This window comes from Oncorhynchus clarkii, unplaced genomic scaffold, assembly GCF_045791955.1.
Source record: "Oncorhynchus clarkii lewisi isolate Uvic-CL-2024 unplaced genomic scaffold, UVic_Ocla_1.0 unplaced_contig_1604_pilon_pilon, whole genome shotgun sequence".
NCBI lineage: Eukaryota > Metazoa > Chordata > Actinopteri > Salmoniformes > Salmonidae > Oncorhynchus > Oncorhynchus clarkii.
The window spans coordinates 39,915-112,003 of NW_027258067.1; the positions used below are offsets into that span (position 1 = coordinate 39,915).

The 72,089-nt window shown below is 42.4% G+C and overlaps 2 protein-coding genes across 2 annotated transcripts in view; one reads left to right on the plus strand and one right to left on the minus strand.

The window, feature by feature from the left end:
• Positions 1-3,687: 3,687 nt before the first annotated feature.
• On the plus strand, positions 3,688-38,961 carry LOC139394716 (rho GTPase-activating protein 8-like). Its single transcript, XM_071142814.1, has 13 exons — positions 3,688-3,796; positions 8,438-8,510; positions 19,122-19,265; positions 21,542-21,629; positions 24,073-24,204; positions 24,389-24,475; positions 24,988-25,086; positions 28,083-28,193; positions 28,329-28,402; positions 29,178-29,255; positions 30,652-30,780; positions 33,135-33,238; positions 37,988-38,961. The coding sequence occupies exons 2-13, from the start codon at positions 8,471-8,473 to the stop codon at positions 38,183-38,185; spliced, it is 1,284 nt and encodes a 427-aa protein (XP_070998915.1). The 5' UTR covers positions 3,688-3,796; positions 8,438-8,470; the 3' UTR covers positions 38,186-38,961.
• A 15,502-nt stretch (positions 38,962-54,463) lies between these two features.
• The window catches only part of LOC139394717 (PHD finger protein 21B-like), a 29,977-nt gene continuing 12,351 nt past the window's right edge, over positions 54,464-72,089 (minus strand). Inside the window, exons 8-12 of the mRNA XM_071142815.1 lie at positions 70,150-70,172; positions 69,104-69,262; positions 58,037-58,103; positions 57,605-57,708; positions 54,464-54,953 (exon numbers count right to left, since the gene is read on the minus strand). Of these exons, the coding sequence (XP_070998916.1) occupies positions 54,663-54,953; positions 57,605-57,708; positions 58,037-58,103; positions 69,104-69,262; positions 70,150-70,172 (644 nt within the window). The 3' untranslated portion in view covers positions 54,464-54,662. The remainder of the gene's footprint in view (positions 54,954-57,604; positions 57,709-58,036; positions 58,104-69,103; positions 69,263-70,149; positions 70,173-72,089) is intronic.

Below are 72,089 nucleotides of genomic sequence, written 5' to 3' on the forward strand. Positions count from 1 at the left end.
AAGGAGAACAGAGGTATTGATCCTATACAATGGAGAACAGAGGTATTGATCCTATACAAAGGAGAACAGAGGTAGAGTTATGGTATTGATCCTATACAACGGAGAACAGAGGTAGAGTTATGGTATTGATCCTATACAATGGAGAACAGAGGTAGAGTTATGGTATTGATCCTATACAATGGAGAACAGAGGTAGAGGTATGGTATTGATCCTATACAACGGAGAACAGAGGTAGAGTTATGGTATTGATCCTATACAATGGAGAACAGAGGTAGAGTTACGGTATTGATCCTATACAACGGAGAACAGAGGTAGAGTTATGGTATTGATCCTATACAACGGAGAACAGAGGTAGAGTTATGGTATTGATCCTATACAACGGAGAACAGAGGTAGAGTTATGGTATTGATCCTATACAACGGAGAACAGAGGTAGAGTTATGGTATTGATCCTAGTGCGACACAAACGCATAGTTACGCAAACAAACGTCCAGTCAATAACACAATAGAAAACAAATAGAACATAAAAATAAAACATGTCATCATGAAATACACTGGAGTGTAGGGTTAGGGTTAGTTACCAACCTCCTTTAGCACAAATATAATCAATACACTGGAGTGTAGGGTTAGGGTTAGTTACCAACCTCCTTTAGCACAAATATAATCAATACACTGGAGTGTAGGGTTAGGGTTAGTTACCAACCTCCTTTAGCACAAATATAATCAATACACTGGAGTGTAGGGTTAGGGTTAGTTACCAACCTCCTTTAGCACAAATATAATCAATACACTGGAGTGTAGGGTTAGGGTTAGTTACCAACCTCCTTTAGCACAAATATAATCAATACACTGGAGTGTAGGGTTAGGGTTAGTTACCAACCTCCTTTAGCACAAATATAATCAATACACTGGAGTGTAGGGTTAGGGTTAGTTACCAACCTCCTTTAGCACAAATATAATCAATACACTGGAGTGTAGGGTTAGGGTTAGTTACCAACCTCCTTTAGCACAAATATAATCAATACACTGGAGTGTAGGGTTAGGGTTAGTTACCAACCTCCTTTAGCACAAATATAATCAATACACTGGAGTGTAGGGTTAGGGTTAGTTACCAACCTCCTTTAGCACAAATATAATCAATACACTGGAGTGTAGGGTTAGGGTTAGTTACCAACCTCCTTTAGCACAAATATAATCAATACACTGGAGTGTAGGGTTAGGGTTAGTTACCAACCTCCTTTAGCACAAATATAATCAATACACTGGAGTGTAGGGTTAGGGTTAGTTACCAACCTCCTTTAGCACAAATATAATCAATACACTGGAGTGTAGGGTTAGGGTTAGTTACCAACCTCCTTTAGCACAAATATAATCAATACACTGGAGTGTAGGGTTAGGGTTAGTTACCAACCTCCTTTAGCACAAATATAATCAATACACTGGAGTGTAGGGTTAGGGTTAGTTACCAACCTCCTTTAGCACAAATATAATCAATACACTGGAGTGTAGGGTTAGGGTTAGTTACCAACCTCCTTTAGCACAAATATAATCAATACACTGGAGTGTAGGGTTAGGGTTAGTTACCAACCTCCTTTAGCACAAATATAATCAATACACTGGAGTGTAGGGTTAGGGTTAGTTACCAACCTCCTTTAGCACAAATATAATCAATACACTGGAGTGTAGGGTTAGGGTTAGTTACCAACCTCCTTTAGCACAAATATAATCAATACACTGGAGTGTAGGGTTAGGGTTAGTTACCAACCTCCTTTAGCACAAATATAATCAATACACTGGAGTGTAGGGTTAGGGTTAGTTACCAACCTCCTTTAGCACAAATATAATCAATGCACTGGAGTGTAGGGTTAGGGTTAGTTACCAACCTCCTTTAGCACAAATATAATCAATGCACTGGAGTGTAGGGTTAGGGTTAGTTACCAACCTCCTTTAGCACAAATATAATCAATACACTGGAGTGTAGGGTTAGGGTTAGTTACCAACCTCCTTTAGCACAAATATAATCAATACACTGGAGTGTAGGGTTAGGGTTAGTTACCAACCTCCTTTAGCACAAATATAATCAATACACTGGAGTGTAGGGTTAGGGTTAGTTACCAACCTCCTTTAGCACAAATATAATCAATACACTGGAGTGTAGGGTTAGGGTTAGTTACCAACCTCCTTTAGCACAAATATAATCAATACACTGGAGTGTAGGGTTAGGGTTAGTTACCAACCTCCTTTAGCACAAATATAATCAATACACTGGAGTGTAGGGTTAGGGTTAGTTACCAACCTCCTTTAGCACAAATATAATCAATACACTGGAGTGTAGGGTTAGGGTTAGTTACCAACCTCCTTTAGCACAAATATAATCAATACACTGGAGTGTAGGGTTAGGGTTAGTTACCAACCTCCTTTAGCACAAATATAATCAATACACTGGAGTGTAGGGTTAGGGTTAGTTACCAACCTCCTTTAGCACAAATATAATCAATACACTGGAGTGTAGGGTTAGGGTTAGTTACCAACCTCCTTTAGCACAAATATAATCAATGCACTGGAGTGTAGGGTTAGGGTTAGTTACCAACCTCCTTTAGCACAAATATAATCAATACACTGGAGTGTAGGGTTAGGGTTAGTTACCAACCTCCTTTAGCACAAATATAATCAATACACTGGAGTGTAGGGTTAGGGTTAGTTACCAACCTCCTTTAGCACAAATATAATCAATGCACTGGAGTGTAGGGTTAGGGTTAGTTACCAACCTCCTTTAGCACAAATATAATCAATACACTGGAGTGTAGGGTTAGGGTTAGTTACCAACCTCCTTTAGCACAAATATAATCAATACACTGGAGTGTAGGGTTAGGGTTAGTTACCAACCTCCTTTAGCACAAATATAATCAATACACTGGAGTGTAGGGTTAGGGTTAGTTACCAACCTCCTTTAGCACAAATATAATCAATACACTGGAGTGTAGGGTTAGGGTTAGTTACCAACCTCCTTTAGCACAAATATAATCAATACACTGGAGTGTAGGGTTAGGGTTAGTTACCAACCTCCTTTAGCACAAATATAATCAATACACTGGAGTGTAGGGTTAGGGTTAGTTACCAACCTCCTTTAGCACAAATATAATCAATGCACTGGAGTGTAGGGTTAGGGTTAGTTACCAACCTCCTTTAGCACAAATATAATCAATGCACTGGAGTGCAGCCTATTGAGGGCCTACTCATCATTAGTCATAGAACACTTCCTGCTTTCATCACCAAACTCCTTTAGCACAAATATAACCATTCAGGAAACCTGAAGTCATGCTGAGGAAGTTGTCCCTTGAGACAGCATATAACTGCAACACATGGAGATTTCAGATAGCCATCTAAATGACCCCTTCTTGTCCCTTGAGACAACACATGGAGATTTCAGATAGCCATCTAAAGGACCCCTTCTTGTCCCTTGAGACAACACATGGAGATTTCAGATAGCCATCTAAATGACCCCTTCTTGTTCCCTAAGTATAGATTGAAATATGTTCTGCCTTTTACACATTCACTTCCTTGTAATCAGGGGAGAAGAAGGATATGACAGAGCACTTACTTTCGTTTTCTTACTATTTTAATTCCTACATTTTTTTTCTCATGTCGGACTACTGATTTGATTGAATGCCGCAGGAGGACTCTGTTTGAGCATGCGCAGTACCCTGTCAGCATGGAGTTGAGGAAGTTTTGTGCCAGAGGCACCTGAGCGTAAATGGTCTCTTATTCAAACCACTACGGGAACGTTTCTACACATGGTAAGGTTCATATTTCATGGTTCGTAGTAGGATAATGTCATTGTTCATGTTGTGTTTCGGTCAAAATAAGTTATAAAACAGTCTAACTCAAACGAACGTTATTTTATCAGCTATCAAGGAATTGTGTCCAGGTGAGTTGAGAATCAATCGCGCGGAATGTTGCCGTCCTTCACGCCTGTCCGTCGTCTCGTCCGTTTTACCGGATTTACTAAAGGACGCTTCAGTTCCAGTTCTGGACCCGTGTAGTTTTCTAAATGATAAACAACCTGTAGTAGACTGGGGGTGTTAAACTAAACTGAAAGAACAGTAGCAGATGTAATATGATCTGCGTGTGCTGCTTAGGTCACGTGTAGTTATTCTGTGTTATGAGAAAACATTGGAAGACTTTTGCACCGAAGTAAAGTTGGCTTTATATTCACACATTCATCAGACATTCGCCGAAAAGCCATTTCATTTAAAAATGTAAAAATCAATAACTAATTCACCTTTAGTCACAGAATCATCAAGCTAGATAGGATTTATTTGATAAATGTCTAGCATACTTTTATAACTTTTTTTTGTTCTGAGTAGATATTCCAGTTTTGACTTGATAGAAATACAATCTATAAAATGCCATTTTAAAGCGCTTATAAATCAATAACTAATTGGCTGTTTGTCACAGAGATGGTTCCATTTAGCTGCGGATGACAACGAAGGACTTCAAACAAAACCAACATAGAAAATGATTGGAAAAGGGGCCTCTTTGCTGTTAAATTAGAGACTTATAAATACATTACCGTTGTGCCTTGTAACTACTTTAAAATGCAGAACTGTTGCACTAAAAATACAAACATTGATTTGGCATACAATTTAAGATGGTAAACGTTGTACAATTTTATGGAAACATTGTCTAATTTCCTATAGAACAAATTGCACTTGAAATTAACATTAGTTTTAAAGCTATTGCAAATAAATGCAGGTTTTAACTCCAACCCTGTTCCCGGAGAGAGACCCTCCTGTAGGTTTTAACTCCAACCCTGTTCCTGGAGAGAGACCCTCCTGTAGGTTTTAACTCCAACCCTGTTCCCGGAGAGAGACCCTCCTGTAGGTTTTAACTCCAACCCTGTTCCTGGAGAGAGACCCTCCTGTAGGTTTTAACTCCAACCCTGTTCCTGGAGAGATACCCTCCTATAGGGCAGGGCTCCTCAAGCCTGTTCCTGGAGAGACACCCCCCTGCAGGTTTTAACTCCAACCCTGTTCCTGGAGAGAGACCCTCCTGGAGAGATACCCTCCTATAGGGCAGGGCTCCTCATCCCTGTTCCTGGAGAGATACCCTCCTATAGGGCAGGGCTCCTCATCCCTGTTCCTGGAGAGATACCCTCCTATAGGGCAGGGCTCCTCATCCCTGTTCCTGGAGAGATACCCTGCTATAGGGCAGGGCTCCTCATCCCTGTTCCTGGAGAGAGACCCTCCTGAAGAGATACCCTCCTATAGGGCAGGGCTCCTCAACCGTGTTCCTGGAGAGAGACCCTCCTGTAGGTTTTAACTCCAACCCTGTTCCTGGAGAGATACCCTCCTATAGGGCAGGGCTCCTCAAACCTGTTGCTGGAGAGATACCCTGCTATAGGGCAGGGCTCCTCAACCCTGTTCCTGGAGAGATACCCTCCTGCAGGTTTTAACTCCAACCCTGTTCCTGGAGAGATACCCTCCTATAGGGCAGGGCTCCTCAACCCTGTTCCTGGAGAGATACCCTCCTGCAGGTTTTAACTCCAACCCTGTTCCTGGAGAGAGACCCTCCTATAGGGCAGGGCTCCTCATCCCTGTTCCTGGAGAGATACCCTGCTATAGGGCAGGGCTCCTCATCCCTGTTCCTGGAGAGATACCCTCCTATAGGGCAGGGCTCCTCAACCCTCTTCCTGGAGAGAGACCCTCCTATAGGGCAGGGCTCCTCATCCCTGTTCCTGGAGAGATACCCTGCTATAGGGCAGGGCTCCTCATCCCTGTTCCTGGAGAGATACCCTGCTATAGGGCAGGGCTCCTCAAGCCTGTTCCTGGAGAGATACCCTGCTATAGGGCAGCGCTCCTCAACCCTGTTCCTGGAGAGATACCCTCCTATAGGGCAGGGCTCCTCATCCCTGTTCCTGGAGAGATACCCTGCTATAGGGCAGGGCTCCTCATCCCTGTTCCTGGAGAGATACCCTGCTATAGGGCAGGGCTCGTCATCCCTGTTCCTGGAGAGATACCCTGCTATAGGGCAGGGCTCCTCATCCCTGTTCCTGGAGAGATACCCTGCTATAGGGCAGGGCTCCTCATCCCTGTTCCTGGAGAGATACCCTGCTATAGGGCAGGGCTCCTCAAGCCTGTTCCTGGAGAGATACCCTGCTATAGGGCAGGGCTCCTCAACCCTCTTCCTGGAGAGAGACCCTCCTATAGGGCAGGGCTCCTCAACCCTCTTCCTGGAGAGAGACCCTCCTATAGGGCAGGGATCCTCAAGCCTGTTCCTGGAGAGAGACCCTCCTGTAGGTTTTAACTCCAACCCTGTTCCTGGAGAGATATCCTGCTATATGTATGGTGGCTGCCAAGGTCTATGGAGGGGTGAATATGTGCAGGTTAATAAATGGAATGATTTAGAAAATGAAATGGCCTTCTCCCAGTCTTCCTTGATAAAATAACATTGTTTTCATTGGTTATCAGTATGCGTTAATTGTTCTGCTTTGGTATTAATGATTATTGGTATTGTTCTGCTTTGGTATTAATGATTATTGGTATTGTTCTGCTTTGGTATTAATGATTATTGGTATTTTTATGCTTTGGTATTAATGATTATTGTTCTGCTTTGGTATTAATGATTATTGGTATTGTTCTTCTTTGGTATTAATGATTATTGGTATTGTTCTGCTTTGGTATTAATGATTATTGGTATTGTTCTGCTTTGGTATTAATGATTATTGGTATTGTTCTGCTTTGGTATTAATGATTATTGGTATTTTTATGCTTTGGTATTAATGATTATTGTTCTGCTTTGGTATTAATGATTATTGGTATTGTTCTTCTTTGGTATTAATGATTATTGGTATTGTTCTGCTTTGGTATTAATGATTATTGGTATTGTTCTTCTTTGGTATTAATGATTATTGGTATTGTTCTTCTTTGGTATTAATGATTATTGGTATTGTTCTGCTTTGGTATGAATGATTATTGGTAAGCTTTGGTATGAATGATTATTGGTATGCTTTGGTATTAATGATTATTGGTATTGTTCTGCTTTGGTATTAATGATTATTGGTATGCTTTGGTATTAATGATTATTGGTATGCTTTGGTATTAATGATTATTGGTATTGTTCTGCTTTGGTATTAATGATTATTGGTATTGTTATGGAAAACTGAATTCCCCTCCTGGCCATATTCTTAATTTCATACGAGCAAATTGTTTCCATCAACCAGGTGTTCTATTGGTCTGTACTTTAGAAAAGGTACAATATAGCATCACTAATGTGTTAACTGGTAATGAGACAGGGTCTACAGTGTTTCAGAGCTAGTGGTAATGAGACAGCATCTACAGTGTTTCAGAGCTAGTGGTAATGAGACAGGGTCTACAGTGTTTCAGAGCTAGTGGTAATGAGACAGCGTCTACAGTGTTTCAGAGCTAGTGGTAATGAGACAGGGTCTACAGTGTTTCAGAGCTAGTGGTAATGAGACAGCGTCTACAGTGTTTCAGAGCTAGTGGTAATGAGACAGGGTCTACAGTGTTTCAGAGCTAGTGGTAATGAGACAGGGTCTACAGTGTTTCAGAGCTAGTGGTAATGAGACAGGGTCTACAGTGTTTCAGAGCTAGTGGTAATGAGACAGGGTTTCAGAGCTGGTGGTATCGAGACAGGGTTTCAGAGCTAGTGGTAACGGGACAGGGTTTCAGAGCTAGTGGTAACGAGACAGGGTTTCAGAGCTAGTGGTAACGAGACAGGGTTTCAGAGCTAGTGGTAACGAGACAGGGTTTCAGAGCTAGTGGTAACGAGACAGGGTTTCAGAGCTAGTGGTAACGGGACAGGGTTTCAGAGCTAGTGGTAACGGGACAGGGTTTCAGAGCTAGTGGTAACGGGACAGTGGTTCAGAGCTAGTGGTAACGAGACAGGGTTTCAGAGCTAGTGGTAACGAGACAGGGTTTCAGAGCTAGTGGTAACGAGACAGGGTTTCAGAGCTAGTGGTAACGAGACAGGGTTTCAGAGCTAGTGGTAACGGGACAGTGGTTCAGAGCTAGTGGTAACGAGACAGGGTTTCAGAGCTAGTGGTAACGGGACAGGGTTTCAGAGCTAGTGGTAACGAGACAGGGTTTCAGAGCTAGTGGTAACGAGACAGGGTTTCAGAGCTAGTGGTAACGGGACAGTGGTTCAGAGCTAGTGGTAACGAGACAGGGTTTCAGAGCTAGTGGTAACGGGACAGGGTTTCAGAGCTAGTGGTAACGGGACAGTGGTTCAGAGCTAGTGGTAACGAGACAGGGTTTCAGAGCTAGTGGTAACGAGACAGGGTTTCAGAGCTAGTGGTAACGGGACAGTGGTTCAGAGCTAGTGGTAACGAGACAGGGTTTCAGAGCTAGTGGTAACGGGACAGGGTGAACAGTGGTTCAGAGCCAGTGTTTACATAATAATGTAATCTGTGTTTTCAGTGTTAACAGTGGAAGTTGAAAGTGAAAACAGCGATGATCTCATCTACTGATCTGGAGCAGCTGGCTGAAATAGGTGAGACACACACACACACACACACACACACACACACAAAACTATATAATAGGTGAGACACACACACACACACACACACACACACACACACACACACACACACACTACTATTTAATAAGTGAGATTGTAACACTATTCATCCTATCCATGAAACACATTAAATGTACATGGTCTTTCTCCCTTCTCTTCCTCTAAAGCGTACTGGGTCAGTGGTGTTCTCTCTAAAGCATACTGGGTCAGTGGTGTTCTCTCTAAAGCATACTGGGTCAGTGGTGTTCTCTCTAAAGAGTACTGGGTCAGTGGTGTTCTCTCTAAAGAGTACTGGGTCAGTGGTGTTCTCTCTAAAGTGTACTGGGTCAGTGGTGTTCTCTCTAAAGTGTACTGGGTCAGTGGTGTTCTCTCTAAAGAGTACTGGGTCAGTGGTGTTCTCTCTAAAGTGTACTGGGTCAGTGGTGTTCTCTCTAAAGCGTACTGGGTCAGTGGTGTTCTCTCTAAAGTGTACTGGGTCAGTGGTGTTCTCTCTAAAGCGTACTGGGTCAGTGGTGTTCTCTCTAAAGCGTACTGGGTCAGTGGTGTTCTCTCTAAAGAGTACTGGGTCAGTGGTGTTCTCTCTAAAGTGTACTGGGTCTGTGGTGTTCTCTCTAAAGCATACTGGGTCAGGGGTGTTCTCTCTAAAGCGTACTGGGTCAGTGGTGTTCTCTCTAAAGAGTACTGGGTCAGTGGTGTTCTCTCTAAAGTGTACTGGGTCTGTGGTGTTCTCTCTAAAGCATACTGGGTCAGTGGTGTTCTCTCTAAAGCGTACTGGGTCAGTGGTGTTCTCTCTAAAGAGTACTGGGTCAGTGATGTTCTCTCTAAAGCATACTGGGTCAGTGGTGTTCTCTCTAAAGAGTACTGGGTCAGTGGTGTTCTCTCTAAAGCATACTGGGTCAGTGGTGTTCTCTCTAAAGCGTACTGGGTCAGTGGTGTTCTCTCTAAAGCTTACTGGGTCAGTGGTGTTCTCTCTAAAGCATACTGGGTCAGTGGTGTTCTCTCTAAAGCGTACTGGGTCAGTGGTGTTCTCTCTAAAGCTTACTGGGTCAGTGGTGTTCTCTCTAAAGCTTACTGGGTCAGTGGTGTTCTCTCTAAAGCATACTGGGTCAGTGGTGTTCTCTCTAAAGCGTACTGGGTCAGTGGTGTTCTCTCTAAAGCTTACTGGGTCAGTGGTGTTCTCTCTAAAGCATACTGGGTCAGTGGTGTTCTCTCTAAAGCATACTGGGTCAGTGGTGTTCTCTCTAAAGCGTACTGGGTCAGTGGTGTTCTCTCTAAAGAGTACTGGGTCAGTGGTGTTCTCTCTAAAGCATACTGGGTCAGTGGTGTTCTCTCTAAAGCATACTGGGTCAGTGGTGTTCTCTCTAAAGCGTACTGGGTCAGTGGTGTTCTCTCTAAAGCGTACTGGGTCAGTGGTGTTCTCTCTAAAGCATACTGGGTCAGTGGTGTTCTCTCTAAAGCGTACTGGGTCAGTGGTGTTAGATGTTCTCTCTAAAGGGTACTGGGTCAGTGGTTTTAGATGTTCTCTCTAAAGAGTACTGGGTCAGTGGTTTTAGATGTTCTCTCTAAAGAGTACTGGGTCAGTGGTTTTAGATGTTCTCTCTAAAGCGTACTGGGTCAGTGGTTTTAGATGTTCTCTCTAAAGCGTACTGGGTCAGTGATGTTCTCTCTAAAGCATACTGGGTCAGTGGTGTTCTCTCTAAATAGTACTGGGTCAGTGGTTTTAGATGTTCTCTCTAAAGAGTACTGGGTCAGTGGTGTTCTCTCTAAAGCGTACTGGGTCAGTGATGTTAGATGTTCTCTCTAAAGCGTACTGGGTCAGTGATGTTCTCTCTAAAGTGTACTGGGTCAGTGGTGTTAGATGTTCTCTCTAAAGCGTACTGGGTCAGTGATGTTCTCTCTAAAGCGTACTGGGTCAGTGGTTTTAGATGTTCTCTCTAAAGAGTACTGGGTCAGTGGTTTTAGATGTTCTCTCTAAAGCGTACTGGGTCAGTGATGTTCTCTCTAAAGTGTACTGGGTCAGTGATGTTAGATGTTCTCTCTAAAGCGTACTGGGTCAGTGGTGTTCTCTCTAAAGCGTACTGGGTCAGTGGTTTTAGATGTTCTCTCTAAAGAGTACTGGGTCAGTGGTTTTAGATGTTCTCTCTAAAGCGTACTGGGTCAGTGATGTTCTCTCTAAAGCATACTGGGTCAGTGGTGTTCTCTCTATAGAGTACTGGGTCAGTGGTTTTAGATGTTCTCTCTAAAGAGTACTGGGTCAGTGGTGTTCTCTCTAAAGCGTACTGGGTCAGTGATGTTAGATGTTCTCTCTAAAGCGTACTGGGTCAGTGATGTTCTCTCTAAAGAGTACTGGAAGTTATCAATGCCCTAGATCTGACAGAAGAGTGACCAATCTCTCACCATGACACTGCCCACAAACACTCAGGCTGTCATTGATCATGTAGCTAAGATCTGCCCCCCCCCCTCCCCCCTCCTACTGACTGGTCTCAGAACAGAGGATATGATTCAGTCAGGGGACCCAAACACAAACAGGCTTAGTTTCCTCCCAACCACATGTTAGGTTACACATTGCCCGTTCTAAAAATAGCTTTGTATGCAATCTTAGAAGAAGGAGGAGAGGGATGTGGAGGAGGAGGACGGGTCATCTTGCTGATAAGAGGCCCAGCTCATAATTGTATCTGGAGGGGCTTGGGGAGGGAGAGGAGGAGGGGAGCTGGAAATTAACATATCTGGGCAGGGCTCACCTTCCCTCTGCTCTGAGTCAGTCTTAGTGCCACCTCCTCTCTCCCTTCTACCTCCTCTCTCCCTTCTACCTTCTCTCTCCCTTCTACCTTCTCTCTCCCTTCAACCTCCTCTCTGCCTTCATCCTCCTCTCTGCCTTCTACCTCCTCTCTGCCTTCTACCTCCTCTCTCCCTTCATCCTCCTCTCTCCCTTCTACCTCATCTCTCCCTTCTACCTCATCTCTGCCTTCATCCTCCTCTCTGCCTTCATCCTCCTCTCTGCCTTCATCCTCCTCTCTGCCTTCATCCTCCTCTCTGCCTTCATCCTCCTCTCTGCCTTCTACCTCCTCTCTCCCTTCTACCTCATCTCTCCCTTCATCCTCCTCTCTGCCTTCATCCTCCTCTCTGCCTTCATCCTCCTCTCTGCCTTCATCCTCCTCTCTGCCTTCTACCTCCTCTCTGCCTTCATCCTCCTCTCTGCCTTCATCCTCCTCTCTGCCAAGCCAAGGACTCTGGGAGGTCATCCGCTCAACATTCCGTCACACCACTTCAAGGAAAACCGCGCAGCTGGAAAGTACCTAGAATATCAACAGGTCTTTGTTTTTGTGACCACAGCTGACTGTGTTCTCCTTCCAATGGCTTTTCCTGGAAGGAGGATCGTAAAAATATCCTTCCTCATTCCACAGTTAGTCCATTAGTCTGACTGAGCAGTAGTGTCCCCATTCCACAGTTAGTCCATTAGTCTGACTGAGCGGTAGTGTCCTCATTCCACAGTTAGTCCATTAGTTTGACTGAGCAGTAGTGTCCCCATTCCACAGTTAGTCCATTAGTTTGACTGAGCAGTAGTGTCCCCATTCCACAGTTAGTCCATTAGTCTGACTGACCAGTAGTGTCCCCATTCCACAGTTAGTCCATTAGTCTGACTGAGCGGTAGTGTCCCCATTCCACAGTTAGTCCATTAGTCTGACTGAGCGGTAGTGTCCCCATTCCACAGTTAGTCCATTAGTCTGACTGAGCGGTAGTGTCCCCATTCCACAGTTAGTCCATTAGTCTGACTGAGCGGTAGTGTCCCCATTCCAGTTAGTCCATTAGTCTGATTGAGCGGTAGTGTCCCCATTCCACAGTTAGTCCATTAGTGTGACTGAGCGGTAGTGTCCCCATTCCACAGTTAGTCCATTAGTCTGACTGAGCAGTAGTGTCCCCATTCCACAGTTAGTCCATTAGTCTGACTGAGCGGTAGTGTCCCCATTCCACAGTTAGTCCATTAGTTTGACTGAGCGGTAGTGTCCCCATTCCACAGTTAGTCCATTAGTCTGACTGAGCGGTAGTGTCCCCATTCCACAGTTAGTCCATTAGTCTGACTGAGCGGTAGTGTCCCCATTCCAGTTAGTCCATTAGTCTGACTGAGCAGTAGTGTCCCCTTTCCACAGTTAGTCCATTAGTGTGACTGAGCAGTAGTGTCCTCATTCCACAGTTAGTCCATTAGTGTGACTGAGCAGTAGTGTCCTCATTCCACAGTTAGTCCATTAGTCTGACTGAGCAGTAGTGTCCTCATTCCACAGTTAGTCCATTAGTCTGACTGAGCGGTAGTGTCCCCATTCCACAGTTAGTCCATTCGTCTGACTGAGCGGTAGTGTCCCCATTCCACAGTTAGTCCATTAGTGTGACTAAGTGGTAGTGTCCCCATTCCACAGTTAGTCCATTAGTCTGACTGACCAGTAGTGTCCCCATTCCACAGTTAGTCCATTAGTCTGACTGAGCAGTAGTGTCCCCATTCCACAGTTAGTCCATTAGTCTGACTGAGCAGTAGTGTCCCCATTCCACAGTTAGTCCATTAGTCTGACTGAGCGGTAGTGTCCCAATTCCACAGTTAGTCCATTAGTCTGACTGAGCGGTAGGGTCCTCATTCCACAGTTAGTCCATTAGTCTGACTGAGCGGTAGTGTCCCAATTCCACAGTTAGTCCATTAGTCTGACTGAGCGGTAGTGTCCCCATTCCACAGTTAGTCCATTAGTCTGACTGAGCGGTAGTGTCCCCATTCCACAGTTAGTCCATTAGTCTGACTGAGCGGTAGTGTCCCCATTCCACAGTTAGTCCATTAGTCTGACTGAGCGGTAGTGTCCCCATTCCACAGTTAGTCCATTAGTCTGACTGAGCAGTAGTGTCCCCATTCCACAGTTAGTCCATTAGTCTGACTGAGCGGTAGTGTCCCCATTCCACAGTTAGTCCATTAGTGTGACTGAGCGGTAGTGTCCCCATTCCACAGTTAGTCCATTAGTGTGACTGAGCGGTAGTGTCCCCATTCCACAGTTAGTCCATTAGTGTGACTGAGCGGTAGTGTCCCCATTCCACAGTTAGTCCATTAGTCTGACTGAGCGGTAGTGTCCCCATTCCACAGTTAGTCCATTAGTCTGACTGAGCAGTAGTGTCCCCATTCCACAGTTAGTCCATTAGTTTGACTGAGCGGTAGTGTCCCCATTCCACAGTTAGTCCATTAGTCTGACTGAGCGGTAGTGTCCCCATTCCACAGTTAGTCCATTAGTGTGACTGATCGGTAGTGTCCCCATTCCACAGTTAGTCCATTAGTGTGACTGAGCGGTAGTGTCCCCATTCCACAGTTAGTCCATTAGTGTGACTGAGCAGTAGTGTCCCCATTCCACAGTTAGTCCATTAGTCTGACTGAGCGGTAGTGTCCCCATTCCACAGTTAGTCCATTAGTGTGACTGAGCAGTAGTGTCCCCATTCCACAGTTAGTCCATTAGTGTGACTGAGCGGTAGTGTCCCCATTCCACAGTTAGTCCATTAGTGTGACTGAGCGGTAGTGTCCCCATTCCACAGTTAGTCCATTAGTGTGACTGAGCGGTAGTGTCCCCATTCCACAGTTAGTCCATTAGTGTGACTGAGCAGTAGTGTCCCCATTCCACAGTTAGTCCATTAGTCTGACTGAGCGGTAGTGTCCCCATTCCACAGTTAGTCCATTAGTGTGACTGAGCAGTAGTGTCCCCATTCCACAGTTAGTCCATTAGTCTGACTGAGCGGTAGTGTCCCCATTCCACAGTTAGTCCATTAGTTTGACTGAGCGGTAGTGTCCCCATTCCACAGTTAGTCCATTAGTCTGACTGAGCAGTAGTGTCCCCATTCCACAGTTAGTCCATTAGTCTGACTGAGCGGTAGTGTCCCCATTCCACAGTTAGTCCATTAGTTTGACTGAGAAGTAGTGTCCCCCTTCCACAGTTAGTCCATTCGTCTGACTGAGCGGTAGTGTCCCCATTCCACAGTTAGTCCATTCGTCTGACTGAGCGGTAGTGTCCCCATTCCACAGTTAGTCCATTCGTCTGACTGAGCGGTAGTGTCGCCATTCCACAGTTAGTCCATTAGTCTGACTGAGCGGTAGTGTCCCCATTCCACAGTTAGTCCATTAGTTTGACTGAGCAGTAGTGTCCCCCTTCCACAGTTAGTCCATTAGTCTGACTGAGCGGTAGTGTCCCCATTCCACAGTTAGTCCATTAGTTTGACTGAGCAGTAGTGTCCCCCTTCCACAGTTAGTCCATGAGTCTGACTGAGCAGTAGTGTCCCAATTCCACAGTTAGTCCATTAGTTTGACTGAGCGGTAGTGTCCCCATTCCACAGTTAGTCCATTAGTTTGACTGAGCAGTAGTGTCCCCCTTCCACAGTTAGTCCATTAGTTTGACTGAGCGGTTGTGTTGGAACTATCCCAGTAGACATTATGAGAGAGGTAGTAGTGTTGGAACTATCCCAGTAGACATTATGAGAGAGGTAGTAGTGTTGGAACTATCCCAGTAGACATTATGAGAGAGGTAGTAGTGTTGGAACTATCCCAGTAGACATTATGAGAGAGGTAGTAGTGTTGGAGCTATCCCAGTAGACATTATGAGAGAGGTAGTAGTGTTGGAACTATCCCAGGAGACATTATGAGAGAGGCAGTAGAAACTAGAAGGGTAAATGTTCTCATTGTCCCCCAGAATAAACAACAGATTCCTCTGGGTAGCGTTTCTTTCTCCACTATATCTGGGTTCCTCCCAACCGGCTCCCTATATAGTGCACTACACTTGACAGGGGCTGTTAGGGCTCTAAGTAGTTTACTCTATAGGGAATAGGGAGTCATTTGGGCCACAGTATTTCTGGTTTCCTTCCCTCTGGACCGCTGGGCAGAGCAGGGTAAATACTGATCTAGATTAGGACACAGTTTCCAGTCCCTGTTTTTTGGTTAATGAAATTATCTGTGTCGTTTTCTGTGGATTATCAGTTTTTGGGGCGGAAACAGCAACGGACAGGAAGACCCGACACAAACCAGGAAATGGATGTGAATTTATAGAGGAGATGTTCAGTTATTCTCAATTATCAACATGTTTAGAAGGGAATGGGCCCATAACCTAGTCAGTAGTAGTAGTAGTCTGTTACAGGACTAGTTATGTGTGATTGTAGTGATGTCACCAACCTCCTCAGTGTGCTACAGAGCAACACTGTTTAATCAACGATTAGTGCTATCTGGGATCCTTGGGATGTCCATACCCTAAATCCTAACCTCTAAATCCTAACCTCTAAATCCTAACCTCTAAATCCTAAACCCTAACCGCTAAACCCTAACCGCTAAACCCTAAACCCTAACCGCTAAACCCTAAACCCTAACCGCTAAATCCTAAACCCTAACCGCTAAATCCTAAACCCTAACCCCTAACGCCTAAACCCTAACCCCTAATGCCTAAATCCTAACCCCTAAATCCTGTATCCTAAATCCTAACCCCTAAATCCTAACCCCTAAACTCCTAAATTCAATGCATTTAGTTGACTCCCTGCTAAGTTCAATACATTTAGTTGATTCCCTACTGAGTTCAATACATTTAGTTGACTCCCCACTGTGTTCAATACATTTAGTTGACTCCCTACTGAGTTCAATACATTTAGTTGACTCCCTACTGAGTTCAATACATTTAGTTGACTCCCTACTGAGTTCAATACATTTAGTTGATTCCCTACTGAGTTCAATACATTTAGTTGACTCCCTACTGAGTTCAATACATTTAGTTGACTCCCTACTGAGTTCAATACATTTAGTTGACTCCCTACTGAGTTCAATACATTTAGTTGATTCCCTACTGGGTTCAATACATTTAGTTGATTCCCTACTGGGTTCAATACATTTACTTGACTCCCTACTGTGTTCAATACATTTACTTGACTCCCTACTGAGTTCAATACATTTAGTTGACTCCCTACTGAGTTCAATACATTTAGTTGACTCCCTACTGAGTTCAATACATTTAGTTGACTCCCTACTGAGTTCAATACATTTAGTTGATTCCCTACTGAGTTCAATACATTTAGTTGACTCCCTACTGAGTTCAATACATTTAGTTGACTCCCTACTGAGTTCAATACATTTAGTTGATTCCCTACTGGGTTCAATACATTTAGTTGACTCACTACTGAGTTCAATACATTTAGTTGACTCCCTACTGAGTTCAATACATTTAGTTGACTCCCTACTGAGTTCAATACATTTAGTTGACTCCCTACTGAGTTCAATACATTTAGTTGACTCCCTACTGAGTTCAATACATTTAGTTGACTCCCTACTGAGTTCAATACATTTAGTTGATTCCCTACTGAGTTCAATACATTTAGTTGACTCCCTACTGAGTTCAATACATTTAGTTGACTCCCTACTGAGTTCAATACATTTAGTTGACTCCCTACTGAGTTCAATACATTTAGTTGACTCCCTACTGAGTTCAATACATTTAGTTGACTCCCTACTGAGTTCAATACATTTAGTTGACTCCCTACTGAGTTCAATACATTTAGTTGACTCCCTACTGAGTTCAATACATTTAGTTGATTCCCTGCTAAGTTCAATACACCCTGTTCCCTATACACCCTGTTCCCTATACACCCTGTTCCCTATACACCCTGTTCCCTATACACCCTGTTCCAACCCTAACCATTTTAAATATCAACTTCAATGGGTTAGGGACGTCCCGAGGATCCCAGATAGCACAGTAAATCAAATGTATTTATATAGCCCTTCTTACATCAGCTGATATCTCAAAGTGCTGTACAGAAACCCAGCCTAAAACCCCAAACAGCAAGCAATGCAGGTGTAGAAGCACGGTGGCTAGGAAAAACTCCCTAGAAAGGCCAAAACCTAGGAAGAAACCTAGAGAGGAACCAGGCTATGAGGGGTGGCCAGTCCTCTTCTGGCTGTGCCTGGTGGAGATTATAACAGAACATGGCCAAGAGTGGGCCTGACACTGGGGGTGAGTGGGCCTGACACTGGGGGTGAGTGGGCCTGACACTGGGGGCGAATGGGCCTGACACTGGGGGCGAGTGGGCCTGACACTGGGGGCGAGTGGGCCTGACACTGGGGGCGAGTGGGCCTGACACTGGGGGCGAGTGGGCCTGACACTGGGGGCGAGTGGGCCTGACACTGGGGGCGAGTGGGCCTGACACTGGGGGCGAGTGGGCCTGACACTGGGGGCGAGTGGGCCTGACACTGGGGGCGAGTGGGCCTGACACTGGGGGCGAGTGGGCCTGACACTGGGGGCGAGTGGGCCTGACACTGGGGGCGAGTGGGCCTGACACTGGGGGCGAGTGGGCCTGACACTGGGGGCGAGTGGGCCTGACACTGGGGGCGAGTGGGCCTGACACTGGGGGCGAGCGGGCCTGACACTGGGGGCGAGCGGGCCTGACACTGGGGGCGAGCGGGCCTGACACTGGGGGCGAGCGGGCCTGACACTGGGGGCGAGCGGGCCTGACACTGGGGGCGAGCGGGCCTGACACTGGGGGCGAGCGGGCCTGACACTGGGGCGGGCGGGCGAGCGGGCCTGACACTGGGGCGGGCGGGCGAGCGGGCCTGACACTGGGGCGGGCGAGCGGGCCTGACACTGGGGCGGGCGAGCGGGCCTGACACTGGGGCGGGCGACATTGACAGTTTTGGTGTAACATGGCGACCCTCTATTTGTCTCCTCAGAGCTGCAGAAGGAGGAAGATGAGGAACAGGGTCGTCGTGGGTACCGTCCGGATCGCCCTCCAGCCCCACGTAGAGTCAGCTTCAGCCAGGACACCTCTCACCCCTACTACGATGTGGCTCGACACGGGATCCTACAGGTCACAGGTAACCAGGACACCTCTCACCTCCTACTACGATGTGGCTCGACACGGGATCCTACAGGTAACCAGGACACCTCTCACCTCCTACTACGATGTGGCTCGACACGGGATCCTACAGGTAACCAGGACACCTCTCACCTCCTACTACGATGTGGCTCGACACGGGATCCTACAGGTAACCAGGACACCTCTCACCTCCTACTACGATGTGGCTCAACACAGGATCCTACAGGTAACCAGGACACCTCTCACCTCCTACTACGATGTGGCTCGACACGGGATCCTACAGGTAACCAGGACACCTCTCACCTCCTACTACGATGTGGCTCGACACGGGATCCTACAGGTAACCAGGACACCTCTCACCTCCTACTACGATGTGGCTCGACACGGGATCCTACAGGTAACCAGGACACCTCTCACCCCCTACTACGATGTGGCTCGACACGGGATCCTACAGGTAACCAGGACACTGGGGCGGGCGAGTGGGCCTGACACTGGGGCGGGCGAGTGGGCCTGACACTGGGGCGGGCGAGTGGGCCTGACACTGGGGCGGGCGAGTGGGCCTGACACTGGGGCGGGCGAGCGGGCCTGACACTGGGGCGGGCGAGCGGGCCTGACACTGGGGCGGGCGAGTGGGCCTGACACTGGGGCGGGCGAGTGGGCCTGACACTGGAACTGCAACATTGACAGTTTTGGTGTAACATGGCGACCCTCTATTTGTCTCCTCAGAGCTGCAGAAGGAGGAAGATGAGGAACAGGGTCGTCATGGGTACCGTCCGGATCGCCCTCCAGCCCCACGTAGAGTCAGCTTCAGCCAGGACACCTCTCACCCCTACTACGATGTGGCTCGACACGGGATCCTACAGGTCACAGGTAACCAGGACACCTCTCACCTCCTACTACGATGTGGCTCGACACGGGATCCTACAGGTAACCAGGACACCTCTCACCTCCTACTACGATGTGGCTCGACACGGGATCCTACAGGTAACCAGGACACCTCTCACCTCCTACTACGATGTGGCTCGACACGGGATCCTACAGGTCACAGGTAACCAGGACACCTCTCACCTCCTACTACGATGTGGCTCGACACGGGATCCTACAGGTAACCAGGACACCTCTCACCTCCTACTACGATGTGGCTCGACACGGGATCCTACAGGTAACCAGGACACCTCTCACCTCCTACTACGATGTGGCTTGACACAGGATCCTACAGGTAACCAGGACACCTCTCACCTTCTACTACGATGTGGCTCGACACGGGATCCTACAGGTAACCAGGACACCTCTCACCTCCTACTACGATGTGGCTCGACACGGGATCCTACAGGTAACCAGGACACCTCTCACCTCCTACTACGATGTGGCTCGACACGGGATCCTACAGGTAACCAGGACACCTCTCACCCCTACTACGATGTGGCTCGACACGGGAGCCTACAGGTCACAGGTAACCAGGACACCTCTCACCCCTACTACAATGTGGCTCGACACGGGATCCTACAGGTCACAGGTAACCAGGACACCTCTCACCCCTACTACGATGTGGCTCGACACGGGATCCTACAGGTCCACTGAAAAACATCCCCACAGCATGATGCTGCCACCACCATGCTTCACCATAGGGATGGTGCCAGGTTTCCTCCAAATGTGACCCTTGGCCTTCAATATTGGTTTCATCAGACCAGAGAATCTTGTTTCTCATGGTCTACGAGTCCTTTAGGTGCCTTTTGGAAAACTCATAGGGGGCTGTCATGTGCCTTTTACTGAGGAGTGGCTTCTGTCTGGCCACTCTACCATAAAGGTCTGATTGGTGGAGTGCTGCAGAAATGGTTGTCCTTCTGGAAGGTTCTCCCATCTCCACAAAGGAACTCTGGAGCTCTGTCAGAGTGACCACCGTCACCTCCCGGCCCAACCCCTTCTCCCCCGATTGCTCAGCTTGGCCAGGTAGCCGGCTCTAGGAAGTGGTGGTGGTTCCAAACTTCTTCCATTTAACAATGATGGGGGCCACTGTGTTCTTGGAGACATTCAATGCTGCTGACATTTTTTGGTACCCTTCCCCAGATCTGTGCCTCGACACAATCCTGTCTCGGAGCTCTACGGACAATTCCTTCGATCTCATGGCTTGATTTTTGCTCTGACATGCATTGTCAACTGTGGGACCTTTATATAGACAGGTGTGTGGCTTTCCAAATCATGTCCAATCAATTGAATTTACCACAGTTGGACTCCAATCAAGTTGTAGAAACATCTCAAGGATGATCAATGGAAACGGGAGGCACCTGAGCTCAACTTCGAGACTCATAGCAAAGAGTCTGAATTCTTATGTAAATAAGGTATGTGTGTTCTTTATTTTTATAGATTTTCAAAAAAATATATTTTTGCTTTGGCATTTTGTGGTAGTGTGTGTTGATTGATGAGGGACAACATGAATTTAATATATTTTAGAAGAAGGCTGTAACGTAACAACATGTTGGAAAAGGTGAAAGGGTCTGAATACTTCCTGAATGCCCTGTATCCTGTTGGGCCAACTTGTCCTAAAGGTGCGAGAGAAATATTCCAGACATCGTCTGGGACAGTTGTGGGATGCGATAGATCCCAAATGAACACAACCACAAGCATCAAAACACCTTTTAAAAGCAATGAAGCTGATACACCAGATCAGAACGTTTTGGCTTGAAAATCTTCCCAAAATGGCAGCAATGCCCCCGGCAGGAGGCTATGAGCACGATGTTCCTAAATGGCAGCCATGCCCCCGGCAGGAGGCTTTCAGCACGATGTTCCTAAATGGCAGCCATGCCCCTGGCAGGAGGCTTTCAGCACGATGTTCCTAAATGGCAGCCATGCCCCTGGCAGGAGGCTATGAGCACCAATGTTCCAAAATGCAATTAATTAGCGGGGAAAACACCATTCTCAAAAGTGATCCTGTGTGTAATGCTGTCTTATAAGTGGTGCATTTGTTTTATGGTGAAAAATGATCTTCCCCTCAAACTGTAAACTGACACACTGTCTGTGTATTCCAGTTAGGCTCTACACCGGTTCTAATAAGGATTAATGTGCTCTCTGTCCTCCTGTTCTCTCTCTCCTCCTGTTCTCTGTTCTCTCCTCCTGTTCTCTCTGTTCTCTCCTCCTGTTCTCTCCAGGTGATGATAACTATGGCAGGAAGCTAGTGATCTTCAGTAGCTGCCTGATGCCCCCCTCCCATCAGCTCAACCACCACCACCTACTGCAGTGAGTCAGGACAACCATCATACGATATGTGTTGTTTATGTACACTTGACCCTATGTAGCTCTATGTAGTCCATATCTACCTCTGTGGAACGTCCTCTATGGTCTGTTCTGCTCTATGTAGTCCATATCTACCTCTATGGTCTGTTCTGCTCTATGTAGTCCATATCTACCTCTATGGTCTGTTCTGCTCTATGTAGTCCATATCTACCTCTATGGTCTGTTCTGCTCTATGTAGTCCATATCTACCTCTGTGGTCTGTTCTGCTCTATGTAGTCCATATCTACCTCTGTGGTCTGTTCTGCTCTATGTAGTCCATATCTACCTCTATGGTCTGTTCTGCTCTATGTAGTCCATATCTACCTCTGTGGAACGTCCTCAACTCAATCAGCATGACAGAGTGATCGCCAGCCTTGTCCTCGTCAACACTCACACCTGTGTTAACGAGAGAATCACTGACATGATGTCAGCTGGTACTTTTGTGGCAGGGCTGAAATGCAGTGGAAATGTTTTTTAGGGGATTCCATTCATCTGCATGGCAAAGAGGGACTTGGCAATTAATTGCAATTCATCTGATCACTCTTCATAACATTCTGGAGTATATGCAAATTGCCATCATACAAACTGAGGCAGCAGACTGTGAAAATGTATATTTGTGTCATTCTAAAAACCTTTGGCCACGACTGTAGACTAGATTAACTGTTTCTGAATCATATCAATGGGATTCGTTTATTTTTAAAGGCAGTCGCTCTTTAAGCGCTCACCTTTTTATGATACAATATTTTTACGTAGTTATTTAAAAAAAATAAAAATCTTCAGGCTCTGTCAACTTGGCTGTTGATCATTTGCTAGACAGACATTTCCAAGTCTTGCCCTAGATTTTCAAGACGATTTAAGTCAAGACTGTAACTAGGCCCCTCAGGAACATTCAATGTCTTCTTGGTAAGCACCTCCAGTGTATATTTGGCCTTGTGTTTTAGGTTATTATCCTGCTGTAGGGTGCATTTGTCTCCCAGAGTCTGTTGGAAAGCAGACTGAACCAGGCTTTCCTCTTTTTCCCTGTGCTTAGCTCTGTTGTTTCTTTTTGATCCTGAAAAACTCCCCAGTCCTTTAACGATTACAAGCATACCCATAACATGATGCAGCCACCCCTATGCTTGAAAATATGGAGAGTGGTACTCAGTCATGTGTTGTGTTGGATTTGCCACAAACATAACACTTTGTATTCAAGACATAAAGTGAACTGCATTGACACATGTTTTGCAGTTTTACTTTAGTGTCTTGTTGCAAACAGGAAGCATGTTTTGGGATATTTGTTATTCTGTGCAGGCTTCCTACTTTTCACTCTGTCATTTAGGTTAGTATTGTGGAGTAACTACAATGTTGTTGATCCATCCTCAGTTTTCTCCTATCACAGACAATAAACTCTGTAACTGTTTTAAAGTCAACATTGGCCTCGTGGTGAAATCGCTGAGTGGTTTCCTTCCTCTCCGGCAACTGAGTTCGGGAGGAAGCCTGTATCTTTGTAGTGACTGGGTGTTTTGATACACCATCCAAAGTGTGTTTAATAACTTCACCGTGCTCAAAGGGATATTCAATGTCTGCTTTAAAAAACAAAAACATCTACCACTCGGTGCATTGGAAAACCTCCCTGGTCTTTGTGGTTGAACCGTCGACTGAGGGACCTTACAGATAATTGTATGCGTGGGGGTACAGAGATGAGGTAGTCATTCATAAATCATGTTGAACACTATCATTGAACACAGAGTGAGTCCATACAGTTTATTATGTGACTTGTTAAACACATTTTTACTCCTGAACTTCTTTTAGGCTTCTTACCATACCAAAGATGTTGAATACTTATCGACTCGATACATTTCAGTTTAGCATTTTTATATTCATTTGTAAAAAGTAAATCTAAAAACATATTGAATCAATTTGTCGCCGCTCCAGAACCTCCCGTAAGAGTTGAGATCTGGTGACTGAGACGGCCATGGAATGGGTTTTCCTGCTCATCAGACCAGTTGAGATCTGGTGACTGAGACGGCCATGGAATGGGTTTTCCTGCTCATCAGACCATTCCGTGACCCCTCCTCCTGCCTTGTGGATGGGGGCATTGTCATCTTATGGGGCCATATCCATGGTACCCAAAATAATGGCCTGCCCTGCATTTTTATACAAGACCCTAAAGCATGATGGGATGTTAATTGCTTAATGAACTCAGGAATCACACCTGTGTGGAAGCACATGCTTTCACTCTACTTTGTTATCCCCTCATTTAGTCAAGAGTTTTTCCATTATGTTTGGACTGTTACCTGAGTGCTCTGTTCTCTCCTCTCCCTGGCTGTAGGTATCTGATGTATACCCTGGCTCTGTTCTCTCCTCTCCCTGGCTGTAGGTATCTGATGTATACCCTGGCTCTGTTCTCTCCTCTCCCTGGCTGTAGGTATCTGATGTATACGCTGGACCAGTATGTAGAGAGTGACTATACGGTAGTGTACTTCCACCATGGTCTCCGCAGCTGCAACAAGCCCTCGCTACACTGGCTACGAAACGCCTACAGAGAATTTGACAGGAAGTAAGTCCCCCTGACCTCTAACCTACGACTTTTCAAGCCCTCTCAATCAAAATATAACTTGATGAGCCAGTTTTTCCAGAATAATGTTTAGTGTGTGTGTGTGTGTGTGTGTGTGTGTGTGTGTGTGTGTGTGTGTGTGTGTGTGTGTGTGTGTGTGTGTGTTTGTCAATGTATTACCTGATAGGTACAAGAAGAACCTGAAAGCCCTCTATGTCGTCCATCCTACTAACTTTATCAGAATCATCTGGAATATATTCCAACCACTCATCAGGTATGGTGCCCAGTCATCTTTCTACAGTAATAATCTAGAATACAGTATATTCCAACCACTCATCAGGTATGGTGCCCAGTCATCATTCTACAGTAATAATCTAGAATACAGTATATTCCAACCATTCATCAGGTATGGTGCCCAGTCATCTTTCTACAGTAATAATCTAGAATACAGTATATTCCAACCACTCATCAGGTATGGTGCCCAGTCATCTTTCTACAGTAATAATCTAGAATACAGTATATTCCAACCACTCATCAGGTATGGTGCCCAGTCATCTTTCTACAGTAATAATCTAGAATACAGTATATTCCAACCATTCATCAGGTATGGTGCCCAGTCATCTTTCTACAGTAATAATCTAGAATACAGTATATTTCTACAGTAAAGATGCCATTCCAGGCCTGTACTGTACATGTTTAAGTCTGGTCTCCACAACAGTATTCATGACTATGAAAGACCTTTGGCATATTGACTGACCTTTCTAACACTCTGTTCTTCCTGTTTAGTCACAAGTTTGGTAAGAAGCTGACCTATGTAAACTACCTGTCTGAGCTCAGAGATCACCTGAGCTGGGATCAGCTCATCATCCCACCTGATGTCCTCAGGTAGGTTACACCTCTACACCACTACCTTACCCTGACCCCTGACCTTAACCCTAACTACCTGGCTGAGCTCAGAGACCACCTGATGTCTTCAGGTAGGTTACACCTCTATACCACTCCCTGACCTTAACACTGACCCCTGACCTGTAGCTGCTCATTAGCTTGATATCAGCAGAGTTTCATGTATTCATGTATCCAACCAATCATGGAGGTAGTGTATTCATGTACCCAACCAATCACGGAGGTAGTGTATTCATGTACCCAACCAATCACGGAGGTAGTGTATTCATGTACCCAACCAATCACGGAGGTAGTGTATTCATGTATCCAACCAATCACGGAGGTAGTGTATTCATGTATCCAACCAATCACGGGGGTAGTGTATTCATGTATCCAACCAATCATGGAGGTAGTGTATTCATGTACCCAACCAATCACGGAGGTAGTGTATTCATGTACCCAACCAATCACGGAGGTAGTGTATTCATGTATCCAACCAGCCCCGGAGGTGTTGTGTCCATCCAGCCCCGGAGGTGTTGTGTCCAACCAGCCCCGGAGGTGTTGTGTCCAACCAGCCCCGGAGGTGTTGTGTCCATCCAGCCCCGGAGGTGTTGTGTCTAACCAGCCCCGGAGGTGTTGTGTCTAACCAGCCCCGGAGGTGTTGTGTCCAACCAGCCCCGGAGGTGTTGTGTCCAACCAGCCCCGGAGGTGTTGTGTCCAACCAGCCCCGGAGGTGGTGTGTCTAACCAGCCCCGGAGGTGGTGTGTCTAACCAGCCCCGGAGGTGGTGTGTCTAACCAGCCCCGGAGGTGGTGTGTCTAACCAGCCCCGGAGGTGTTGTGTCCAACCAGCCCCGGAGGTGTTGTGTCCAACCAGCCCCGGAGGTGTTGTGTCCAACCAGCCCCGGAGGTGTTGTGTCCAACCAGCCCCGGAGGTGTTGTGTCCAACCAGCCCCGGAGGTGTTGTGTCCAACCAGCCCCGGAGGTGTTGTGTCTAACCAGCCCCGGAGGTGGTGTGTCTAACCAGCCCCGGAGGTGTTGTGTCTAACCAGCCCCGGAGGTGTTGTCTAACCAGCCCCGGAGGTGGTGTGTCCAACCAGCCCCGGAGGTGGTGTGTCCAACCAGCCCCGGAGGTGTTGTGTCCAACCAGCCCCGGAGGTGTTGTGTCCAACCAGCCCCGGAGGTGTTGTGTCTAACCAGCCCCGGAGGTGTTGTGTCTAACCAGCCCCGGAGGTGTTGTGTCTAACCAGCCCCGGAGGTGTTGTGTCTAACCAGCCCCGGAGGTGTTGTGTCTAACCAGCCCCGGAGGTGTTGTGTCTAACCAGCCCCGGAGGTGTTGTGTCTAACCAGCCCCGGAGGTGTTGTGTCTAACCAGCCCCGGAGGTGGTGTGTCTAACCAGCCCCGGAGGTGGTGTGTCTAACCAGCCCCGGAGGTGGTGTGTCTAACCAGCCCCGGAGGTGTTGTGTCTAACCAGCCCCGGAGGTGTTGTGTCTAACCAGCCCCGGAGGTGTGATAAAATAGGAGTGATTTTATTTCAGCTTTTATTTCTTTCATCACATTCCTAGTGGTTTACATACACTCAATTAGTATTTGGTTGCATTGCCTTTAAATTGTTAAACATGGGTCAAATGTTTTGGGTAGCCTTCCACAAGCTTCCCACAAAAAGTTGGGTGAATTTTGGCCCGTTCCTCTTGACAGAGCTGGTGTAACTGAGTCAGGTTTGTAGGCCTCCTTGCTAGCACATGCTTTTACAGTTCTTCCTACAAATGTTCCACAGGATTGAGGTCAGAGCTTTGTGATGGCCACTCCAATACCTTGACTTAGTTGTCCGTAAGCCATTTTGCCACAACTTTGGAAGTATGCTTGGGGTCATTTGGAAGACCCATTTGCGACCAAGCTTTAACGTCCCGACTGATGTCTTGAGATGTTGCTTCAATATATCCACATAACTTTCCTCTCTCATGATGCCATCTATTTTGTCAGGGGCACCAGTCTCTCCTGCAGCAAAGCTCCCCCACAACATGATGCTGCCACCCCCGTGCTTCACGGTTGGGATGGTGTTCTTCGGCTTGCAAGCCTCCCCCTTTTCCTCCAAACATAACGATGGTCATTATGGCCAAACCATTCTATTTTTGTTTCATCAGACCAGAGGACATTTCTCCAAAAAGTACGGTCTTTGTCCCCATGTGCAGTTGCAAACTGTAGTCTGGCTTTTTTTTCTAGAGGTTTTGGAGCAGTGGCTTCTTCCTTGCTGAGAGGCCTTTCAGGTTATGTCGATATAGGACTCGTTTTACTGTGGATGGAGATAATTTTGTACCTGTTTCCTCCAGCATCTTCACAAGGTCCTTTGCTGTTGTTCTGGGATTGATTTGCACTTTTCGCACCAAAGTACATTCATCTCTTGGAGACAGAACGCATCTCCTTCCTGAGCGGTATGACGGCTGCATGGTCCCATGGTGTTTATACTTGCATACTATTGTATGTACAGATGAACGCAGTACCTTCAGGCGTTTGGAAATTGCTCCCAAGGATTTTCCAGACTTGTGGAGGGCAAAACATTTTTTCCAGAGGTCTTGGCTGATTTTCTTTTGATTTTCCCGTGATGTCAAGCAAAGAGTTTGAAGGTAGGTCTTGAAATACATCCACAGGTACACCTCCAATTGACTCAAATAATGTCAATTAGCCTATCAGAAGCTTCTAAAGCCATGACATCACTTTCTGGAATTTTCCAAGCTGTTTAAAAGGCACAATCAACTTAGTGTATGTAAATGTCTGATCCACTGGATTTGTGATACAGTGAATTATAAGTGATATAATCTGTAAACAATTGTTGGAATAATTACTTCTGTCATGCACAAGGTAGATGTCCTAACAGACTTGCCAAAACTAAAGTTTGTTAACAAGAACTTTGTGGAGCGTTTGAAAAACGAGTTAATGACTCCAATCTAAGAGTATGTAAACTTCTGACTTCAACTGTACATGACCATGTATTTACTACAGGCATGATGAGAGGCTGCAGGCGGCCCAGAAGGGAGGTCTGCACCCCTCATCTAAGACTCCTCCCCCCAGACCTCCTCTGCCCACTCAGCAGTTTGGAGTCAGCCTGCAATAGTGAGTATTTTAACTGAGTCCCCTTTGCTCGTCCCCCCCCCCCCCTTAGCCGCTCCATATTTCCACCATGGTTATGCCAACTAATATGATGTTCCATACTGCAAGCCTACTGAACTAGACGTGTTCTTTTCCCAGTATTGCTGAGAAGAACCAGGGAGTTATGATCCCTCCTGTGATGTCCCAGACTGTGGCTTATCTCAAAGACAAAGGTAAGAAGATAGGAGCTGTCTGATAGGACCTTGGATCAGGTACAGGACCTCTACAGTAATAGTTGTTGAGGTAGGAGCTGTCTGATAGGACCTTAGATCAGGTACAGGACCTCTACAGTAATAGTTGAGGTAGGAGCTGTCTGATAGGACCTTGGATCAGGTACAGGACCTCTACAGTAATAGTTGTTGAGGTAGGAGCTGTCTGATAGGACCTTGGATCAGGTGCCAGACCTCTACAGTCATAGTTGTTGAGGTAGGAGCTGTCTGATAGGACCTTGGCTCAGGTACAGGACCTCTACAGTAATAGTAGTTGAGGTAGGAGCTGTCTGATAGGACCTTGGATCAGGTACAGGACCTCTACAGTAATAGTAGTTGAGGTAGGAGCTGTCTGATAGGACCTTGGCTCAGGTACAGGACCTCTACAGTAATAGTTGAGGTAGGAGCTGTCTGATAGGACCTTGGCTCAGGTACAGGACCTCTACAGTAATAGTTGTTGAGGTAGGAGCTGTCTGATAGGACCTTGGATCAGGTACAGGACCTCTACAGTAATAGTTGTTGAGGTAGGAGCTGTCTGAAAGGACCTTGGATCAGGTACAGGACCTCTACAGTAATAGTTGTTGAGGTAGGAGCTGTCTGATAGGACCTTGGATCAGGTACAGGACCTCTACAGTAATAGTTGTTGAGGTAGGAGCTGTCTGAAAGGACCTTGGATCAGGTACAGGACCTCTACAGTAATAGTAGTTGAAGCCTTTCACTCCCTCCCACCTCTCCTCAGGCCTCCAGACAGAAGGTATCTTCAGGAGGTCCGCTCGTGTTCAGCTCATCAAGGACGTCCAGAAGCTCTACAACCAGGGTGAGATGGAACCTTTATAACCTCCATAATAACTTGTATAACCTCCATAATAACCTCCATAATAACCTTTAGAACCTCCATAATACCCTCTATAACCTACATATTAACTTGTATAACCTCCATAATAACCTTTAGAACCTCCATAATACCCTCTATAACCTCCTTATTAACTTTTATAACCTCCATAATATTCTTCATAATAACCTTTATAAGCTCCTATTAGCTCTACAACCAGGGTGAGATGGAACCTCTATAACCCCCATAATAACCTTTATAACCTCCATAATAACCTGTATAAGCTCTACAACCAGGGTGAGATGGAACCTCTATAACCTCCATAATAACCTTTATAACCTCCATAATAACCTTTATAGCCTCCATAATAACCTTTATAACCTCTTAGCTCTACAACCAGGGTGAGATGGAACCTGTAACCTCCATAACAACCTTTATAACCTCCATAATAACCTTTATAGCCTCCATAATAACCTTTATAACCTCTTAGCTCTACAACCAGGGTGAGATGGAACCTGTAACCTCCATAACAACCTTTATAACCTCCATAATAACCTTTATAAGCTCTACAACCAGGGTGAGATGGAACCTCTATAACCTCCATAATAACCTTTATAACCTCCATAATAACCTTTATAACCTCCATAATAACCTTTATAGCCTCCATAATAACCTTTATAACCTCTTAGCTCTACAACCAGGGTGAGATGGAACCTGTAACCTCCATAATAACCTTTATAACCTCCATAATAACCTTTATAAGCTCTACAACCAGGTTGAGATGGAACCTCTATAACCTCCATAATAACCTCTATAACCTCCTATAAGCCCTTTAACCAGAGGTAGAGGAGCTGGAACTCTGAGCCCCGCCAGAGGCGGGGGTCTCCCGGGGCCAGAGGCGGGGGTCTCCCGGGGCCAGAGGCGGGGCTTTTATCTCTCACTACCAGGAAGCAGAGATCAATAATAATCCAGATCAACCTCCATCTCCTCTGTCTCAGATGACATCACACCACAGACTTCTGTTGACTGCAGCAGGCCAGCAGACTGAGTTTCCATGAGTCAAACCACGTACTGTCTGACAACATGTAGAATCAATCAACCACACACTAGATACAGTACAGAGAGAGATTTGTAGAAAACATGACAATTATAACAATCTATGATTCCATTTCAATAGTTTGAATGTAGCGTTTGCGTCAGGGTTGTCCACGGAATGGTTTTACTCTGGACTCAGACATCCGCTGTGCTCAGTATTGATAAAGAAGTCCAATGGCCGCCATCAGTCAGAGGATGAATCTGTGGTCCAGGTTTTTAGGTCTCTGTCTCTCCTCCTCCTCAGGGAAGCTCAGTCTGTTATCAGGTCTCTATCTCCCCTCCTCAGGGAAGCCAGTGGTGTTCGAGCAGTACGGAGACATACACGTGCCTGCTGTGATCCTGAAGACCTTCCTCAGAGAGCTTCCTGAACCTCTGCTCACCTTCTCTCTCTACCACCAGATACAGGACGTAGTCCGTAAGTGCATGTGCCGAGGCTTCAGCTCAGCAGGCTAAACACAGGCCACGGGTCCAATACAATGCCTTTTTCCTACAGAGTTCTCTGTCGGCATCGTTCACACACCCTCTTAAGCCTTAGCTCCACCCATCTCTTTAAAATGTCACATGACGGCGGCTCTCTCTCGTCGTCGGCGGCTCTCTCTCGTCGTCGTCGGCGGCTCTCTCTCGTCGTCGGCGGCTCTCTCTCGTCGTCGGCGGCTCTCTCTCGTCGTCGGCGGCTCTCTCTCGTCGTCGGCGGCGGCTCTCTCTCGTCGTCGGCGGCGGCTCTCTCTCGTCGTCGGCGGCGGCTCTCTCTCGTCGTCGGCGGCGGCTCTCTCTCGTCGTCGGCGGCGGCTCTCTCTCGTCGTCGGCGGCGGCTCTCTCTCGTCGTCGGCGGCGGCTCTCTCTCGTCGTCGGCGGCGGCTCTCTCTCGTCGTCGGCGGCGGCTCTCTCTCGTCGTCGGCGGCGGCTCTCTCTCGTCGTCGGCGGCGGCTCTCTCTCGTCGTCGGCGGCGGCTCTCTCTCGTCGTCGTCGGCGGCTCTCTCTCGTCGTCGTCGGCGGCTCTCTCTCGTCGTCGTCGGCGGCTCTCTCTCGTCGTCGTCGGCGGCTCTCTCTCGTCGTCGTCGGCGGCTCTCTCTCGTCGTCGTCGGCGGCTCTCTCTCGTCGTCGGCGGCGGCTCTCTGTCGTCGTCGGCGGCGGCTCTCTCGTCGTAGACGGGAGTTTGTACCTTCAGACATGTGCAATGGTTCTAAATGGGAACACTGTCTAGCCGGCACGCAGGGCAGCTGAATCAAGAGCACCTCCCTCAAACAGAGCAGCACCAATAGAATAATAGAAAAGGGGGGTCTATAGATGGACTTCCCCCATGTAACCATGGAGACGTGGGGTTCCAACCATTTGAACGTTAACAGTTCATCAGTACCCATATTATCCCTTATCTCAGCCAATCATGGAAAGCCATGGAGCATCCTGTATTTTTCCTTATAACTCAGTGCTTTCTCCTTGGCTGAACTGGGCTCCATTATGTAACACTGGAATTCATATCTCCAGATCCCAGACCAGTCTCCTTGGCTGAACTGGGCTCCATTATGTAACACTGGAATTCATATCTCCAGATCCCAGACCAGTCTCCTTGGCTGAACTGGGCTCCATTATGTAACACTGGAATTCATATCTCCAGATCCCAGACCAGTCTCCTTGGCTGAACTGGGCTCCATTATGTAACACTGGAATTCATATCTCCAGATCCCAGACCAGTCTCCTTGGCTGAACTGGGCTCCATTATGTAACACTGGAATTCATATCTCCAGATCCCAGACCAGTCTCCTTGGCTGAACTGGGCTCCATTATGTAACACTGGAATTCATATCTCCAGATCCCAGACCAGTCTCCTTGGCTGAACTGGGCTCCATTATGTAACACTGGAATTCATATCTCCAGATCCCAGACCAGTCTCCTTGGCTGAACTGGGCTCCATTATGTAACACTGGAATTCATATCTCCAGATCCCAGACCAGTCTCCTTGGCTGAACTGGGCTCCATTATGTAACACTGGAATTCATATCTCCAGATCCCAGACCAGTCTCCTTGGCTGAACTGGGCTCCATTATGTAACACTGGAATTCATATCTCCAGATCCCAGACCAGTCTCCTTGGCTGAACTGGGCTCCATTATGTAACACTGGAATTCATATCTCCAGATCCCAGACCAGTCTCCTTGGCTGAACTGGGCTCCATTATGTAACACTGGAATTCATATCTCCAGATCCCAGACCAGTCTCCTTGGCTGAACTGGGCTCCATTATGTAACACTGGAATTCATATCTCCAGATCCCAGACCAGTCTCCTTGGCTGAACTGGGCTCCATAATGTAACACGGGAATTCATATCTCCAGATCCCAGACCAGTCTCCTTGGCTGAACTGGGCTCCATTATGTAACACTGGAATTCATATCTCCAGATCCAAGACCACTGTGAAGTAGGAACCTGCATCAATATACACATTTAACGGCTCTACTGTGAAGTAGGAACCTGCATCAATATACTAATTTAACGACTCTACTGTGAAGTAGGAACCTGTATCAATATACTAATTTAACGACTCTACTGTGAAGTAGGAACCTGTATCAATATACTAATTTAACGACTCTACTGTGAAGTAGGAACCTGTATCAATATACTAATTTAACGACTCTACTGTGAAGTAGGAACCTGTATCAATTGCCCAACTTCCTGAAGTGGGTCACATATGAAACAGACCGTGGTGACCCGGTGTATCTGAATCAGAAAGAGAACCTCAACGTGTGATGTGTGACGTACAGCTTGTTGTTCCAGGAGTGGAGAGCAGTCTACGAGTGACCACCTGTAAACACATCCTAGAGAGACTACCAGAACACAACTACATGGTGTTGAAGTACCTGCTCTGCTTCCTGAACATGGTAACAACACCGCACGGCAACACACAACACCGCACGGCAACACACACCAACATGACACAACACCGCACGGCAACACACAACACCGCACGGCAACTCACACCAACATGACACAACACCGCACGGCAACACACAACAACATGACACAACACCGCACGGCAACTCACACCAACATGACACAACACCGCACGGCAACACACAACAACATGACACAACACCGCACGGCAACTCACACCAACATGACACAACACCGCACGGCAACTCACACCAACATGACACAACACCGCACGGCAACACACAACAACATGACACAACACCGCACGGCAACACACAACAACATGACACAACACCGCACGGCAACACACAACACCGCACGGCAACACACAACAACATGACACAACACCGCACGGCAACACACAACACCGCACGGCAACTCACACCAGCATGACACAACACCGCATGGCAACACACAACACCGCACGGCAACTCACACCAACATGACACAACACCGCACGGCAACACACAACATCATGACACAACACCGCACGGCAACACACAACAACATGACACAACACCGCACGGCAACACACCGCACGGCAACACACACCAACATGACACAACACCGCACGGCAACACACAACAACATGACACAACACCGCACGGCAACACACAACAACATGACAACACCGTACGGCAAAACACAAGAACATGACACAACACCGCACGGCAACACACAACAACATGACGCAACACCGCACGACAACACCGCACGGCAACACACAACCACATGACGCAACACCGCACGGCAACACACAACACATGACGCAACAGCGCACGGCAACACACAACCACATGACGCAACACCGCACGGCAACACACAACCACATGACGCAACACCGCACGGCAACACACAACAACATGACGCAACACCGCACGGCAACACACAACAACATGACGCAACACCGCACGGCAACACACAACAACATGACGCAACACCGCACGGCAACACACAACAACATGACGCAACACCGCACGGCAACACACAACACCGCACGGCAACACACAACCACATGACACAACACCGCACGGCAACACACAACATCATGACACAACACCGCACGGCAACATACAACACCGCACGGCAACACACAACCACATGACACAACACCGCACGGCAACACACAACCACATGACACAACACCGCACGGCAACACACAACACCGCACGGCAACACACAACCACATGACACAACACCGCACGGCAACATACAACACCGCACGGCAACACACAACCACATGACACAACACCGCACGGCAACACACAACCACATGACACAACACCGCACGGCAACACACAACACCGCACGGCAACACACAACCACATGACACAACACCGCACGGCAACACACAACACCGCACGGCAACACACAACCACATGACGCAACACCGCACGGCAACACACAACCACATGACACAACACCGCACGGCAACACACAACACCGCACGGCAACACACAACCACATGACACAACAGCGCACGGCAACACACAACCACATGACACAACAGCGCACGGCAACACACAACCACATGACACAACACCGCACGGCAACACACAACCACATGACACAACACCGCACGGCAACACACAACCACATGACACAACACCGCACGGCAACACACAACATGACACAACACCGCACGGCAACACACAACCACATGACACAACACCGCACGGCAACACACAACATGACACAACACCGCACGGCAACACACAACATGACACAACACCGCACGGCAACACACAACCACATGACACAACACCGCACGGCAACACACAACATGACACAACACCGCACGGCAACACACAACCACATGACACAACACCGCACGGCAACACACAACATGACACAACACCGCACGGCAACACACAACCACATGACACAACACCGCACGGCAACACACAACCACATGACACAACACCGCACGGCAACACACAACATGACACAACACCGCACGGCAACACACAACCACATGACACAACACCGCACGGCAACACACAACCACATGACACAACACCGCACGGCAACACACAACCACATGACACAACACCGCACGGCAACACACAACCACATGACACAACACCGCACGGCAACACACAACAACATGACACAACACCGCACGGCAACACACAACCACATGACACAACACCGCACGGCAACACACAACATGACCCAACACCGCACGGCAACACACAACCACATGACCCAACACCGCACGGCAACACACAACCACATGACACAACACCGCACGGCAACACACAACACCGCACGGCAACACACAACCACATGACACAACACCGCACGGCAACACACAACATGACACAACACCGCACGGCAACACACAACATGACACAACACCGCACGGCAACACACAACCACATGACACAACACCGCACGGCAACACACAACACCGCACGGCAACACACAACCACATGACACAACACCGCACGGCAACACACAACATGACACAACACCGCACGGCAACACACAACATGACACAACACCGCACGGCAACACACAACAACATAGTGCTGAAGTACGCTCTGCTTCCTGCTCATGATCAGAACCACATTAAAACACCATTATCCTTCTATCATGTTCAACAGGCTGTACGGCTGATGTTCTGTCTCCACAACACAACTGATGTTCTGGCTCCACACCACAACACACCACAACACAACTGATGTTCTGGCTCCACAACACAACTGATGTTCTGTCTCCACAACACAACTGATGTTCTGTCTCCACAACACAACTGATGTTCTGGCTCCACAACACAACACAACACAACACAACTGATGTTCTGGCTCCACAACACAACTGATGTTCTGGCTCTACACCACAACACACCACAACACAACTGATGTTCTGGCTCTACACCACAACACACCACAACACAACTGATGTTCTGGCTCCACACCACAACACACCACAACTGATGTTCTGGCTCCACACCACAACACAACACAAATGATGTTCTGGCTCCACACCACAACACAACTGATGTTCTGGCTCCACAACACAACACAATAACTTCTCAAAGGTCTTTGTTCTACATATGAAGACAGACTCTTTACACAATGTAATGTCCGTAAGATGAGACATCTCAAAGGGCTTTGTTCTACATATGAAGACAGACTCTTTACAGAATGTAATGTCCTTAAGATGAGACATCTCAAAGCCCACTGAATAAATATTGCTGAAAATGACAGTTTTGTTTTTGTCTGTTAAACCAAATGCACAGCTATATGAATGCCGTGTAGACATTTTAGAAAAGGCCTGACCAACAAAAAACAGACCACTACAATAATAGTCCACTGTTGAGAGAAATCAAACCCACTTCCCCCTTTTTCTCCCATGTGAAATGCTGAGGTTTCAATAGGTTTCAATGTAGAGAGAACCCCTCTCTCTCCGTTCACACTGACCTTTAACTAACCAACCTTAGCCAGAACTAACCCACAAGGCCTCAGACAGGACGGCTGGAGATGTGTCCCTAACAGAACCTTGGCCCCTATATAGTGCACTGCCTTTGACCAGGGCCCCATAGGGAATAGGGGAGCCATTTGGGATGAGGGCTTGCTCTGATCCAGATTGTAAGGACTCCCAGGGCTATGTTTAAAGTTCTCCAGGAGACAGACTAATGCTTCACTCTCTGAGACTTTACATTCACTTCCCATGCTGATGTTAATATAATGCTGCTTGTCTAGAACGTTGCAGGTTCATATGGTGACACTGTATTAGACTGTATCATCTAGTCCGATCTCTCCTGGGTTCCGTTAGACACATTATCACACCGGGCCGAGAGGGGACTGGTTATCAGACCGGGCTGAGAGGGGACTGGTTATCGGACCGGGCCGAGAGGGGACTGGTTATCAGACCAGGGGACTGGTTATCACACTGGGCCGAGAGGGGACTGGTTATCAGACCAGGGGACTGGTTATCAGACTGGGCCGAGAGGGGACTGGTTATCAGACCAGGGGACTGGTTATCAGACCGGGCCGAGAGGGGACTGGTTATCAGACCGGGCCGAGAGGGGACTGGTTATCAGACCGGGACGAGAGGGGGCTGGTTATCAGACCGGGACGAGAGGGGGCTGGTTAACGGACCGGGCCGAGAGGGGGCTGGTTAACGGACCGGGCCGAGAGGGGGCTGGTTATCGGACCGGGCCGAGAGGGGGCTGGTTATCGGACCGGGCCGAGAGGGGGCTGGTTATCGGACCGGGCCGAGAGGGGGCTGGTTATCGGACCGGGCCGAGAGGGGGCTGGTTATCGGACCGGGCCGAGAGGGGACTGGTTATCGGACCGGGGGACTGGTTATCGGACCGGGGGACTGGTTATCGGACCGAGCTGACGGTGGACGGGTTATCGGACCGGTGGACGGGTTATCGGACCGGGCCGACGGGTTATCGGACCGGGCCGACGGGTTATCGGACCGGGCCGACGAGGTCAGGATCATACTCTATGATCCTTCTGACAGGTTGAATAGCAGGCGGTCTGTTTGGTCAGGATCGTACTCTGACAGGTTGAATAGCAGGCAGTCTGTTTAGTCAGGATCGTACTCTGACAGGTTGAATAGCAGGCAGTCTGTTTAGTCAGGATCGTACTCTGACAGGTTGAATAGCAGGCAGTCTGTTTAGTCAGGATCAAGTGTAAACACTTTCTCTCTCCCTCTTCCCCTCCCTCCTCCTCCTCCAGGTCTCTCAGCAGAGTATCATCAACAAGATGTCTCCCTCCAACCTGGCTTGTGTGTTTGGTGTCAATCTGTCCTGGCCTTCTCAGGGCTCTGTCTCTCTGACATCTCTAACACCGCTCAACATCTTCACTGAGATCCTTATAGAACATTACCATACAGTCTTCAGCTCCCGCTGCCCACAAGCAGAGGTACTGCCCTGATACCAGCCCCGGTACCAGCCCTGATACCAGCCCCGATACCACCTGATACCAGCCCCGATACCAGCCCCGACACCAGCCCCGACACCAGCCCCGATACCAGCCCCGATACCAGCCCCGATACCAGCCCCGATACCAGCCACGGGACCAGCCCTGATACCAGCCCCGATACCAGCCCCGATACCAGCCCCGATACCAGCCCCGATACCAGCCCCGGTACCAGCCCCGATACCAGCCCCGGTACCAGCCCCCGGTACCAGCCCCGGTACCACCTGATACCAGCCCCGGTACCAGCCCCGGTACCACCTGATACCAGCCCCGGTACCACCTGATACCAGCCCCGGTACCACCTGATACCAGCCCCGGTCCCAGCCCCGGTACCAGCCCCGGTCCCAGCCCCGGTCCCAGCCCCGGTACCAGCCCCGGTACCACCTGATACCAGCCCCGATACCAGCCCACCACCGTACGGACAGGCTCCACTGCACAGCCCAACACCCAGCTACTCAACCCAACAAAACAGACACGCTGTGATTGTCTACTGGGATGACCTGTTTTTGAAGAATGTCCCCAACCACCTGTTGCTGCTGAAACAAGATGGCTCCCAGAATCTGTTCCTTTTCTTTCTCCTGTGACATAATCCAGTTTGTTTTGGTGCATAACTTACTGACTTTATTGGCCCCATGGGGACATGTTGATACAGTGTCATGTAAACATTTAAAGTTTAAATACAAAACAAAATTGACAAAACAACTTTCATAACAGTTACATACCAATAAAAACATGTTTTTAAAGACTAGCCTGCTGGCCTTACTGAGTCTATAGGAACATTAGCCTGCTGGCCTTACTGAGTCTATAGGAACATTAGCCTGCTGGCCTTACTGAGTCTATAGGAACATTAGCCTGCTGGTCTTACTGAGTCTATAGGAACATTAGCCTGCTGGCCTTACTGAGTCTATAGGAACATTAGCCTGCTGGCCTTACTGAGTCTATAGGAACATTAGCCTGCTGGTCTTACTGAGTCTATAGGAACATTAGCCTGCTGGTCTTACTGAGTCTATAGGAACATTAGCCTGCTGGTCTTACTGAGTCTATAGGAACATTAGACTGCTGACCTTACTGAGTCTATAGGAACATTAGACTGCTGGCCTTACTGAGTCTATAGGAACATTAGACTGCTGGCCTTACTGAGTCTATAGGAACATTAGCCTGCTGGCCTTACTGAGTCTATAGGAACATTAGCCTGCTGGCCTTACTGAGTCTATAGGAACATTAGCCTGCTGGTCTTACTGAGTCTATAGGAACATTAGCCTGCTGGCCTTACTGAGTCTATAGGAACATTAGCCTGCTGGCCTTACTGAGTCTATAGGAACATTAGCCTGCTGGTCTTACTGAGTCTATAGGAACATTAGCCTGCTGGTCTTACTGAGTCTATAGGAACATTAGCCTGCTGGTCTTACTGAGTCTATAGGAACATTAGACTGCTGACCTTACTGAGTCTATAGGAACATTAGACTGCTGGCCTTACTGAGTCTATAGGAACATTAGACTGCTGGCCTTACTGAGTCTATAGGAACATTAGCCTGCTGGTCTTACTGAGTCTATAGGAACATTAGACTGCTGGCCTTACTGAGTCTATAGGAACATTAGACTGCTGACCTTACTGAGTCTATAGGAACATTAGCCTGCTGGTCTTACTGGGTCTATAGGAACATTAGACTGCTGGCCTTACTGAGTCGATAGGAACATTAGCCTGCTGGCCTTACTGAGTCTATAGGAACATTAACCTGCTGGTCTTACTGAGTCTATAGGAACATTAGCCTGCTGGTCTTACTGAGTCTATAGGAACATTAGCCTGCTGGCCTTACTGAGTCTATAGGAACATTAGCCTGCTGGCCTTACTGAGTCTATAGGAACATTAACCTGCTGGCCTTACTGAGTCTATAGGAACATTAGCCTGCTGGCCTTACTGAGTCTATAGGAACATTAGCCTGCTGGCCTTACTGAGTCTATAGGAACATTAGCCTGCTGGCCTTACTGAGTCTATAGGAACATTAGCCTGCTGGTAGTAACAGAGGTCTATACTGCCCCCTACTGTAGTAACAGAGGTCTATACTGCCCCCTACTGTAGTAACAGAGGTCTATACTGCCCCCTACTGTAGTAACAGAGGTCTATACTGCCCCCTACTGTAGTAACAGAAGTCTATACTGCCCCCTACTGTAGTAAGATGTCTATACTGCCCCCTACTGTAGTAACAGCAGAGGTCTATACTGCCCCCTACTGTAGGAACAGCAGAGGTCTATACTGCCCCCTACTGTAGTAACAGAGGTCTATACTGCCCCATACTGTAGTAACAACAGGTCTATACTGCCCCCTACTGTAGTAACAGAGGTCTATACTGCCCCCTACTGTAGTAACAGAGGTCTATACTGCCCCATACTGTAGTAACAACAGGTCTATACTGCCCCCTACTGTAGTAACAGAGGTCTATACTGCCCCCTACTGTAGTAACAGCAGAGGTCTATACTGCCCCCTACTGTAGTAACAGCAGAGGTCTATACTGCCCCCTACTGTAGTAACAGAGGTCTATAGTGCCCCCTACTGTAGTAACAGCAGAGGTCTATACTGCCCCCTATTGTAGTAACAGCAGAGGTCTATACTGCCCCTTATTGTAGTAACAGCAGAGGTCTATACTGCCCCCTACTGTAGGAACAGCAGAGGTGTAGGTATCCTGATAAATAATAGCACTCCCTTATCCCAGCACACAGACCAAGGATGTTTTCTAATATTGAATTGTACCCTACGTGGTGAAAAATACACCTTGATTTCATTATATATCACACCAGGGGCAGATCTGTGGGTTTTAGCTAGAATTCAAGCAATATTAGATTAAATCCAGACAGGAAGTAGTCTTTCAGCAGGTGAGCCACATCATACATTAGATGAAATCCAGACAGGAAGTAGTATTAGGGCAGGTGAGCCACATCATACATTAGATGAAATCCAGACAGGAAGTAGTATTAGGGCAGGTGAGCCACATCATACATTAGATGAAATCCAGACAGGAAGTAGTATTAGGGCAGGTGAGCCACATCATATATTAGATGAAATCCAGACAGGAAGTAGTATTAGGGCAGGTGAGCCACATCATACATTAGATGAAATCCAGACAGGAAGTAGTATTTCAGCAGGTGAGCCACATCATACATTAGATGAAATCCAGACAGGAAGTAGTATTAGGGCAGGTGAGCCACATCATACATTAGATGAAATCCAGACAGGAAGTAGTATTAGGGCAGGTGAGCCACATCATACATTAGATGAAATCCAGACAGGAAGTAGTATTAGGGCAGGTGAGCCACATCATACATTAGATGAAATCCAGACAGGAAGTAGTATTAGGGCAGGTGAGCCACATCATACATTAGATGAAATCCAGACAGGAAGTAGTATTAGGGCAGGTGAGCCACATCATACATTAGATGAAATCCAGACAGGAAGTAGTATTAGGGCAGGTGAGCCACATCATACATTAGATGAAATCCAGACAGGAAGTAGTATTAGGGCAGGTGAGCCACATCATACATTAGATGAAATCCAGACAGGAAGTAGTATTAGGGCAGGTGAGCCACATCATACATTAGATGAAATCCAGACAGGAAGTAGTATTTCAGCAGGTGAGCCACATCATACATTAGATGAAATCCAGACGGGAAGTAGTATTAGGGCAGGTGAGCCACATCATACATTAGATGAAATCCAGACAGGAAGTAGTATTAGGGCAGGTGAGCCACATCATACATTAGATGAAATCCAGACAGGAAGTAGTATTTCAGCAGGTGAGCCACATCATACATTAGATGAAATCCAGACAGGAAGTAGTATTAGGGCAGGTGAGCCACATCATACATTAGATGAAATCCAAACAGGAAGTAGTATTAGGGCAGGTGAGCCACATCATACATTAGATGAAATCCAGACAGGAAGTAGTATTAGGGCAGGTGAGCCACATCATACATTAGATGAAATCCAGACAGGAAGTAGTATTTCAGCAGGTGAGCCACATCATACATTAGATGAAATCCAGACAGGAAGTAGTATTAGGGCAGGTGAGCCACATCATACATTAGATGAAATCCAAACAGGAAGTAGTATTAGGGCAGGTGAGCCACATCATACATTAGATGAAATCCAAACAGGAAGTAGTATTAGGGCAGGTGAGCCACATCATACATTAGATGAAATCCAGACAGGAAGTAGTATTAGGGCAGGTGAGCCACATCATACATTAGATGAAATCCAGACAGGAAGTAGTATTAGGGCAGGTGAGCCACATCATACATTAGATGAAATCCAGACAGGAAGTAGTATTAGGGCAGGTGAGCCACATCATACATTAGATGAAATCCAGACAGGAAGTAGTATTAGGGCAGGTGAGCCACATCATACATTAGATGAAATCCAGACAGGAAGTAGTATTAGGGCAGGTGAGCCACATCATACATTAGATGAAATCCAGACAGGAAGTAGTATTAGGGCAGGTGAGCCACATCATACATTAGATGAAATCCAGACAGGAAGTAGTATTAGGGCAGGTGAGCCACATCATACATTAGATGAAATCCAGACAGGAAGTAGTATTAGGGCAGGTGAGCCACATCATACGTTAGATTGACAGATGTAGCAATAAAAAATGCAAATTCAAGGCAACTCCAAAGAGGTGAAATATTTTCATTTCTACAAATAATCTACAGGATACCTAGAAATGGACTATTCCCAACTACAAAAATACTACAATTTCTCTCAAATAAAATCTATTCAACAATTTACAATTTATTTTTTATTTTAAAAGCACTCGACAATTTACTGGGCAAAAAAATATATATTTCCAGGTGATATCAGATCATTCTCCAGTATCATGTTTAATTACACCAATAGAAAATACACTTGGAGAATGACAGAATATGGAGAATGAACACAAGACATCTTTAAGACCCTTACATGTATTAAATACTAAAACAACTTTACCATTATGTAGACATAGAGGTAAAAGATAAGCCCCAGTAATATGGGATGCTTTTAAGGCGTACATTAGGGGAATTACAATTTCATACTCGTTATATCTGAGCTAGTGATTTATTTTTCTTTCATTTCTATCTTAGAAAAAGTCCATAAAGCTTTACAAGGTAAAGAAGAAAAAACATCTCGCCTTGCTGTTTAGATTTGTTGTTTTTCCCTATTTGTTAATTTTGTTGTGGGGGGTGGTGGTGGTTAGGGGGTGGGGAGTGGAGGGGTTTTGCTGAATGTGATGTAAATGTTGAACGGCTTCACTGCAGGTAGATTGTATGTTTTAACATTTAATAAAATAACATCTGAACTTCAGCAGGAATATCGTGTTTTACTTTTTAAATAAAGCATAGTACTTCATGGCAAATAAACTCGGTAGACACCTTGCAGCCCACAAAATTAATACACCCCAGTTATGAAGTATTTTTATATAGTATTTTTATATAGTACATTTATAGTTTTTAAGATGAATTATTTTAAAACAACAATGCAATTAATGAGCCACCGGACAGCTGATGAAACTGATTATTTCTGTCTGTAATGTTTGTGGGGGGAAAAACTCATTCTGATTGGCTGGGCCTGGCTCTTTAGTGGGTGGCCCTGGCTGCCAAGTGGGTGGTCCTTTGCCCCCCCCCCCCCCCCCCCCGAGGCCCACCCATGGCTTGTGCCCCTGCCCAGTCATGTGAAATCGACAGATTAAGACCTAATCAATTTATTTCAATGGACTGATTTCCTTCATATGAAGTGTAACTCAGTAAAATCGTTAATTGTTGCGTTTTATGTTTTATATATGTTGGTCACAACTTAAAAGAAGGGGCTTGGATCAGAAAACCGGTCAGTATCTGGTGTGACCGCCATTTGCCTCATGCAGCGTGACACATCTCCTTCGCATAGAGTTGATCAGGCTGTTGATTGTGGCCTGTGGAATGTTGTCCCCACTCCTCTCATTGGCTGTGCGAAGTTGCTAGATATTTGGCGGAAACAGGAACACGCTGTCGTACACGTAGATCCAGAGCATCCCAAACATGCTCATTGGGGTGACATGTCTGGTGAGTATGCAGGCCATGGAAGAACTGGGACATTTTCAGCTTCCAGTAATTGTGTACAGATCCTTGCGACTTGGGGCCGTGCATTATCATGCTGAAACATGAGGTGATGGAGGATGAATGACACAACAATGGGCCTCAGGATCTCTGTGCATTCAAATTACCATCAATAAAATGCAATTGTGTTTGTTGTCCGTAGCTCATACCTGCCCATACCATAACCCCACCGAGGGCTGTTTATGTCCCCAGCACAAGGTGCACCTGTGTAATGATCAGTAATCAGCTTCTTGATATGCCATTGTCTTATTACTACTTATTGAAAACACGTGCTGGTACCAAGAGCGGAAACTATGAGGCAAAACAAACCACCTCTGGTCCTCTAATGGAGTAATAAAACAGTTTGTCACCTTCAAAATAACATCCTTCGTGGTGTTGCCATAGCAACGTAACATTTATCTTCATTTTTTTTTTCACCTTTATTTCACCAGCTAGGCCAGTTGAGAACAAGTTCTCATTTACAACTGCCACCTGGCCAAGATAAAGCAAAGCAGTTCGACACAAAACAACAACACAGAGTTACACATGGAATAAACAAACATAGAGTCAATAACACAATAGAGAAAGTCTATATACAGTGTGTGCAAATGAGGTAAGATTAGGGAGGTAAGGCAATAAATCTCCCCTGCACAATGACACGGTCCTGTTTGGATGTAGGTCTCCATGTGTCCTAGGGTCTACTGTAGGTCTCCATGTGTCCTAGGGTCTACTGTAGATCTCCATGTGTCCATGTGTCCTAGGGTCTACTGTAGGTCTCCATGTGTCCTAGGGTCTACTGTAGATCTCCATGTGTCCATGTGTCCTAGGGTCTACTGTAGGTCTCCGTGTGTCCTAGGGTCTACTGTAGATCTCCATGTGTCCATGTGTCCTAGGGTCTACTGTAGATCTCCATGTGTCCATGTGTCCTAGGGTCTACTGTAGGTCTCCATGTGTCATAGAGTCTACTGTAGGTCTCCATGTGTCCTAGGGTCTACTGTAGGTCTCCATGTGTCCTAGGGTCTACTGTAGGTCTCCATGTGTCCTAGGGTCTACTGTAGATCTCCAAATGTTCCTGTGTCCTAGGGTCTACTGTAGGTCTCCATGTGTCCTAGGGTCTACTGTAGATCTCCATGTGTCCATGTGTCCTAGGGTCTACTGTAGATCTCCATGTGTCCATGTGTCCTAGGGTCTACTGTAGGTCTCCATGTGTCATAGAGTCTACTGTAGATCTCCATGTGTCCTAGGGTCTACTGTAGATCTCCATGTGTCCATGTGTCCTAGGGTCTACTGTAGATCTCCATGTGCCCATGTGTCCTAGGGTCTACTGTAGGTCTCCATGTGTCATAGAGTTTACTGTAGGATAAAGCTTAGTTAATTCTTTGTTAAAAGTATTTAACATAAGTAGGTCTGCGTATTTGTAAACATTTGAATTAAATATAATATAAATATAAATAAAATATAAATATAATATAATATAAATATAAATAAAATATAAATATAATATAATATACATAAAAATATAATATAAATATAATATAATATACATATAATATAAATATAATATAATATACATATAATATAAATATAATATAATATACATATAATATAAATATAATATAATATACATAAAAATATAATATAAATATAATATAATATACATAAAAATATAAATATAATATAAATATAAATATAACATAAATATAATATAATATAAATATAAATATAATATAATATACATAAAAATATAAATATAATATAAATATAAATATAACATAAATATAATATAATATAAATATAAATATAAATATACATAAAATATAAATATAATATAAATATACATAAAATATTAATATAATATAAATATAATATAAATATAAATATACATAAAATATTAATATAATATAAATATAATATAAATATAAATATACATAAAATATAAATATAATATAAATATAATATAATATAAATATAAATATAAATATACATAAAATATAAATATAATATAAATATAATATAATATAAATATAAATATAAATATACATAAAATATAAATATAATATAAATATAATATAATATAAATATAAATATACATAAAATATAAATATAATATAAATATACATAAAATATTAATATAATATAAATATAATATAAATATAAATATACATAAAATATAAATATAACATAAATATAATATAATATAAATATAAATATACATAAAATATAAATATAATATAAATATACATAAAATATTAATATAATATAAATATAATATAAATATACATAAAATATAAATATAATATAAATATACATAAAATATTAATATAATATAAATATAATATAAATATAAATATACATAAAATATTAATATAATATAAATATAATATAAATATAAATATACATAAAATATAAATATAATATAAATATAATATAAATATAAATATAAATATACATAAAATATAAATATAATATAAATATAAATATACATAAAATATTAATATAATATAAATATAATATAAATATAAATATACATAAAATATTAATATAATATAAATATAATATAAATATAAATATAAATATACATAAAATATAAATATAATATAAATATAAATATAATATAAATATAAATATAATATAAATATAATATAAATATAATATAAATATAAATATAATATACATAAAAATATAATATAATATAAATATAATATAATATAAATATAAATATAAATATACATAAAATATAAATATACATAAAATATAAATATAATATAACTATAAATATAAATATAATATAAATATAATATAAATATAATATAATATAAATATAAATATAATATAATATAAATATACATAAAATATAAATATAATATAAATATAAATATAAATATAAATATAAATATAATATAATATAAATATAACATAAATATAATATAATATAAATATAAATATAAATATACATTAAATATAATATAAATATAATATAAATATAAATATACATAAAATATAAATATAATATAAATATAATATAAATATAAATATACATAAAATATAAATATAATATAAATATAATATAATATAAATATAAATATACATAAAATATAAATATACATAAAATATAAATATAATATAACTATAAATATAAATATAATATAAATATAAATATAATATAAATATAATATAATATAAATATAAATATACATAAAATATAAATATACATAAAATATAAATATAATATAAATATAAATATCATATAAATATAAATATCATATAAATATAAATATAAATATACATAAAATATAAATATACATAAAATATAAATATAATATAAATATAATATAATATAAATATAAATATACATAAAATATAAATAAAATATAAATATAAATATAATATAAATATAAATATAAATATACATAAAATATAAATATAATATAAATATAATATAATATAAATATAAATATAAATATACATAAAATATAAATATAAATATACATATAATATAAATATAAATATAAATATAATATAAGTATAAATGTAATATAATATAAATATAAATATAAATATACATAAAATATAAATATAATATAAATATAAATATACATAAAATATAAATATAATAGAAATATAAATATAAATATAATATAAATATAATATAAATATAAATATAAATATACATAAAATATAAATATAATATAAATATAATATAAATATAAATATACATAAAATATAAATATAAATATACATAAAATATAAATATAATATAACTATAAATATAAATATACATAAAATATAAATATAATATAAATATACATAAAATATAAATATAATATAAATATAAATATAATATAAATATAAATATAATATAATATAAATATAATATAAATATAAATATAATATAAATATAATATATATTAAATATAATATAAATATAATATAAATATAAATATAAATATACATAAAATATAAATATAATATAAATATAATATAAATATAAATATACATAAAATATAAATATAATATAAATATAATATAATATAAATATAAATATACATAAAATATAAATATACATAAAATATAAATATAATATAACTATAAATATAAATATAATATAAATATAAATATAATATAAATATAATATAATATAAATATAAATATACATAAAATATAAATATACATAAAATATAAATATAATATAAATATAAATATCATATAAATATAAATATCATATAAATATAAATATAAATATACATAAAATATAAATATACATAAAATATAAATATAATATAAATATAATATAATATAAATATAAATATACATAAAATATAAGTATAAATATACATAAAATATAAATATAATATAAATATAAATATAATATAAATATACATAAAATATAAATAAAATATAAATATAAATATAATATAAATATAAATATAAATATACATAAAATATAAATATAATATAAATATAATATAATATAAATATAAATATAAATATACATAAAATATAAATATAAATATACATATAATATAAATATAAATATAAATATAATATAAGTATAAATGTAATATAATATAAATATAAATATAAATATACATAAAATATAAATATAATATAAATATAAATATACATAAAATATAAATATAATAGAAATATAAATATAAATATAATATAAATATAATATAAATATAAATATAAATATACATAAAATATAAATATAATATAAATATAATATAAATATAAATATACATAAAATATAAATATAAATATACATAAAATATAAATATAATATAACTATAAATATAAATATACATAAAATATAAATATAATATAAATATACATAAAATATAAATATAATATAATATAAATATAATATAAATATAAATATAATATAATATAAATATAATATAAATATAAATATAATATAAATATAATATATATATAATATAAATATACATAAAATATAAATATAATATAAATATAATATAAATATACACACACACCGAATCATAATTTACACTTCTGCTACCAGTGTTTTCCCATCACACACACACACACACACACACACACACACACACACACACACACACACACACACACACACACACACACACACACACACACACACACACACACACACACACACACACACACACACACACACACACACACACACACACACACACACGTCAAAGGATCACGTTTCCACCCAGTGTTTTGTTCTTGAATTTTATTTATTTAATGATTCCATTTTATCATAAGAACTTGGTAGAAAAAAAAAGTGAGACTACTCTTTAACCATTTACCAATGTCCATCAATCAACTTTAAATCACCGTCAAGATACAACTACATTGGCAATAGACAAACGCTTCCCTGTACACGCTCTCCACTGAACAGCCCCCTTGTCATCAATGCCAATGGGAGAAAAAAAACACTACTTTATTAACAGCCAAACGACATTTCCATGTAAAAAAAAAAAAAAGAGTGTAGTCATCTCTCCTGTTTTTACCCTCTCCGTCCACCTCGTGGCAAAACAACACATTGAACATTGCAAGCTCATTACTATGCATAATTGGCAAACAATATATTAAAAAAAAAACAGTCCCAATGTTTATTTTCTTATTTTTTGTTGTTCATCGTTGATAAAAGAATATAAAATAATATAAAAAAGATGTTTTTATCATTTGTTCAAAGGTTGTGTCTGAGTGTATTTAAACACTGCACAGTTTCTCCCGGAGGATTCTGGGTGATGTAGTCTGGGATACCTCTGGCTGGGGATAATGGATGAAGGGCACACCGTGGAGGTGGTAGAAGCTGCTTCACTAAAAACCTCTGATCTGGAGTCATGTTATGTTATGTATTCTGTATTCTCCTAATGTTACAGTTAGGTTGAGCCTGATCCTAGATCTGTGGGGTTTGAACTTCTACCTTGAGGCGACGTGATTTGGCACCAGTCTTTCAGCCCCCTCTCTTGGGGATTTGATTCCCATCAGAGTGGTTAGACCGTATGCTGTGCAGATGCTCGTCTCTGTCACGGTCTGTTGTGATATTCCATGTTGGACGAGGCAGAGCTCATGATATGTATTGAATGTTGGACAAGACTAAGGAATGGTAAAGCCCTATTAGACAGAGAGAGAGAGACAGACAGACAGACAGACAGACAGACAGACAGACAGAGACAGACAGACAGACAGACAGACAGACAGACAGACAGACAGACAAGTAGACAGACAGTCAGACAGACAGACAGACAGACAGACAGACAGACAGACAGACAGATAGACAGATCAGTACATGGATGGACGGACGGGCGGACGGATCAGTAGACAGACAGACAGATATCAGTAGACAGACAGACAGACAGATATCAGTAGACAGACAGACAGACAGATATCAGTAGACAGACAGACATACAGATATCAGTAGACAGACAGATCAGTAGATGGACGGATCAGTAGATAGACAGACAGCCAATACAAACTACTGCTCGGGTTTCAGTTGCACCTTTTAAAGATCTTGGTTGTGAAAGGCAAACTTGAGATGGATGTCCTCAGTGTGTTTTGAGGCTTGATCTGGATGTCCTCAGTGTGTTTTGAGGCTTGGTATGGATGTCCTCAGTGTGTTTTGAGGCTTGATATGGATGTCCTCAGTGTGTTTTGAGGCTTGGTATGGATGTCCTCAATGTGTTTTGAGGCTTGGTATGGATGTCCTCAGTGTGTTTTGAGGCTTGGTATGGATGTCCTCAGTGTGTTTTGAGGCTTGGTATGGATGTCCTCAATGTGTTTTGAGGCTTGGTATGGATGTCCTCAGTGTGTTTTGAGGCTTGGTATGGATGTCCTCAGTGTGTTTTGAGGCTTGGTATGGATGTCCTCAGTGTGTTTTGAGGCTTGGTATGGATGTCCTCAGTGTGTTTTGAGGCTTGGTATGGATGTCCTCAGTGTGTTTTGAGGCTTGGTATGGATGTCCTCAGTGTGTTTTGAGGCTTGGTATGGATGTCCTCAGTGTGTTTTGAGGCTTGGTATGGATGTCCTCAATGTGTTTTGAGGCTTGGTATGGATGTCCTCAGTGTGTTTTGAGGCTTGGTATGGATGTCCTCAATGTGTTTTGAGGCTTGGTATGGATGTCCTCAGTGTGTTTTGAGGCTTGGTATGGATGCCAGTTGGATCAGTCCTCTCTATAGTCCTAGCGCTGTCAACAACTCCTGCCCAAAGTGTGCTACACTACATCATAGATTCCGGTCAGGCTCTGTGTAGAAAACAAGTATTTTATTCGATATGTATTGGTGGTCTCTTCTAATTATTGCATCTTCCTTCTCATTTGATCCGTTTGGTTCAAACACAAATACAGATTATAAATGTTGTCCTCTCTTTAGAGTGATATATTTTCTCTCGATTCCCATTGTTCGTTTCTTTTCCTCAGTGTGTCATTTTAGAATAGAGGGATCCCACAACACAGCATTGATTTGATCATCAGGAACACCTTTACACCTTTAGGACCTTTACACCTGTGATGAAGTCTAACGAGATCAACACTGAACTGTTGCAGAGTGATATGACAGTCCTCTTCCCCATCCCCCCTGTGATGAAGTCTAACTAGAGATCAACACTGAACTGTTGCAGAGTGATATGACAGTCCTCTTCCCCATCCCCCCTGTGATGAAGTCTAACTAGAGATCAACACTGAACTGTTGCAGAGTGATATGACAGTCCTCTTCCCCATCCCCCCTGTGATGAAGTCTAACTAGAGATCAACACTGAACTGTTGCAGAGTGATATGACAGTCCTCTTCCCCATCCCCCCTGTGATGAAGTCTAACTAGAGATCAACACTGAACTGTTGCAGAGTGATATGACAGTCCTCTTCCCCATCCCCCCCCCCCCCCCCCCCCCTGTGACAGCAGGAAGTCTAACTAGAGATCAACACTGAACTGTTGCAGAGTGATATGACAGTCCTCTTCCCCATCCCCCCTGTGATGAAGTCTAACTAGAGATCAACACTGAACTGTTTCAGAGTGATATGACAGTCCTCTTCCCCATCCCCCCTGTGATGAAGTCTAACTAGAGATCAACACTGAACTGTTGCAGAGTGATATGACAGTCCTCTTCCCCATCCCCCCTGTTACAGCAGGAAGTCTAACTAGAGATCAACACTGAACTGTTGCAGAGTGATATGACAGTCCTCTTCCCCCCCATTCACTGGTGTTTGATTGTTTATTAAATTATAGAATAAGGAAACCCTGGTTGGATCTAGTTGTTCTCGAGGCAGTGTTCATTTTGTACCTTCTAGCAGACTAGAAAACAGTTAATTTGTACCTATCTAACAGACTAGAAACAGAACAATAAAAACAGTTGAAATCAGCAGGCTCTTCAAACGTCAAGTCATCATAACGAACATCATCTAGAGTTTAAAAAAAAACTAATAGTGTGAAAACGAGAAAATATATTTTTTAAATATACAAAACCAGGCAGGGATAAAAAAGCATGCCAGACATATTTGATACGTACACAGGATTTCCCAGTACTAAATGTAATGTTTTTTTGGCATATTTTCTATAGTGGTGAAAAGAAAGGGATTAAAATGGGTTGGATCACACAACTACAGGATGGTTCAAAATGGCCGCTTCTGAGTTGTTGTTGTTGTTGTGAATCCGGTAACAGGAACATGGAGAAGGACCTGGGATAATTATACAACCTATATACAACGATAGATCCCTTTCTTTAATATTCCTCAATACTCAAACTAAGTCATCAACAGCATGAAAATACTCAACTCTCCTCTAGAAAGACTAAATTCTGTAGTTGTCTATAAATACTTTTTTTCCCTCTTTAAACGATACTAATACTGAGAGAAAAAAAAAGTGATTCTCTTGTTTTTTTGTTTTTGAAGGCTTGTATGTTTGTTTTTTCCGTACATACACAATGAAAACTTCTCTCCCTGGGCCTTTTCCCACCTGATAACTATGGCAAAATGTTATACACAGAGACCTACTCTGATTTATAGCAGTCCTTTGTTCTTCATATCCTTCCGTTCATTTGTAACTAACTACTCTAGTGTTGTCTCTCTCTCTCTATATGCAGAACAAATATTATACCAGTTTATAAAATAACAAAAAAAATCTAAAATATTTTTCGGGCCACACAGAAAATACCTATTTAATTTGCAGCACTGTGATCTAGCTTCTTTACGGTCCGAGTAAATACATTAAGGCCAAGAAACATTAATAATTACAATAATAAATACCAAAAGAAAAATAAACTATAAATAAAAATAAATCTCGTAAGCACTGTAGGTGTTGGGTTTAAAAAATACTTATCATGAAATGTAGTGAAAAGGAAGATGTGTTTTTTTGTGTGTTTCTCGTTCATCCCCCTGCAGCTCTTCAACCGTACGGTTCACTAATATTCAATGGTTTCAATGGAGTCTCTGACCTCTTCTTCTTCTTCTTCTTCTTCTCCTTCTTCTCCTTCTTCTTCTTCTTCTTCTCCTTCTTCTTCTTCTTCTTCTTCTTCTTCTTCTCCTTCTTCTCCTTCTTCTTCTTCTTCTTCTTCTCCTTCTTCTCCTTCTTCTTCTTCTTCTTCTTCTCCTTCTTCTTCTTCTTCTTCTTCTTCTTCTTCTTCTTCTTCTTAATAAAAACCCCGCTGTCTTCAATGTCTCTGTGACAGATGGCCACGTGGCATGGATACTTCGGATGAGTCCCAAATGGCACCCTATTCCCTATATAGTGCACTACTTTAGACCAGAGCCCTATTCCCTATATAGTGCACTACTTTTGACCAAGAGCCCTATTCCCTATATAGTGCACTACTTTAGACCAGAGCCCTATTCCCTATATAGTGTACTACTTTAGACCAGAGCCCTATTCCCTATATAGTGTACTACTTTAGACCAGAGCCCTATTCCCTATATAGTGTACTACTTTAGACCAGGGCCTTATTCCCTATATAGTGCACTACTTTAGACCAGAGCCGTATTCCCTATATAATGCACTACTTTAGACCAGAGCCCTATTCCCTATATAGTGCACTACTATAGACCAGAGCCCTATTCCCTATATAGTACACTACTTTAGACCAGAGCCCTATTCCCTATATAGTGTACTACTTCAGACCAGTGCCCTATTCCCTATATAGTACACTACTTTAGACCAGAGCCCTATTCCCTATATAGTGTACTACTTCAGACCAGGGCTCTGATGTCAAATGGACATGTCTTTGAAACTTCTCCTATGGGTCCGTTTACTAAAAGTTCTACACTATATAGGGAATAGAGTGCCATTTGTGGGCCAGCCTTGGACTGTGAACTGTGGCCCCCTGGTGGGCTGGGGTGGTACTACTAGAGCTCAGACATTGCCCTGAGCCTGGCTCTGTGTCTGAGACTGTGGCATGACCAGAGTCTTCTGCTGCAGTAGCATAGACGGTCCAGCAGGGGGCACTGTGTGTGTGGCGGCGCCGGAGGGTTTGATCCAGGGCAGGGAGAGCAGGGACACTCCGGTGGTGGTGGCGGTGGCTGTCATGGTAACCTGGATCATCTGGTCTCTTTGGATCAGACGAATCAGAGCCTTGAGACGCTCCAGGGAGGACTGGGTGTCCCTCTGTTGACCAATCAGACGCTCCCGCACGTCCATCACCTTCTGCTGGGACAGAGACACAGGAACATAAACATGTGTAAGTACTGACGAAGACATCTGGCTAGTTAGTTAGCAGTCTGCTTCACTGTTGAGCTCCATCTGACTAGTTAGTAGCAGTCTGCTTCACTGTTGAGCTCCATCTGACTAGTTAGTAGCAGTCTGCTTCACTGTTGAGCTCCATCTGACTAGTTAGTAGCAGTCTGCTTCACTGTTGAGCTCCATCTGACTAGTCAGTAGCAGTCTGCTTCACTGTTGAGCTCCATCTGGCTAGTTAGTTAGCAGTCTGCTTCACTGTTGAGCTCCATCTGGCTAGTTAGTTAGCAGTCTGCTTCACTGTTGAGCTCCATCTGGCTAGTCAGTAGCAGTCTGCTTCACTGTTGAGCTCCATCTGGCTAGTTAGTTAGCAGTCTGCTTCACTGTTGAGCTCCATCTGGCTAGTTAGTAGCAGTCTGCTTCATTGTTGAGCTCCATCTGGCTAGTTAGTTAGCAGTCTGCTTCACTGTTGAGCTCCATCTGGCTAGTTAGTAGCAGTCTGCTTCACTGTTGAGCTCCATCTGGCTAGTTAGTTAGCAGTCTGCTTCACTGTTGAGCTCCATCTGGCTAGTTAGTAGCAGTCTGCTTCACTGTTGAGCTCCTTCTGGCTAGTTAGTAGCAGTCTGTTTCACTGTTGAGCTCCATCTGGCTAGTTAGTTAGCATTCTGTTTCACTGTTGAGCTCCATCTGGCTAGTTAGTAGCAGTCTGCTTCACTGTTGAGCTCCTTCTGGCTAGTTAGTTAGCAGTCTGCTTCACTGTTGAGCTCCATCTGGCTAGTTAGTTAGCAGTCTGCTTCACTGTTGAGCTCCATCTGACTAGTTAGTTAGCAGTCTGCTTCACTGTTGAGCTCCATCTGGCTAGTTAGTTAGCAGTCTGCTTCACTGTTGAGCTCCATCTGGCTAGTTAGTTAGCAGTCTGCTTCACTGTTGAGCTCCATCTGACTAGTTAGTAGCAGTCTGCTTCACTGTTGACCTCCATCTGGCTAGTTAGTTAGCAGTCTGCTTCACTGTTGAGCTCCATCTGGCTAGTTAGTTAGCATTCTGCTTCACTGTTGAGCTCCTGAGCTCAATGGAAATCACTACGTTCCCGTCCCAACACAATAATCAGAGAGGAACGAGGCGAAGCGAGAGGATCCACTCCCGTCAAAATCTGTCCATGTGGGAATACAGTGAGCAGACCGATAAGCAGACCACCTGCCTTCCCACCTTCGGGTCAACGCCTCCCATTGATAAGGTGGAGACCATCTCAACATTATATGCAGGATCTCTGCTGTAATTCAATCAAACTGTGCTGCTGCTCCAGTTTCAACTGTTCTGCCTTATTATTATTCGACCATGCTGGTCATTTATGAACATTTGAACATCTTGACCATGTTTTGTTATAATCTCCACCCGGCACAGCCAGAAGAGGACTGGCCACCCCTCATAGCCTGGTTCCTCTCTAGGTTTCTTCCTAGGTTTTGGCCTTTCTAGGGAGTTTTTCCTAGCCACCGTGCTTCTACACCTGCATTGCTTGCTGTTTGGGGTTTTAGGCTGGGTTTCTGTACAGCACTTTGAGATATCAACTGATGTACGAAGGGCTATATAAATAAATTTGATTTGATGAGTGAGGGATTAACCTAGTCTAGGGTACGTATTGCGTGTTTGTTGGTGTTGGGTCAAGGTCATAAGGTCAGAGGTCATGAGGGACCATGAGGGACTTGCTGAGCTTCTGGTCCTGCTGTACTGTGTTGTGAGTGTGTCAGGGGTCAGAGGTCATACCGTGAGGGACTTGCTGAGCTTCTGGTCCTGCTGTACTGTGTTGTGAGTGTGTCAGGGGTCAGAGGTCATACCGTGAGGGACGTGCTGAGTTGCTGGTCCTGCTGTACTGTGTTGTGAGTGTGTCAGGGGTCAGAGGTCATACCGTGAGGGACTTGCTCAGCTTCTGGTCCTGCTGTACCGTGTTGTGAGTGTGTCAGGGGTCAGAGGTCATACCGTGAGGGACTTGTTGGTCCTGCTGTACAGTGTTGTGAGTGTGTCAGGGGTCAGAGGTCATACCGTGAGGGACTTGTTGGTCCTGCTGTACAGTGTTGTGAGTGTGTCAGGGGTCAGAGGTCATACTGTGAGGGACTTGTTGGTCCTGCTGTACTGTGTTGTGAGTGTGTCAGGGGTCAGAGGTCATACTGTGAGGGACTTGTTGGTCCTGCTATACAGTGTTGTGAGTGTTTCAGGGGTCAGAGGTCATACTGTGAGGGACTTCCTGAGTTGCTGGTCCTGCTGTACTGTGTTGTGAGTAGGTCATAGGTCATACCGTGAGGGACTTGCTGAGCTTCTGGTCCTGCTGTACTGTGTTGTGAGTGTTTCAGGGGTCAGAGGTCATACCGTGAGGGACTTGCTGAGCTTCTGGTCCTGTGTTGTGAGTGTGTCAGGTGTAAGAGGTCATACCGTGAGGGACTTGCTGAGCTTCTGGTCCTGTGTTGTGAGTGTTTCAGGGTTCAGAGGTCATACCGTGAGGGACTTGCTGAGCTTCTGGTCCTGTGTTGTGAGTGTGTCAGGTGTCAGAGGTCATACCCTGAGGGACTTGCTGAGTTGCTGGTCCTGCTGTACTGTGTTGTGAGTGTGTCAATGGTCAGAGGTCATACCGTGAGGGACGTGCTGAGTTGCTGGTCCTGTTCTTCCAGGTGAGCACACTCCTTCTTCAGCTCTACATTCCTCCTGAGCAGACTCCTCTTCTCCCCCTCTCTCACTAAACACACAATACACCTAGCATTAACACAGCATAACACACAATACACCTAGCATTCACACAGCTTAACACACACACACACCTAGCATTAACACAGCATAACACACACACACACCTAGCATTAACACAGCTTAACACACACACACCTAGTATTAAAACAGCATAACACACACACACACACACACACACACACACACACACACACACACACACACACACACACACACACACACACACACACACACACACACACACACCTAGTATTAACACAGCATAACACACACTGCAGGCCCAACAGCCACATGCGAGCCAAGTAAAGGTGTCTCACCCGTCTTGTGTGTCACATAGGACTGGACAAAGTTCTGTGGCCACGACATGTTCTCTTTGTTCAGAACCTTCAGGAGGAAGGAAAACACAAGGTTGTAAAATGGAGGACGATACAAGGTTATAAAATGGAGGACGATACAAGGTTCTAAAATGGAGGACGATACAAGGTTATGGAGGACGATACAAGGTTATAAAATGGAGGACGATACAAGGTTATAAAATGGAGGACGATACAAGGTTATGGAGGACGATACAAGGTTCTAAAATGGAGGACGATACAAGGTTATAAAATGGAGGACGATACAAGGTTCTAAAATGGAGGACGATACAAGGTTCTAAAATGGAGGACGATACAAGGTTATAAAATGGAGGACGATACAAGGTTCTAAAATGGAGGACGATACAAGGTTCTAAAATGGAGGACGATACAAGGTTATAAAATGGAGGACGATACAAGGTTCTAAAATGGAGGACGATACAAGGTTATAAAATGGAGGACGATACAAGGTTATAAAATGGAGGACGATACAAGGTTATAAAATGGAGGACGATACAAGGTTATAAAATGGAGGACGATACAAGGTTATAAAATGGAGGACAATACAAGGTTATAAAATGGAGGACGATACAAGGTTATGGAGGCCGATACAAGTTTATGAAATGGAGGACGATACAAGGTTATAAAATGGAGGACGATACAAGGTTATAAAATGGAGGACGATGGAAACAGTTATCTTCCCTTCATCTAATACATTCAGTAGTGTTGTTATAGTCAGATGTCATTCAGTAGTGTTGTTATAGTCAGATGTCATTCAGTAGTGTTGTTATAGTCAGATGTCATTCAGTAGTGTTGTTATAGTCAGACGTCATTCAGTAGTGTTCTTATAGTCAGATGTCATTCAGTAGTGTTGTTATAGTCAGACGTCATTCAGTAGTGTTGTTATAGTCAGATGTCGTTCAGTAGTGTTGTTATAGACAGTAGATGTCATTCAGTAGTGTTGTTATAGTCAGTAGATGTCATTCAGTAGTGTTGTTATAGTCAGTAGATATCATTCAGTAGTGTTGTTATAGTCAGTAGATGTCATTCAGTAGTGTTGTTATAGTCTGATGTCATTCAGTAGTGTTGTTATAGTCAGTAGATATCATTCAGTAGTGTTGTTATAGTCAGTAGATGTCATTCAGTAGTGTTGTTATAGTCAGATGTCATTCAGTAGTGTTGTTATTGTCAGATGTCATTCAGTAGTGTTGTTATAGTCTGATATCATTCAGTAGTGTTGTTATAGTCAGTAGATGTCATTCAGTAGTGTTGTTATAGTCAGTAGATATCATTCAGTAGTGTTGTTATAGTCAGTAGATGTCATTCAGTAGTGTTGTTATAGTCAGTAGATGTCATTCAGTAGTGTTGTTATAGTCAGTAGATGTCATTCAGTAGTGTTGTTATAGTCAGATGTCATTCAGTAGTGTTGTTATAGTCAGATGTCATTCAGTAGTGTTGTTATAGTCAGTAGATGTCATTCAGTAGTGTTGTTATAGTCAGATGTCATTCAGTAGTGTTGTTATAGTCAGATGTCATTCAGTAGTGTTGTTATAGTCAGATGTCATTCAGTAGTGTTGTTATAGTCAGATGTCATTCAGTAGTGTTGTTATAGTCAGATGTCATTCAGTAGTGTTGTTATAGTCAGATGTAATTCAGTAGTGTTGTTATAGTCAGTAGATATCATTCAGTAGTGTTGTTATAGTCAGATGTCATTCAGTAGTGTTGTTATAGTCAGATGTCATTCAGTAGTGTTGTTATAGTCAGTAGATGTCATTCAGTAGTGTTGTTATAGTCAGATGTCATTCAGTAGTGTTGTTATAGTCAGATGTCGTTCAGTAGTGTTGTTATAGACAGTAGATGTCATTCAGTAGTGTTGTTATAGTCAGTAGATGTCATTCAGTAGTGTTGTTATAGTAAGATGTCATTCAGTAGTGTTGTTATAGTCAGACGTCATTCAGTAGTGGTGTTATAGTAAGATGTCATTCAGTAGTGTTGTTATAGTCAGATGTCATTCAGTAGTGTTGTTATAGTCATATGTCATTCAGTAGTGTTGTTGTAGTCAGATGTCATTCAGTAGTGTTGTTATAGTCAGATGTCATTCAGTAGTGTTGTTATAGTCAGATGTCATTCAGTAGTGTTGTTATAGTCAGATGTCATTCAGTAGTGTTGTTATAGTCAGATGTCATTCAGTAGTGTTGTTATAGTCAGTAGATATCATTCAGTAGTGTTGTTATAGTCAGTAAATGTCATTCAGTAGTGTTGTTATAGTCAGTAGATGTTATTCAGTAGTGTTGTTATAGTCAGTAGATGTCATTCAGTAGTGTTGTTATAGTCAGATGTCATTCAGTAGTGTTGTTATAGTCAGATGTCATTCAGTAGTGTTGTTATAGTCAGATGTCATTCAGTAGTGTTGTTATAGTCAGTAGATGTCATTCAGTAGTGTTGTTATAGTCAGTAGATGTCATTCAGTAGTGTTGTTATAGTCAGATGTCATTCAGTAGTGTTGTTATAGTCAGTAGATGTCATTCAGTAGTGTTGTTATAGTCAGTAGATGTCATTCAGTAGTGTTGTTATAGTCAGATGTCATTCAGTAGTGTTGTTATAGTCAGATGTCATTCAGTAGTGTTGTTATAGTCAGTAGATGTCATTCAGTAGTGTTGTTATAGTCAGATGTCATTCAGTAGTGTTGTTATAGTCAGTAGATGTCATTCAGTAGTGTTGTTATAGTCTGATGTCATTCAGTAGTGTTGTTATAGTCAGTAGATGTCATTCAGTAGTGTTGTTATAGTCAGTAGATGTCATTCAGTAGTGTTGTTATAGTCAGACGTCATTCAGTAGTGTTGTTATAGTCAGATGTCATTCAGTAGTGTTGTTATAGTCAGACGTCATTCAGTAGTGTTGTTATAGTCAGTAGATGTCATTCAGTAGTGTTGTTATAGTCAGATGTCATTCAGTAGTGTTGTTATAGTCAGTAGATGTCATTCAGTAGTGTTGTTATAGTCAGATGTCATTCAGTAGTGTTGTTATAGTCAGTAGATATCATTCAGTAGTGTTGTTATAGTCAGTAGATGTCATTCAGTAGTGTTGTTATAGTCAGATGTCATTCAGTAGTGTTGTTATAGTCAGATGTCATTCAGTAGTGTTGTTATAGTCAGTAAATGTCATTCAGTAGTGTTGTTATAGTCAGATGTCATTCAGTAGTGTTGTTATAGTCAGACGTCATTCAGTAGTGTTGTTATAGTCAGTAGATGTCATTCAGTAGTGTTGTTATAGTCAGATGTCATTCAGTAGTGTTGTTATAGTCAGTAGATGTCATTCAGTAGTGTTGTTATAGTCTGATGTCATTCAGTAGTGTTGTTATAGTCAGATGTCATTCAGTAGTGTTGTTATAGTCAGTAGATGTCATTCAGTAGTGTTGTTATAGTCAGATGTCATTCAGTAGTGTTGTTATAGTCAGACGTCATTCAGTAGTGTTGTTATAGTCAGATGTCATTCAGTCGTGTTGTTATAGTCAGTAGATGTCATTCAGTAGTGTTTTTATAGTCAGATGTCATTCAGTAGTGTTGTTATAGTCAGTAGATATCATTCAGTAGTGTTGTTATAGTCAGTAGATGTCATTCAGTAGTGTTGTTATAGTCAGATGTCATTCAGTAGTGTTGTTATAGTCAGATGTCATTCAGTAGTGTTGTTATAGTCAGATGTCATTCAGTAGTGTTGTTATAGTCAGATGTCATTCAGTAGTGTTGTTATAGTCAGTAGATGTCATTCAGTAGTGTTGTTATAGTCAGATGTCATTCAGTAGTGTTGTTATAGTCAGTAGATGTCATTCAGTAGTGTTGTTATAGTCAGATGTCATTCAGTAGTGTTGTTATAGTCAGACGTCATTCAGTAGTGTTGTTATAGTCAGATGTCATTCAGTAGTGTTGTTATAGTCAGATGTCATTCAGTAGTGTTGTTATAGTCAGATGTCATTCAGTAGTGTTGTTATAGTCAGATGTCATTCAGTAGTGTTGTTATAGTCAGATGTCATTCAGTAGTGTTGTTATAGTCAGTAGATATCATTCAGTAGTGTTGTTATAGTCAGTAAATGTCATTCAGTAGTGTTGTTATAGTCAGTAGATGTTATTCAGTAGTGTTGTTATAGTCAGTAGATGTCATTCAGTAGTGTTGTTATAGTCAGATGTCATTCAGTAGTGTTGTTATAGTCAGATGTCATTCAGTAGTGTTGTTATAGTCAGATGTCATTCAGTAGTGTTGTTATAGTCAGTAGATGTCATTCAGTAGTGTTGTTATAGTCAGTAGATGTCATTCAGTAGTGTTGTTATAGTCAGATGTCATTCAGTAGTGTTGTTATAGTCAGTAGATGTCATTCAGTAGTGTTGTTATAGTCAGTAGATGTCATTCAGTAGTGTTGTTATAGTCAGATGTCATTCAGTAGTGTTGTTATAGTCAGATGTCATTCAGTAGTGTTGTTATAGTCAGTAGATGTCATTCAGTAGTGTTGTTATAGTCAGATGTCATTCAGTAGTGTTGTTATAGTCAGTAGATGTCATTCAGTAGTGTTGTTATAGTCTGATGTCATTCAGTAGTGTTGTTATAGTCAGTAGATGTCATTCAGTAGTGTTGTTATAGTCAGTAGATGTCATTCAGTAGTGTTGTTATAGTCAGACGTCATTCAGTAGTGTTGTTATAGTCAGATGTCATTCAGTAGTGTTGTTATAGTCAGACGTCATTCAGTAGTGTTGTTATAGTCAGTAGATGTCATTCAGTAGTGTTGTTATAGTCAGATGTCATTCAGTAGTGTTGTTATAGTCAGTAGATGTCATTCAGTAGTGTTGTTATAGTCAGATGTCATTCAGTAGTGTTGTTATAGTCAGACGTCATTCAGTAGTGTTCTTATAGTCAGATGTCATTCAGTAGTGTTGTTATAGTCAGACGTCATTCAGTAGTGTTGTTATAGTCAGATGTCGTTCAGTAGTGTTGTTATAGACAGTAGATGTCATTCAGTAGTGTTGTTATAGTCAGTAGATGTCATTCAGTAGTGTTGTTATAGTCAGTAGATATCATTCAGTAGTGTTGTTATAGTCAGTAGATGTCATTCAGTAGTGTTGTTATAGTCTGATGTCATTCAGTAGTGTTGTTATAGTCAGTAGATATCATTCAGTAGTGTTGTTATAGTCAGTAGATGTCATTCAGTAGTGTTGTTATAGTCAGATGTCATTCAGTAGTGTTGTTATTGTCAGATGTCATTCAGTAGTGTTGTTATAGTCTGATATCATTCAGTAGTGTTGTTATAGTCAGTAGATGTCATTCAGTAGTGTTGTTATAGTCAGTAGATATCATTCAGTAGTGTTGTTATAGTCAGTAGATGTCATTCAGTAGTGTTGTTATAGTCAGTAGATGTCATTCAGTAGTGTTGTTATAGTCAGTAGATGTCATTCAGTAGTGTTGTTATAGTCAGATGTCATTCAGTAGTGTTGTTATAGTCAGATGTCATTCAGTAGTGTTGTTATAGTCAGTAGATGTCATTCAGTAGTGTTGTTATAGTCAGATGTCATTCAGTAGTGTTGTTATAGTCAGATGTCATTCAGTAGTGTTGTTATAGTCAGATGTCATTCAGTAGTGTTGTTATAGTCAGATGTCATTCAGTAGTGTTGTTATAGTCAGATGTCATTCAGTAGTGTTGTTATAGTCAGATGTCATTCAGTAGTGTTGTTATAGTCAGTAGATATCATTCAGTAGTGTTGTTATAGTCAGATGTCATTCAGTAGTGTTGTTATAGTCAGATGTCATTCAGTAGTGTTGTTATAGTCAGTAGATGTCATTCAGTAGTGTTGTTATAGTCAGATGTCATTCAGTAGTGTTGTTATAGTCAGATGTCGTTCAGTAGTGTTGTTATAGACAGTAGATGTCATTCAGTAGTGTTGTTATAGTCAGTAGATGTCATTCAGTAGTGTTGTTATAGTAAGATGTCATTCAGTAGTGTTGTTATAGTCAGACGTCATTCAGTAGTGGTGTTATAGTAAGATGTCATTCAGTAGTGTTGTTATAGTCAGATGTCATTCAGTAGTGTTGTTATAGTCATATGTCATTCAGTAGTGTTGTTGTAGTCAGATGTCATTCAGTAGTGTTGTTATAGTCAGATGTCATTCAGTAGTGTTGTTATAGTCAGATGTCATTCAGTAGTGTTGTTATAGTCAGATGTCATTCAGTAGTGTTGTTATAGTCAGATGTCATTCAGTAGTGTTGTTATAGTCAGTAGATATCATTCAGTAGTGTTGTTATAGTCAGTAAATGTCATTCAGTAGTGTTGTTATAGTCAGTAGATGTTATTCAGTAGTGTTGTTATAGTCAGTAGATGTCATTCAGTAGTGTTGTTATAGTCAGATGTCATTCAGTAGTGTTGTTATAGTCAGATGTCATTCAGTAGTGTTGTTATAGTCAGATGTCATTCAGTAGTGTTGTTATAGTCAGTAGATGTCATTCAGTAGTGTTGTTATAGTCAGTAGATGTCATTCAGTAGTGTTGTTATAGTCAGATGTCATTCAGTAGTGTTGTTATAGTCAGTAGATGTCATTCAGTAGTGTTGTTATAGTCAGTAGATGTCATTCAGTAGTGTTGTTATAGTCAGATGTCATTCAGTAGTGTTGTTATAGTCAGATGTCATTCAGTAGTGTTGTTATAGTCAGTAGATGTCATTCAGTAGTGTTGTTATAGTCAGATGTCATTCAGTAGTGTTGTTATAGTCAGTAGATGTCATTCAGTAGTGTTGTTATAGTCTGATGTCATTCAGTAGTGTTGTTATAGTCAGTAGATGTCATTCAGTAGTGTTGTTATAGTCAGTAGATGTCATTCAGTAGTGTTGTTATAGTCAGACGTCATTCAGTAGTGTTGTTATAGTCAGATGTCATTCAGTAGTGTTGTTATAGTCAGACGTCATTCAGTAGTGTTGTTATAGTCAGTAGATGTCATTCAGTAGTGTTGTTATAGTCAGATGTCATTCAGTAGTGTTGTTATAGTCAGTAGATGTCATTCAGTAGTGTTGTTATAGTCAGATGTCATTCAGTAGTGTTGTTATAGTCAGTAGATATCATTCAGTAGTGTTGTTATAGTCAGTAGATGTCATTCAGTAGTGTTGTTATAGTCAGATGTCATTCAGTAGTGTTGTTATAGTCAGATGTCATTCAGTAGTGTTGTTATAGTCAGTAAATGTCATTCAGTAGTGTTGTTATAGTCAGATGTCATTCAGTAGTGTTGTTATAGTCAGACGTCATTCAGTAGTGTTGTTATAGTCAGTAGATGTCATTCAGTAGTGTTGTTATAGTCAGATGTCATTCAGTAGTGTTGTTATAGTCAGTAGATGTCATTCAGTAGTGTTGTTATAGTCTGATGTCATTCAGTAGTGTTGTTATAGTCAGATGTCATTCAGTAGTGTTGTTATAGTCAGTAGATGTCATTCAGTAGTGTTGTTATAGTCAGATGTCATTCAGTAGTGTTGTTATAGTCAGACGTCATTCAGTAGTGTTGTTATAGTCAGATGTCATTCAGTCGTGTTGTTATAGTCAGTAGATGTCATTCAGTAGTGTTTTTATAGTCAGATGTCATTCAGTAGTGTTGTTATAGTCAGTAGATATCATTCAGTAGTGTTGTTATAGTCAGTAGATGTCATTCAGTAGTGTTGTTATAGTCAGATGTCATTCAGTAGTGTTGTTATAGTCAGATGTCATTCAGTAGTGTTGTTATAGTCAGATGTCATTCAGTAGTGTTGTTATAGTCAGATGTCATTCAGTAGTGTTGTTATAGTCAGTAGATGTCATTCAGTAGTGTTGTTATAGTCAGATGTCATTCAGTAGTGTTGTTATAGTCAGTAGATGTCATTCAGTAGTGTTGTTATAGTCAGATGTCATTCAGTAGTGTTGTTATAGTCAGACGTCATTCAGTAGTGTTGTTATAGTCAGATGTCATTCAGTAGTGTTGTTATAGTCAGATGTCATTCAGTAGTGTTGTTATAGTCAGATGTCATTCAGTAGTGTTGTTATAGTCAGATGTCATTCAGTAGTGTTGTTATAGTCAGATGTCATTCAGTAGTGTTGTTATAGTCAGTAGATATCATTCAGTAGTGTTGTTATAGTCAGTAAATGTCATTCAGTAGTGTTGTTATAGTCAGTAGATGTTATTCAGTAGTGTTGTTATAGTCAGTAGATGTCATTCAGTAGTGTTGTTATAGTCAGATGTCATTCAGTAGTGTTGTTATAGTCAGATGTCATTCAGTAGTGTTGTTATAGTCAGATGTCATTCAGTAGTGTTGTTATAGTCAGTAGATGTCATTCAGTAGTGTTGTTATAGTCAGTAGATGTCATTCAGTAGTGTTGTTATAGTCAGATGTCATTCAGTAGTGTTGTTATAGTCAGTAGATGTCATTCAGTAGTGTTGTTATAGTCAGTAGATGTCATTCAGTAGTGTTGTTATAGTCAGATGTCATTCAGTAGTGTTGTTATAGTCAGATGTCATTCAGTAGTGTTGTTATAGTCAGTAGATGTCATTCAGTAGTGTTGTTATAGTCAGATGTCATTCAGTAGTGTTGTTATAGTCAGTAGATGTCATTCAGTAGTGTTGTTATAGTCTGATGTCATTCAGTAGTGTTGTTATAGTCAGTAGATGTCATTCAGTAGTGTTGTTATAGTCAGTAGATGTCATTCAGTAGTGTTGTTATAGTCAGACGTCATTCAGTAGTGTTGTTATAGTCAGATGTCATTCAGTAGTGTTGTTATAGTCAGACGTCATTCAGTAGTGTTGTTATAGTCAGTAGATGTCATTCAGTAGTGTTGTTATAGTCAGATGTCATTCAGTAGTGTTGTTATAGTCAGTAGATGTCATTCAGTAGTGTTGTTATAGTCAGATGTCATTCAGTAGTGTTGTTATAGTCAGTAGATATCATTCAGTAGTGTTGTTATAGTCAGTAGATGTCATTCAGTAGTGTTGTTATAGTCAGATGTCATTCAGTAGTGTTGTTATAGTCAGATGTCATTCAGTAGTGTTGTTATAGTCAGTAAATGTCATTCAGTAGTGTTGTTATAGTCAGATGTCATTCAGTAGTGTTGTTATAGTCAGACGTCATTCAGTAGTGTTGTTATAGTCAGTAGATGTCATTCAGTAGTGTTGTTATAGTCAGATGTCATTCAGTAGTGTTGTTATAGTCAGTAGATGTCATTCAGTAGTGTTGTTATAGTCTGATGTCATTCAGTAGTGTTGTTATAGTCAGATGTCATTCAGTAGTGTTGTTATAGTCAGTAGATGTCATTCAGTAGTGTTGTTATAGTCAGATGTCATTCAGTAGTGTTGTTATAGTCAGACGTCATTCAGTAGTGTTGTTATAGTCAGATGTCATTCAGTCGTGTTGTTATAGTCAGTAGATGTCATTCAGTAGTGTTTTTATAGTCAGATGTCATTCAGTAGTGTTGTTATAGTCAGTAGATATCATTCAGTAGTGTTGTTATAGTCAGTAGATGTCATTCAGTAGTGTTGTTATAGTCAGATGTCATTCAGTAGTGTTGTTATAGTCAGATGTCATTCAGTAGTGTTGTTATAGTCAGATGTCATTCAGTAGTGTTGTTATAGTCAGATGTCATTCAGTAGTGTTGTTATAGTCAGTAGATGTCATTCAGTAGTGTTGTTATAGTCAGATGTCATTCAGTAGTGTTGTTATAGTCAGTAGATGTCATTCAGTAGTGTTGTTATAGTCAGATGTCATTCAGTAGTGTTGTTATAGTCAGACGTCATTCAGTAGTGTTGTTATAGTCAGATGTCATTCAGTAGTGTTGTTATAGTCAGTAGATGTCATTCAGTAGTGTTGTTATAGTCAGATGTCATTCAGTAGTGTTGTTATAGTCAGATGTCATTCAGTAGTGTTGTTATAGTCAGTAGATATCATTCAGTAGTGTTGTTATAGTCAGTAGATGTCATTCAGTAGTGTTGTTATAGTCAGATGTCATTCAGTAGTGTTGTTATAGTCAGATGTCATTCAGTAGTGTTGTTATAGTCAGATGTCATTCAGTAGTGTTGTTATAGTCAGATGTCATTCAGTAGTGTTGTTATAGTCAGATGTCATTCAGTAGTGTTGTTATAGTCAGATGTCATTCAGTAGTGTTGTTATAGTCAGTAGATATCATTCAGTAGTGTTGTTATAGTCAGTAGATGTCATTCAGTAGTGTTGTTATAGTCAGATGTCATTCAGTAGTGTTGTTATAGTCAGATGTCATTCAGTAGTGTTGTTATAGTCAGATGTCATTCAGTAGTGTTGTTATAGTCAGTAGATGTCATTCAGTAGTGTTGTTATAGTCAGTAGATGTCATTCAGTAGTGTTGTTATAGTCAGATGTCATTCAGTAGTGTTGTTATAGTCAGATGTCATTCAGTAGTGTTGTTATAGTCAGATGTCATTCAGTAGTGTTGTTATAGTCAGATGTCATTCAGTAGTGTTGTTATAGTCAGATGTCATTCAGTAGTGTTGTTATAGTCAGATGTCATTCAGTAGTGTTGTTATAGTCAGATGTCATTCAGTAGTGTTGTTATAGTCAGATGTCATTCAGTAGTGTTGTTATAGTCAGTAGATATCATTCAGTAGTGTTGTTATAGTCAGTAGATGTCATTCAGTAGTGTTGTTATAGTCAGATGTCATTCAGTAGTGTTGTTATAGTCAGATGTCATTCAGTAGTGTTGTTATAGTCAGATGTCATTCAGTAGTGTTGTTATAGTCAGTAGATATCATTCAGTAGTGTTGTTATAGTCAGTAGATGTCATTCAGTAGTGTTGTTATAGTCAGATGTCATTCAGTAGTGTTGTTATAGTCAGTAGATGTCATTCAGTAGTGTTGTTATAGTCAGATGTCATTCAGTAGTGTTGTTATAGTCAGATGTCATTCAGTAGTGTTGTTATAGCCAGATGTCATTCAGAAGTGTTGTTATAGTCTTAAAATGTCGCTGTAGCATTACAAAGTAACCATTCTACCCCAACCAGATCTCTATCTTCCCACCTTCTTCTGACACTTGGTGCAAACCCAGACCCCCCGGGGCGGTGTTTTGAGAGGTGGGTGCAGGCAGTCAGGGTGGTAGGCTCTGGGGCAGTTGTGGCACAGCTGCAGCTCTCCGTCCCCCTTACACACAGAGCAGTGGTCGTCGTGCTCCAGCTCTTCCTGTCGGACAGACATACAGTCAGATGGTTCAGGACGTACGGCTGTCAGTGCTTCTCTCCCACCTGCCGTTCAAATATCACAGTAATGACACGTCTAAACAACACCCACTTTTTTGGGGTGGGGTTGCTTTTGACTGTAGATCCACTGTAAAGTACTGAATGATTGATTGATTCAGTGAAACACTGAATATCTCTCTGATTACATCGTCCCCTAACAGTTCGTCACATCGTCCCCCATCTCTCAGATTATCTGTCAAACTGTTGGAATAACTACAACACCACTATCTACAGTATACAACACTACAACACCACTATCTACAGTATACCACACTACAACACCACTATCTACAGTATACAACACTACAACACCACTATCTACAGTATACAACACTACAACACCACTATCTACAGTATACAACACCACTATCTACAGTATACCACACTACAACACCACTATCTACAGTATACCACACTACAACACCACTATCTACAGTACACAACACTACAACACCACTATCTACAGTATACCACACTACAACACCACTATCTACAGTATACCACACTACAACACCACTATCTACAGTATACAACACTACAACACCACTATCTACAGTACACAACACCACTATCTACAGTACACAACACCACTATCTACAGTATACAACACTACACCACCACTATCTACAGTATACAACACTACAACACCACTATCTACAGTACACAACACCACTATCTATAGTATACAACACTACAACACCACTATCTACAGTATACAACACTACACCACCACTATCTACAGTACACAACACCACTATCTACAGTATACAACACTATAACTACTATGTCAGACACATCGTAGCTGTAATTTCGTCATGCTACGGTACGTACCTTCCATCTGTAGTCCCCAGTGGCTAGCGTGCGTAACACAGGAAGCAGATAACAGGTTAGTAGCTGACAACAGGTGAAGACAATGGGGGTTGAGCAGCAGTTTGGGCCGGAGAGGGGAAGGGGTGCAGGAACAGGGTTTTAGACCGGGAAACATTAAGCAACAGACCTGCAACATCTCTGTTCTGGGGAACGCAGCTCAGATCAACACAGACATGCTCTAGTCTAGTAGGATACAGTGTGATTACAGTCCATGTTCTAGTCTAGTAGGATACAGTGTGATTACAGTCCATGCTCTAGACTAGTAGGATACAGTATGATTACAGTCCATGCTCTAGTCTAGTAGGATACAGTGTGATTACAGTCCATGCTCTAGTCTAGTAGGGTACAGTGTAATTACAGTCCATGCTCTAGTCTAGTAGGATACAGTGTAATTATAGTCCATGCTCTAGTCTAGTAGGATACAGTGTGATTACAGTCCATGCTCTAGTCTAGTAGGATACAGTGTGATTACAGTCCATGCTCTAGTCTAGTAGGATACAGTGTGATTACAGTCCATGCTCTAGTCTAGTAGGATACAGTGTGATTACAGTCCATGTTCTAGTCTAGTAGGATACAGTGTGATTACAGTCCATGCTCTAGTCTAGTAGGATACAGTGTGATTACAGTCCATGTTCTAGTCTAGTAGGATACACTGTAATTTCAGTACAAGCTCTGTGGCCTGGACCTCTTTCTGATCAACCACAAAGTCCAGCTATAATGTTTAATAATAATGCAATTTATTGATGGGTCAGTACACATCTGTGTTACCAGTCCTGTCTAGTTGTGTTGATGGGGTCAGTATAAATGTGTGTTACCAGTCCTGTCTAGTTGTGTTGATGGGGTCAGTATAAATGTGTTACCAGTCCTGTCTAGTTGTGTTGATGGGGTCAGTATAAATGTGTTACCAGTCCTGTCTAGTTGTGTTGATGGGGTCAGTATAAATGTGTGTTACCAGTCCTGTCTAGTTGTGTTGATGGGGTCAGTATAAATGTGTTACCAGTCCTGTCTAGTTGTGTTGATGGGGTCAGTATAAATGTGTGTTACCAGTCCTGTCTAGTTGTGTTGATGGGGTCAGTATAAATGTGTGTTACCAGTCCTGTCTAGTTGTGTTGATGGGGTCAGTATAAATGTGTTACCAGTCCTGTCTAGTTGTGTTGATGGGGTCAGTATAAATGTGTTACCAGTCCTGTCTAGTTGTGTTGATGGGGTCAGTATAAATGTGTGTTACCAGTCCTGTCTAGTTGTGTTGATGGGGTCAGTATAAATGTGTTACCAGTCCTGTCTAGTTGTGTTGATGGGGTCAGTATAAATGTGTTACCAGTCCTGTCTAGTTGTGTTGATGGGGTCAGTATAAATGTGTTACCAGTCCTGTCTAGTTGTGTTGATGGGGTCAGTATAAATGTGTGTTACCAGTCCTGTCTAGTTGTGTTGATGGGGTCAGTATAAATGTGTTACCAGTCCTGTCTAGTTGTGTTGATGGGGTCAGTATAAATGTGTGTTACCAGTCCTGTCTAGTTGTGTTGATGGGGTCAGTATAAATGTGTTACCAGTCCTGTCTAGTTGTGTTGATGGGTCAGTATAAATGTGTGTTACCAGTCCTGTCTAGGTGTTGATGGGGTCAGTATAAATGTGTTACCAGTCCTGTCTAGTTGTGTTGATGGGGTCAGTATAAATGTGTTACCAGTCCTGTCTAGTTGTGTTGATGGGTCAGTATAAATGTGTTACCAGTCCTGTCTAGTTGTGTTGATGGGGTCAGTATAAATGTGTTACCAGTCCTGTCTAGGTGTTGATGGGGTCAGTATAAATGTGTTACCAGTCCTGTCTAGTTGTGTTGATGGGCTGGTATACATGTGTTTTACCAGTCCTGTCTAGTTGTGTTGATGGGGTCAGTATAAATGTGT

What these genes read in the sequence shown, in the direction of transcription:
- LOC139394716 (XM_071142814.1), top strand. Translation starts at nt 8,471, where the DNA reads ATGATCTCATCTACTGATCTGGAGCAGCTGGCTGAAATAG. An exon ending in ATCCCACCTGATGTCCTCAG is followed by an intron (nt 25,087 to 28,082) that starts GTAGGTTACACC and finishes TATTTACTACAG; the next exon opens with GCATGATGAGAGGCTGCAGG. An exon ending in GGCTTATCTCAAAGACAAAG is followed by an intron (nt 28,403 to 29,177) that starts GTAAGAAGATAG and finishes ACCTCTCCTCAG; the next exon opens with GCCTCCAGACAGAAGGTATC.